The sequence below is a fragment of the Lissotriton vulgaris genome, chromosome 2_1, assembly GCF_964263255.1.
Source record: "Lissotriton vulgaris chromosome 2_1, aLisVul1.2, whole genome shotgun sequence".
In the NCBI taxonomy this organism is placed as follows: Eukaryota; Metazoa; Chordata; class Amphibia; order Caudata; family Salamandridae; genus Lissotriton; species Lissotriton vulgaris.
The window spans coordinates 1,472,413,529-1,472,485,617 of record NC_141687.1 but is presented as its reverse complement, the minus strand read 5'-3'; positions in this window follow the sequence as shown (position 1 = coordinate 1,472,485,617).

Sequence of the window (72,089 nt, the reverse complement as noted above, 5' to 3'; positions counted from 1 at the left end):
TCTCAATATACAATGCAGACTCCTCTTTCCAGCTCGCCTTCGAGTCGCGTTTTCCAATAAAACCCTCTTATTTGATACCCCTGAGGAAGCATGGACATGGGCAACTGAGGAGCGACCCCTACAGACCGGCAACCGGAACCTGTCAACCGTGAGCACCGCCGGAGGTGCACGCCGAGAAGCCCCGGCCCCCCGGACGCATTGCAACTGCTCGAGCAGGCGATGAGGACAGAGGCAGAACCGCCCAGACTCACCACTGGGCCCCTCTCACCAGCTGACACCTGAGACGCTCCCTGGGGGCCCCTTGGTTGTGCAGGGATCTGGCTCCTCTGGCCGATCAGGACCTGGGAGTGCCTCACCTCGGCCATCACTGCTGGACCTGCCTGACACATATCTCTCTCGTAGCCCCATGTTTCTCATGGACCCCTCATGAGCCCGCCTCTGTCTTCTGGCTGCATCTGGCTCCGCCACCGGGGGCTGCGCACCAGCTCATTACTACTTTAATTCCTGATGGACACAACTATACACATCCTAATATGAGGAGGGGTCCTCCACGTTTCCCCATTCCCAAGCATTCTAGTTTGGTTCTCTCTTAGTTCTCCACTGTTAGGGTGACAGATGCTTCCGTTCCTGAAGTATAGGGTGGGGGTGGGAGTTGAGTTGGGGAGGGGGGACTGTTGTCCCGAGTTGCATTGTTTGTTTCCTTTGATCAATACACCAGCACTTTCACTCAGCTCCAAAGCGTACACACAGAGCCCGACGCTATAGAATTGCACCCGCTACTCCTTGCGAGGACGCCACCTTGCTCGTGCCCATCGCCCAAGCCGGGTGTCCGACCCTCTCCCAGTCTCCCCATGTCTGAGGGTCATACCGGGTTCGCATAGCTCCACGTTATGTCCTGGAATGTCAAGCATGCTGCCGTCCTGCAGTATGCCCAGCGGCACACTGTGGACATTCTGATGATCCAGGAGACCCACCTAGCGGGCAATCACTGCCCCTTTCTGGTGCAATATGGATATGGTGGGATCTGGCACTCTGGCTTTACCCAAGGTTCACGGAGGTGGCTGTCCGGGTATGCTGTACTCTTCCCTTTGTGGCACGTAAAGTAACACATGACCTCAGAAGATGCCTTTGCTCCCCCAATATTAAATTGGGTAAATTCAGCCCCCAATCTGCCCCCGGGGGGGCAGAAAGCTCATTAGATACCAGGGATTTTTATTTTCACTGCAGTTAGGGTTGGGGACTGATCAAGATGGGCATGCCAATGTCCCAGCTAAATTCCAGTGTTTCTATCACCCAGGGGAGCAGAAAGCCCACTAAATGCCAGGGAATTTTTTCATAGGATTTAGCGGTGGGGGCTGCCTAAGATGGGCATGCCAATGGACCCACCCCATGCAAAATCCCACAGTCTTTCTGTCCCCCTTGGAACGCAGATGGGGGCAGTAGACCCTGATCTGCACCACCCCCTGGGGGCAGAAAGTCCACTAGATGCCATAGATTCTTTTTTTATTGTTTTTAGAGGTGTGGGCTGCCAAAAATGGGCATGCCAATGCTCTCACCTGTAAAAACAATATCACAGTCTACAGTTTCTTCCCCTCCTGATCTGCCTCCGGGGGGGACAGAAAGCCCACTAGGCTCCAGGGAGTGTTTCTTTTTTTTATGCTGAGGGGTGGGAGCTGCCGAGAATGGGCATGCTAATGCCCCCACCACCAAAAAATGCTTTCTGCCCCCCCGGTAGGCAGATTGGGGCAATAGCCCCTTATCTTCCTCCACGGGGGGGCAAAAGCCCACTAGGCACCAGGGATATGTTTACGGGTATGCCAGTGAGAAGCCCCATAGGCAAGAGTAGCTCACTTTTTTTTAGGCATATGTTTTGGCTGTTTTTGTGATATTGTTATTCTAATCTACACCCAAGCGGGGCAGAAAACCCCTAGAAACAATGGAGAGTTTGTGTGTGTGTAAACTGGAGTTTGGCTGATTATCTGTGTGTACTGACCTTTGGCTGGAATTTTGCTGGCAGTGTGTGCGGATCTGCACTTGGCTAATGGTGTGGGTGGACTTGTGCTTGATGACGGTGTATGTAGAGTGGCGCTTGCCTGGTGGTGTGCATGGAGTGGGGCTTTGCTGGCCGTGTACGTGGACTGGTGTTTGGCTGGCTGTGTGCATGGAGGGTGCTTGGCTGTAGAGCCGGCCTGTCTGCAGCGGGCATCTGGCATTTCCCCGGTGGACCGGAGAGGTGGGGGCCAGTGTCTGCAGCGGGCATCTGGCATTTCCCCGGTGGGCCGGAGAGGTGGGGGCCAGTTTTCTGGCCGTGGGTGATGGTTTTATCACTGGGGGCCGATTTTGCAGCAGCGCTGCAATATCTGGCCCCAGTAACAAAAGTGGGAATAGTGCTATTTACTAGCAATCCCCCCCAGGGCCGGTCTGGCCCTGCTTGGCTGCGGGCTTGGCCCTTGGCTGGCAGAGTGCGTGGGGGGCACTTGGATGGTGGTGTGCATGGATGGCGCTTGGCTGGCGGTGTGTGTGGATGGCGCTTTGCTTGTGGTGTAGGTGGATGACACTTGGCTGGTGGTGTGTGTGGATGGTTGTGTGCGTGTACTGACTCTTGGCTGGTGGTGATGCTTGCTTGGATCCCCAGTGTTTTCTTACCCAGAATCCCCTGCAAACCTCAAATTTAGCTGAAAAAACTACATTTTGCACATGGGATCACCATGCAGGCCCAAATGTCCTACTCTGTATTGGGCACCCATACAAGTGAGGTATCTTTTTACTCAGGAGCCTGAGGGTAATGCTGTGTGGTAGGACATTTGTGCTAGTACTGTTATCCCACACAAAAATATGTGAAAAATTAGTTTTTTACAGCAGAATTTAAGGTTTACAGGAGATTCTGGGTAGGAAAACGTTGGGGTATTAAAGCAAGTCATACCTCCCTGGACTCCCCCGCGTGTCTAGTGTTCAGAAATGTTTGGGTTTGGTAGGTTTCCCTAGATGGCTGCCGAGCCTGGGGCCAAAAACCCAGTTGCCCCTTTTCAAAACCAGGTCTTTTGTAATAGGTAATCTTGATGTCTCCTCAATATGTTTTGGGCCCTTGCCTGTCACGGGTACTTGGGCCACCCACACGAGTGAGGTATCATTTTTATCGGGAGACCTGGGGGAACACTGGGTGGTAGGAAATTTGTGTCAGCCAGGTGATCCCACAACTTTCCCACACAGAAATTTTAGAAAAAGGTGACGTTTTTCAGCTACATATTAGGTTTGCAGGTGATTCTGGGTAGGAAAACATTAGGGGGGTCCATGCAAGTCATACCTCCCTGGACTCCCCCAGGTGTCTAGTTTTTAGAAATGTGAGGGTTTGGCAGGTTTTCCTAGATGGCCTCCGAGCCCGGGGCCAAAAACCCAGGTAACTCCCTTGCAAAACTAGGTTGTTTTTTCATAGGTATTTGTGATGTCTACACAATATGTTTTGGGCCTTTCCCTGCTGCAGGCACCTGGCCCACCCACACGAGGAAGGTACAATTTTTATCAGGGGACTTTGGAGAATAATGAGTGGATGGAATTTTGATGATTCACACAGATCCAAGAACTTTCCATCACAGAAATGTTGGGAAAATGTGTTTTATTTTACAAATTTGAGGTTTGCAAGGGATTCTGGGTAACAGAACCACCTGGTTAGAGCCACAAAAGGCACCTCTCCTGGATTCCTCTGGGTGTCTAGTTTTAAAAAATGTATAGGTTTTGTAGGTTTCCCTAGGTGGCGGCAGAGATAGGGTTCAAAATACACAACTAGGCATTTTGCAAAAAAAGGGTCAGTTTCCACTGTAAAAATGTGTTGGGGAACACCAAGCAGCTTACCGGAATTTCCTGCCGACGGGCATTGCCGTGAGGGAAACGGCGGGACGACAACACGCCGGGAGGCGGAGGGAGGCGTCCAGTGTTACCGGACTTCACTCCCCAGCACTCCCTGTGCCTACAGCGCGCCCGTGACGCGCAAAGAGCGCCCGGAGGCGCCAGTTAAAGCCTGACCCCCCGGGAGCCTAGTGGGGGAACACCAAGCAGCTTACCGGAATTTCCTGCCGACGGGCATTGCCGTGAGGGAAAGGGCGGGACGACAACACGCCGGGAGGCGGAGGGAGGCGTCCAGTGTTACCGGACTTCACTCCCCAGCACTCCCTGTGCCTACAGCGCGCCCATGTTATGTTATGTTATGTTAGGAGGTTTTTGTAAAGCGCACTATCACCGTAGGTTTCCTGGCGCTGATTGGGATACTGAGAAAGGCAGATTAGAGTTTATCCAGATTGGGGGAAAAGCCAAGTTTTGAGGGACTTGCGGAAAAGGATGAGTGATGTGGCAGATTTGAGAGAAAAGGGGAGAGAATTCCAGAATGTAGGGGCAAGATATGAGAAGCTTCGGCCTCCCATCCTTGTAAGCTTAAAGGGTGGGATGACCAAGAGGTGAAGATGAGAGGATCTGAGAGTGCGGGGGGGACGGTAGGGGGTGGTAAGAGATTTCAGAAAACTAGGTGAAGGGCCAGTGAGGGACTTAAATACTAGGCAGCCGATCTTGAAGGCAGCCCTGAGGTTGATAGGGAGCCAATGCAGTTTAGCAAGGAGGGGCTTGGCCGACTGCCATTTAGGGGTCCTAAATACAAGACGCGCCGCTTGGTTCTGCACGACCTGTAGCCTGTAGAGCAGGGTTTTTGGCAGGCCATGATAAAGAGAATTGGAGAAGTCCAAACGGGAAAGAACCAAGGCCAGAGTGACTTGAAGTAGGACTGCGGGGGACAGTAGGTACGCGACCTTCCTGATCCTGCGGATCTGATATATGCAGGAAGAGACCACTGCCCCCACCTGGGCCTTGAGGGAGAGTTCGGAGTCAATAATGACACCCAAGCTCTTCACAGATGTCACAGGGACAGGGGGAGGGCCAAGTCCAGAAGGTCAAAAGTGTGGACCCCAATGGACGGAGCTCCTACCAGGAAGAAGGAGCTCTGTCTTTCCGGGATTCAGCTTAAGCTGATTTTGGCTCATCCAGAGAAGAATATGGGACATAACAGAATGGAAATTAGAAACAGCAGAAGGGGTGGAGAGGGGAAAGATGAGTTGTAGGTCGTCAGCGTAATTAAAGACGGTGACGTCCCACTGCCTCAGAGAAAGAAGAAGAGGGCGAAGATAAAGATTGAAAAGGAGGGGGGACAGAGAAGAACCCTGGGGGACACCGCAAGTGGAGGAGACTTTGGGTCCACGAAAGGTCCCCAGACTAACCGTCTGGGACCTACCAGATAGAAAGGAGTGGATCCAAGCCAGCGCCGGGCCCTGGAGGCCGGCCTGCTCGACACGGCGGATAAGAATGTCATGATCCACCGTGTCGAACGCGGCCGACAGATCTAACAAGACCAGGGCCTGGGGAATGCCCTTGTCAGCATTGTCTCTCAGAGTGTCGAGCACGGCTAAGATGACTGCCTCCGTGGAGTGGCCGGGTCGGAATCCGGCTTGGTTAGGCTCCAGGAAGTTCGAGTTTTCGACAAACTGTGAGAGGCTAGCCGTAACATGGGCTTCCAGGATTTTGGAAAGGTAGGGAAGGAGGGAAATAGGTCGGTAATTGGCAGGGACCGATGGGTCGGCCCCTGGCTTCTTCAAGAGAGGAACTAGAACGGCCTCCTTAAAGGAGCCAGGCACTGTGCCCGAGGAAAGAGATGAGTTCAGCAATGGAAGAATGCTTTCGGGAAGGGAGAGACAGATGTCTCGCAGAATAGACGGGGGGCAACAGTCATCCGGGGAACCGGACTTGACCCGAGTAGCTAGCTTTGCTAGGGTGGTCGAGTCAAGAATAGGGAAGTGTAGAAGTGAGGAAGGGTTATGGGAAACCGGAGTAGTAACAGCGTCAGGAGAGGGGGTGGTGATAGAGTCCTTAATCATAACAATTTTTTCAACAAAAAAGGAGCTAAGGGCATTGCAAGATTCCTGGGTAGGGGCCTGGGTAGGGAGGGTCCTGGTGTCAGTGGTGAGTTCCCCAATCACTTTGAAGATTTCTTTGGATTGAATGGGTGCAGAGAGAATTCTTTCCGCGATATATGCAGATTTGGCCGCAATGATGGCTTTCTTGTACTTGTTGCGCGCGACCAAGTAAGACTCCCTGCTTGAGATGTGATAGTCCCTTCTCCACCTGCGCTCCAGTTGGCGAAGTTCAAGGTGTTGCTTTTTAAGATCGGGGTTATACCACTTATGGGAGTGATTGTGCCGTGACCGAGGGAATTTGGTGAGGGGGGCTAAGATGTCGCTAGCCGAGACAAGCCAATGAGAGATGTCATGAGCTAGCTTGTCAGTGCTGAGGTCGGACGTGAGGGAAGGGCGGGATTTCGAGAGAAGGTCAAGAAGGACCTGAGTATCTACAGCCCTCCATTTTCGTGCCATGCCGCCCTCTGAGGGAGGGGCTCTGATGTGGCCAGAAATAGTGAGGGTGGTGTCGACCAGGAAATGGTCGGATCAGATGCAGGGAGTGATCACCGGATGGGAAAGCTTGATCCCATGGGTCCAGATGTGGTCGAGAATGTGGCCTCCGGTGTGTGTGGCGACGTCAATGTGTTGTTTTAAGGTAAGGGACGAGAGGGCCTCAAAGAGCTCAGTGGCCTGAGGGCCAGCGTCCTGATGTGAATACCAGTAGTTGAAGTCCCCAAAAATGGCTACACGAGGGGAGGAGGTGGTGAGATTGGCTATTTGTTCGACGAAAGAAGGGGGAAATAGAGGCATAGGGTAGGGGGGGCGATATAGCACCACGAGCGTGACGACGCCTTCTTTCGTGCCCAGGTTGATGACAAGGTTATCAACTGCTGGGAGAATGAGCGAGGAGGTAGAGACGATTTGCAAGTTTTTCCGGATTACTGCTGCAACACCCCCTCCCTGACGACCACCTGATCGATTGGCATTCAGCATGTAGTAGTCGGGAGGTAACGCTGCCAGAATATCTGGGAGCGAGTCTTCCGAGAGCCATGTCTCCGAGAGTAGGAGTATATCCGGGCTCTCGGTAGTCAATAAAAGGAAGATGTCGATCTGGTGCCTAGTGAAGGAGCGAGTGTTGAGGTACAGAACGCGGAGACTAGACTCGTGGGTAGCAGGTGTGACAGCCCCTAATAGAGGGGGTGAGCTTCCCATGATTTCCAAAGAGGTAATGCGCGCCCAAGTGATGGGGTGGAGGGGGCAGGAGGGGAACTGGAAGGCTTTAAGTGCCTCAGCGCTGTAAGTTATAGGAGCAACAGCGTCTCTGGCCCCTGCGCCCGTCTGGGCACGGACGGGCACAGACGGGCGGGACTTAGGCGCGACTTCGGCGCGATGACGGCGCGCCCGCTGCGCCCGTCCGCTGCGCTCCCTATGAAGAGGGACCATTTTATGAGGACGAGGGCGGGAGGGGCCGAGCGCTGCACCGCTCGCCTACTCCCTCACCCAAGATGGCGGCTCACCAGGTCGCGACCCAGGCAGCACCTTACTCGGCTGCAGTGGGCGGGCCGGGAGGCGGAATCAGCTGGTGGAAATGCAGCGCGACCGGACGGGTCCCAGCGCGCACTCCAGAGACGAAGGAAAATTAAGAACAGGCGGCGCAAATAAAAGCAAGACAGCTCCAGGGGACCTGCACAACAAAAGAGGGGTTAGTGTTGTACAGCATGGAAGCAGTATTAAAATGCAAGCGCATAGGTCCAGCGCGAGTAAGCGCGCAATGAGGCGGCAGGGCTGTGTAATCTCAGCCTGATTACAACATGCGGCGCTCCCAGACTCCAGAGGACGTCTGAATCGCCCACAGACTCCCAATCCCATGACGCGCAAAGAGCGCCCGGAGGCGCCAGTTAAAGCCTGACCCCCCGGGAGCCTAGTGGGGGAACACCAAGCAGCTTACCGGAATTTCCTGCCAACGGGCATTGCCGTGAGGGAAACGGCGGGACGACAACACGCCGGGAGGCGGAGGGAGGCGTCCAGTGTTACCGGACTTCACTCCCCAGCACTCCCTGTGCCTACAGCGCGCCCGTGATGCGCAAAGAGCGCCCGGAGGCGCCAGTTAAAGCCTGACCCCCCGGGAGCCTATTGGGGGAACACCAAGCAGCTTACCGGAATTTCCTGCCGACGGGCATTGCCGTGAGGGAAACGGCGGGACGACAACACGCCGGGAGGCGGAGGGAGGCGTCCAGTGTTACCGGACTTCACTCCCCAGCACTCCCTGTGCCTACAGCGCGCCCGTGACGCGCAAAGAGCGCCCGGAGGCGCCAGTTAAAGCCTGACCCCCCGGGAGCCTAGTGGGGGAACACCAAGCAGCTTACCGGAATTTCCTGCCGCCGGGCATTGCCGTGAGGGAAAGGACGGGACGACAACACGCCGGGAGGCGGAGGGAGGCGTCCAGTGTTACCGGACTTCACTCCCCAGCACTCCCTGTGCCTACAGTGCGCCCATGACGCGCAAAGAGCGCCCGGAGGCGCCAGTTAAAGCCTGACCCCCCGGGAGCCTAGTGGGGGAACACCAAGCAGCTTACCGGAATTTCCTGCCAACGGGCATTGCCGTGAGGGAAACGGCGGGACGACAACACGCCGGGAGGCGGAGGGAGGCGTCCAGTGTTACCGGACTTCACTCCCCAGCACTCCCTGTGCCTACAGCGCGCCCGTGATGCGCAAAGAGCGCCCGGAGGCGCCAGTTAAAGCCTGACCCCCCGGGAGCCTAGTGGGGGAACACCAAGCAGCTTACCGGAATTTCCTGCCGACGGGCATTGCCGTGAGGGAAACGGCGGGACGACAACACGCCGGGAGGCGGAGGGAGGCGTCCAGTGTTACCGGACTTCACTCCCCAGCACTCCCTGTGCCTACAGCGCGCCCGTGACGCGCAAAGAGCGCCCGGAGGCGCCAGTTAAAGCCTGACCCCCCGGGAGCCTAGTGGGGGAACACCAAGCAGCTTACCGGAATTTCCTGCCGACGGGCATTGCCGTGAGGAAAACGGCGGGACGACAACACGCCGGGAGGCGGAGGGAGGCGTCCAGTGTTACCGGACTTCACTCCCCAGCACTCACTGTGCCTACAGCGCGCCCGTGACACGCAAAGAGCGCCCGGAGGCGCCAGTTAAAGCCTGACACCCCCTCTCGCCCCCGCGAGTCGCGCGCGGGAGCGTCCGGGAGAAGCCCGGGACAAGGGCGGGTCCGTCTGTGGCCGTCCGGGGCCAGAGGAGGCCGGGCAGGGCCACCCCCCTTGGCTTGAACTGTGAGTACTTCCAGAGGACATTCCGTGTTAATTTTGTTTGTTCCCCTTGTTTTAATACTTATATACTTGAGACTTTTGACCAAGCCCTAAGATGTCAGTCCAAAGTACATTACCGGACAACTATTTACTGAAAGTGGTCTCCAGAATTAATAGTGACAGACGGAAATCACTGGGAAAAAGTACTGTTCCAGACCCCCCACCGACTTTGTCCTTAGTTGACACCAACGGTATTAACTTAGACAATACCGACAAGGAGTCGGACACTGTAGTAGAGCTTGATAAGAGTATTAATGTTGATTTAATTATGGTTCCTGACAAATCGATAAGGGGGGATGACGACCCATGTGATAATTCTGGGGGAACCCCATAACAATCTGGTAGGGCTACCAAATTTATGCGAGACTGTAGGAAAACGGCTCCTAAGCGAGGTAGTCACATTACAAGAAAGAAAAAAGATACTATACATATGGAGAATACTGAGGATATAGGACTACTGAGTCAAGATAAATATGTTTCCATCAAGCCTGACCAAATTGATCAACTATTGGGTACTATTCTTAGTAAATTTAGTATGGTGGTTGAGCCTTTGCTAACCAAAATAGGAGATCTACAGGAGGAAGTAGCTAGGTTAAGGGGTGTGGTGGACAAGCATGCTGACAAAATAGAAAAGTCTTTACTAGATATTAAAAAGCCAGCATGCTTAGCCTCTGTCTCCACTAAAAATAAGGAACAGCCACAAGCTTCAACTAGTGCTCCTCCCAATAACATCAGGAAACACCCCTCTAAAGAACCTCCAAAACCACTACCTACTACGAGCCAGGAGGCAAGTAGATCCTCAAAGCAATCGAATGTTGGGGCCACAAGCACAATGGCGGGCGCCACATCATCAGCCCCCATGCCAGCAACGGCACCTGTAGTGTTAGCCCCACCGGATGCGACAGGGGGACCCAACGGGGTACCAATACGGATATGTAGACGTCCAGTTGATCTCCCACCTGATTGTGTACCTTACGTTGTGGTTTTAACTAATGTCCCGATCTTAACCCAGCCCCCAAATGATCATGAGACAGCAGATTCTCTGAGGAATAAAACTGTCTCCTCGTTAAATCGTCACTGTGGTTATCCAGTTGGCTACTCTGATCAAATCATCTCTATCAGAAGAGTCAACTGGATCGGTAATACCAAAAAAGTCTGTAGAGGGGATTGTGTGATAATTAATTTCAAGCACCCGCAACATGTTGCGACTGTCTTGCTTAGAGCAGCCGCAATCACACAGTCCGAGACAGAAGTAGTTGCTAGACCATTGGGCTACTTTTATAACCATCTAAGTAGGCAACCTCCCGTTAATGGTAAGGAGAGGGTATTGAGTAATTTTACCTATCCATCTCTGGTAAACAGACCTGTGATGCCTAACTTTTGCCCAGGTCTACAAAATGGTTTATTCACCCCACCAATGCCTATGGGGAATTCTATGTTAGGGGGGAATAATTCCTTAATACATACCCCCAACCCATTCGTCCCCCTGGGTACCCCTATGTTCGATAGTAGAATGGTTTATCAGGTTCCAACTCAGAACAGGTTTCAGTCCCTGAGTTATCTAGATCAAAATGACTGACATGAGGCTGACCCATTAAGGGGTGCAGTAAATAGTACTTTGAACAATGAAGTAATTTCGCCTATAGATGAATCGGGCAATGATGTGCAATTGGACTGTACATTGTCAGGGGATGAAGTCTCAAATTTGTTACCCAACGTAGAGCCTTTTAATATAGGGAATAACATGTCCATATCTAGTGTTGAACAGCCTATTGTTAGCCAGGAGAGAGTGAAGGTAATTTGTCACATTGCCAGCTGGAATATCGCTGGAATTGCGGCCAAGGAGGATGCGTTAGGATGGAAGGAATTTGTGCATCTATTTAATATTCTTTGTCTACAGGAAACCTGGTGCAAAAAGTTCAAAGGCATTAATGGCTATGTGTCATATGAGCTACCAGCATCGCCTTCAACCCACGGTAGAGCTAAAGGAGGGTTGATGGTGTTGATTTCAGTCAAATTACCCATCTCAGTGAAAAAGTTTGTTAATGTGGGGGCTCATTCACAAATTTTATGGCTTACTCAAGAAACTGGCAGAAATATTCTTCTGATTAATTTCTATAACAATATTTTTGATGGCACTAGACATGTTGCAATTAATGAACTAGATACAACACTGAATAATTTTGTGAAGAATTTTAATGGTGTATTTGAATTTGTTTTTGTGGGGGATTTTAATGTTTCTGTGTGCCCACTTTCCTCTCAGAAGGTTTGCGGTGTGTATAACCGACTGGGGGAAGCTGAAGTCCATTTTCCTCATCACACCTATGGGGAAACCTTGAATAATTTTCTGGTACAATATGACATGGAAATTATGGACAATGCTAAAAACGATATGGATGAAAATATACCAACTTTTATAGGAAGGGGCGCCAACACCATTATCGATTTTATGTGCATGTCTTCAACCATTGCTCCGTTATGCCCCATGCCTAAGGTGATTGATATTATGTTAAGTGACCACAACTGTCTGACCACCGAATTAACTTTTTGGGAAAATGTTTATGGTAGTGAACAGGGTATAATTGTTAATATTGAACCCCATAGACAGAATGGATATAGACTGAGGTGGAAGGGAGAAAAAGCGGAAATAACATCAGACTCCATCATTTCTAGTTGTCTGTTAGAGATCGTGGCAATATTAGAACAGGATGACGCCTCGTCTGACAGTATTGACCACTTCAACAAAATCAATTCAACCATCAACGAGAAGTTTACTAAAAAGGCTGGGGCTAAGGTTAGGTGTAAAAGGGGCTGGTTTGATCATGCTTGCTCTACTGCCCGGACTGATCTCAAAAATGCTCTAGCTGCCAAACCAAGGGATAAGAACTTGGTGGTCCAACTTAGACAGGGATATAATATGACCCTCAAACGTAGAAAAGCCGAATTACAGCAGGAAGCCTGGGATAACCTTGCCCAAGCTGCGGATACGAATAACTGTACCCTGTTCTGGTCCACGGTGAATAACCCATTCCTAAAAGATGACAAGGTCCCAGAACTCACATCTAACGTGAGTATGGAGTCGTGGATCAATCATTTTTCCAACATTTTCGACTCTAGTAATTTAACAGTTTCACCTGTAGAAGGCTGGCCAATATTAGCATTAGATATTACTATTGAAGAAGTTATGGCTAGTATAAGAACCAGTAAAGGAGGTAAGGCCCAGGGTCCGGATGGCGTTCCCATGGACGTGTATAAGACTGCACCGGAGATTTGGGGCCCATTGCTGACCAAAATCTTTAATGCAGCCATATGCTGTAAAATACCGCCCACATGGGAAGAGTCAATAATCATCCCCATTCATAAAAAAGGCGATCGGGGGGATGCAAAAAATTACCGACCAATATCCTTACTGGATTCATCTGTTAAAATTATGAGTAGGGTCCTCCTAGTAAGATTAGAGGAGTGGGCAGAAACCAACGAGATCTTAAGTAACTGTCAGTTTGTTTTCAGAAAAGGCCGCGGTACCATCGAACAGTGTCTGAATTTAGAGCTATTGGTAGGGAAATATACCCAGGCAAAAAAAGGGTCGCTCTATTTATGCTTCGCCGACCTTAGTAGCGCTTTTGATTTGGTGGATCACGCTATTTTGTGGGTCAAATTATTAGAAATGGGGGCACCTGAAGGCATAATATATTTCCTAGCCCGCCTGTATGAAAAGCTCCGCACCAGCGTCCGTTATGGACCCAATGGGGAATGTACGACCAAGTTTGGGATTGGAAGAGGTATAAGACAGGGGTGCGTTTTAGCACCCCTGCTTTTTACTCTTTTCATTAATGAGGTTGAATCTGCCCTGCAAGCAGTCGCTGCGGACGTCCCGAGAGTTAATAATTTTAATATACCTGTACTACTCTATGCGGATGACGCAGTGTTACTGTCAAGGACTCCCCTGGGTCTTCAACGTTTGATGGACTGTTTTGTATCTTTCATCAAAAATAGGAAATTGGTGATTAATAAGTCTAAAACATTTGTAATGGAGTGCGGGCCGGGTAAAGCAAAAATTAAAGGTAAAACTCACTATCTGATTGAGGGTGAACGGGTTAAAAAAGTTGAACATTTTTGCTACCTAGGAATTACCTTTTCTAATAACGGGAGCTGGGCCACTGAACACAAAGTCGTCAGAACAAAGATGATTAGGAGTGCCAATGGGGTCTTCTTGTTTGCAAAGAAGTTGGGGAATAGACGTATTAAAGACATGCTAAAAATCTATCAAGCTAAATGTCTTTCTGCGGCCCTATATGGGGCAGGTGTCTGGGGTGTGTCATCTGCGAAGAGCCTTCAAGTAGAGGAGAATATCTTCCTGAAAAGGCTCTTGTGTTTGCCCAAGTCTACCTCCAACTCCTTGGTTCACAGGGAAACAGGGACCCAAGCCCTGAGTGATTTGATTATGTTAAGGCCCTTACTATTGTGGCGCTCTATTTGGCTTAGCGACGGTACCTCATTGAATAGAGCAATTATCGAGGACTGTCTTTCATTGGACCAGCACTTAAAGATCCCCTGGATCAAATATATTATTGAATGCTCTCAAAAGATTCTCGGGGCCAATGTGCTTGATGACCCTTATAGTGTCTCGGATATATCCAAATCTAATGTGAAAACAATCTTTCTGAATTACTGTAATGAAAGGCATCGTCTGGAGGATTCTAAGTTAACTACATGTGCACTGTACAATAGCATGAATGAATTTACTGGTTTTAGTCCATATTTGTCACAAGTAACAAGAGTTTCGCACCAGTTTGTACTAACCAGAATGAGGATGGGAATAGTACATTATCTGGTTGCGTGCCCCAACATTAAAATGCGCCCTATTGGCCCATGTGAATGTGATAATAAAACAGAACAAAGCACTAAGCACTTTTTACTAACATGCAAATTGTATAGGGAATTACGGAAATTCTACCTGAAGTCTATGTTAAACAGATTTGGAGTGAGAAATACTACGGATGCTATGAAGCTGCTTTTTAATCTGAATCATCCGGACATTTGCTTTTTTACTGCTACCTTTCTGCTCAAAGCTATAAGCGTTAGGAAAAGTATGTGTTTTTTAAAATAACGGTCTATTTTAAATATTTATTCCATCCCCCTCTGGATATTTTGCATTATATGTTTTTCAAATGATATATGTATTGTGTAATGAATTCTTTGTAATTAACAATTGTTATTCTATATTGTTTTTATTGTGTGCTTTATTTAATGAAATTTTGTAAGAATTGTTAGTATCTGTAACCATGTGTGCTTTTATGGACATGTTTTTAAATGCTCCGAATAAAGCTTTATGAAATGAAAATGTGTTGTGTCCATGTTGCGTTTTGGGCCATATCCTGTCACGGGTACTAGGCCTACCTCCACAAGTGAGGTACCATTTTTATCGGCAGACATTGGGAAATGCTGGGTAGGTGGAATTTTTTGGGTCCACGCAGATTCCAGAACTTTCCCTCACAGAAATTTGAGGAAAATGTGTTTTGTTTTTTTACAAAGGTTGAGGTTTGCAAGGGATTCTGGGTAACAGAACCTGGTAAGAGCCACCCTAGTCACCCCATCCTGGATTCCCCTGGGTATCTAGTTTTCAAACATGTTTAGGTTTGCTAGGTTTCCCTAGGTGCCAGCAGAGCTTGGTTTCAAAATTTCCAGCTAGGCACTTTGCGAAAAAGTGGTCAGTTTTCAATGTAAAAATGTGGTGTGTCCACGTTGCCTTTTGGGCTGTTTCCTGTCACGGCACTAGACCTACCCACACAAGTCAGGTACCATTTTTATCGAAAGACTTTGGGGAATGTGGGGTTTGTGGAATTTTTTGGATCCATGCAGACTACAGAACCTTCCATCACAGAAATGTCAAGAAAATGTTTTAATTTTTTACAAAGTTTGAGGTTTGCAAGGGATTCTGGTAACAGACCCAGGTGCGAGCCAGACAAGTCACCCCATCCTGCATTCCCCTGGGTATCTACTTTTCAAACATGTGTAGGTTTGCTAGGTTTCCCTAGGTGCTGGCAGAGGTAGGGTTCAAAATCACAGCTAGGCACTTTGTAAAAAAAGGGCAAGTTTTCACTGTAAAAATGTGGTGGGTTGACGTTTTATTTTGGGCTGTTTCCTGTCACGGGCACCAGGCCTACCCACATAATTGAGGTACCGTTTTTCTCAGATGACTTTGTGGAATGCGGGTTGAGAGGAATTTTGTGGATCCACACTGATACCAGAAGTTTCCATCACAGAAATGTGAGGAACATGTGTGTTTTTACAAAGTTTCAGGTGCAGGGATTCTAGGTAAGAGAACATGCTGAGAGCCACTCAAGTAACCCCATACTAGATTCCTCTGGATGTCTAGTTTTCAAAAATGTATAGGTTTGATAGGTTTCCCTAGGTGTCGGCTGATCTATGGTTCAAAATCCACAGCTAGGCGCTTTGCAAAAAAACAATCTGTTTTCACTGTAAAAATGTGGAGTGTCCACATTGCGTTTTGTGCCGTTTCCTGTTGCAGGCACTAGGCCTACCCACAAAAGTGAGGTACCATTTTTATTGGGAGAATTAGGGAAACACAGCATTGTGGAGCTAGTGTTATTACCTATTGACTTCCGATGCTTTACTGCCTTCCAAATGTAAGACAATGTGTAAAAAAAGAAGTCACTTAAAAAAATTCCTTTAATTCACATGCTACTATGGGTATCCACAATTTTAGAAATGTACAAATAGCTACTGTTTCTAGACTGTATATTTTGTTCCCATTTCAGAAATACACAGGTGTCTTTCATACCAATTTTTCACTTTTTATATTTTCCCAAATGAATTGCTATATACCAGGTACACAATAGAAACCATTGCAAGACGCTGATCAGTTATTGGCTCTGGCTTCCTCGGGTTCTTGGTGAACCTACAAGTCCTATATATCACCACAACCAGAAGGGTCCATGGGATATAATGGTGTATTGTTTTAAACAATCTGTCATATTTAAAAGAAGTTAAAGGGGAAATTGATAGCACAAATGGGAGTTTTTTCAACTCATTTTCAATTTTTACTATTTTCAACTGTTAGTTTCTATAAAAAAAAACCTTGAAGGATCTACACAAATGACTCCTTGCTGTATTCAGAATTTTAGCTTATTTTCTGAAATGTATAGCTTTCCAGAATCCATGATTGCTTTTATACCCATTTCTTTCACTAACTGGAAGGAGGTTGAAAGCACAAAAAGTTGTAAAAATAGGCTATATACCAGTAAAATGCCAAAACTGTTTAAATAATGTTGGTTTTCTGACATAAGTCTGTCAGTCCCTGAAAGCTGGGAAGATGGTGATTTCAGCATCACCAACCCTTTCTTGATACCATTTTCAGGGAAAAAAACAGACGCTTTCAAGAGCAGCACTTTGTCCCAAACAAAATGTTGCTGTATTTTGGCTAATTTCTGGGTCCCCTCCAGGGGAATCAACAATCCCTGGTTACCTTTAAAATCCCCATGACGGTGGGAAAAAAGGACGCAGATTTGGCATAGATACCTTATGTGGTCAAAAAGTTACAGGGGCCTAAGCACAAACTACCCCAAATAGCCAAAAAAGGCTAAGCACGTGGGAAAAGGCCTAGCAGCGAAGGGATTAAACACTTGTGGAACGGGCACTGATGTAAATTGGCATACTTACTCGAGTTATTGCATCAAGTGTTTCAAAAGGGAAAAGATAGCCTGCACGTTTTATAAGTGATTCATAATATTAAAAATACAAATATATACAATACAAAATAAGTAAGAAAAGTTTCTTCATTAAGACAAAAATAAAATGTGTAGTGGCAATATTTCCTAAATAGATGAAACAATGCTTCCAGACGAATAAGAGTCTTGTGTGCACCTCCGAGTGGCCAGGATAAAACGTTTACCATTTTATTGAAACAGTGTACATGTGAACAAAATTTAGGAGGATTTAACTCAAAAGAGAGGAGATATTCACTAATGTCAATTTAAACGGTGCTGAGTCAAAATGTAGCTATATGTTATCATACTTTGTCTAACAGTAACATCAATTTAGGAAGCAGCAGTACTTAGAGAGAATTGAGATACAGACGGGGCATTGCTGCAATGAATATCGAATGTGCATTGTTAAATGAAAGTGGTATAGAGATACACGTGCTGGATAAAAATGTGATTAATATGAAACGTTTTCCCAGAACACTGTTGACTAGAGAAAGGAAAAGTGCTTGCAATCATGAGATTTTGGGCCTCATTATGACTACAGTGGTCCCATGGACCTCTATAGCCATGGTGGCAGTGTGAGCACCGTCGCACCTGCGACTGACTACCCTATTATGAGCTGGCCGGTTGGACCACCTTGGGAACGCTGCTACTACCAAGGATCTGCAATACCTGGTGGTCTTGCAGCGGTCTGAGACCCGCAATATGCTGGCACTGTGGCACCGCTAGACATATTACGACTTTCCTCACCACCACAGTTTTCAAGGTGTTGAGCCCGCCATGAAAACTGTGGCAGTGAGGAAACTAAGGCGGCCATGCCTCACGGCCATGGGGTTGCATGCAGGGGTGCCCCCATGTCTGCATGCACGCCCAGTTCCTGCACGGCATGAACCTAACAGTCAATGCTGTTTAGGAACTTGCTTTGATGTACCTGTTGTGGTGCCTTTCTAAGGCTCACCGCTTGGGACCACCAAAGCACTGCCTACCAGACCCAGAGAAAACTCCTAATCCGGCGGGTGGTGCCAGTACTGCTTTGGCGGTGTGGCAGTGGGCACATGTGACGCTGCCACACTGTCAAAGTCGTAATCAGGCCCCTAAATAGTCTAATAGCAATTGTGTTATAAAAACTGGTTGGGTGTGAAAATAAATGGTTCACACATTTAATTCCAGACTATTAATGACAAATGAGTTTGGGGTTGAGGAGTATTTACCAAAGACAAGATAAGTGTCACATGAGCAATCCATCGAAATGTGAGAAAATAACCTTCAACTGACTGAGCCATAATCTGCATCTCCAGCCTTCATTTTGCTCGAAGGTGGGAACAATTTTGGAAGAAAATTATACGTTATTGAAAGAATAGTCATTTTGGTTCCACACATTTACTTTTTTGGTCTGTCTTTAGCCAAGACCATCTGTTTTTAATAAAAAATATAAAATGTATGCACAGGGGTTTTTAGTCACCCCATACAATACACTGGTCTGCTGTATTGTCATTAATTGTTTGCCTCCAGCCACTACAGCATACAGCCTGTGACACAGGGTCAGTCCACTTCAGTCATTGGCTTATCTGAGAGTATGTGACAGCATTCTGCTCTTACACAATCTGCAAAATAAGTAGTCCCCATCAGTACCAGGGAGTACTGGTGCGATGTGTGGTTTACATAAATATTATAAATTTTGAATTGTAGACAATACTTACTTTCATACAATGTGTGCCTTTATAAAAAGAAAAAGTACGGCCAAACAAGCATTGAGAAAGCCTAAAGGTTAGCAGCCAACACTTTTTTGCAAATCAAGTCAAATCTCTCTTTATTGTGTGGATAACAAAACCTAATTACAATGATTCACCAAAGTTTACATATGTTCACAATAAAATGAATGTTAAAATAATGCCATGAATATTTGGTCATCTCATCTCTAATCAACCGTCTGACTTATTAAACTCAATAGGTGCAGAGGGTTTTATCAATTTTTTTATCACAATTTCATGTGGCTATTTACATGTCTGTTAACTTAAAATAATAACATGTAAAACAATTGTGAAAAAAGACTTGGCAAAATCAGTCAATGAGTTAGGAGGGGAGTTGTTACAAACGCATTTCATGTATGTGGTGTAAATTGCAAATTCAATAGTCATTTGGCCTTCAAACTTCAGGTTTGCGTGTTTGGTAAATGTTATGAATCAAGTTTTCAATTGCATGTTCTTTCCGTTTAAACAATGGATTATTTGGATTAATGCCTGTCAGCAAGTATGAATTATCATTTGATTAAATATAGTTCGCAGCAAGCTTTTCTGCTCATTTGCTAGGGCGTAAAATATTCATATGATGTATATGATTGTTTCAGTCTTGCACTTACACAGTCTACAATTGTTACTATCCTGTAGTTTAGTCTACGGTGGATTCAAATCCGCTGTGGAAATTCTTCCAAACCTACTAGACATTAATTTGCATTTTAAGAGTTTTGAGAATTTTATGCGAAAATAATCCTGCCACTTGGTAAATTCATAACTATTAAGCATCATCCAAGCATGTGAGCGCATAGAAAATACTTTTTTTATGTTACAGACGAGGCATCAATTTTAAAGTTGAGTTTAATGTGTGTTTCAGAAACCTTTGAAGCTTACTATCAAAGAAGCTGTTTAATTTGCAGGCTTTGTTAAACGGTGTCAAGATAATAGGGTTTATTATGAGTTTGGCAGTCTTCATCTGGGACCGACCGGGGGTTTCAGGAAGTATGCCAAGCCAGTGGTGCACCCACCTGCCAGATTATGACTTCAATATAGGGTGGGCAGGCGGTGCAGTGGTGGTCTCATGGCGGTGGTATGTAAGGCTCATAGGAGAGCCTATACAGCATACAGCTGCTATGACATTGCTGAGTGCTCGCCCGTGTATGGTGTGGCATGCAACATGTTGTGCATGCCACACAGTGCATGCACGACCATGCACTTGTAGTGGGGGTACATCATGTGCCCCCTTCACCCACCTCCAGGGGCAGTTTCCACCAGAGGCCCACTCCTTGTCCTTACGCCAGATTTTAAGACAGGGGGCCTCATTTATGAAAAGTGACGCATCGCTGCGTGAAAACAGCGATGCGTCACTTTTTACTGCGCACTCCTTGCGACATTCCTGATGCGTCATATTTAACGTATGACGCATCATGTCGCTAGGAGTTACAGATACGTCAGTATTTCTGACGTATCTGTAAGCGCAAAAGTGACGCATTGCTGGAGTGGGTCACAAAAGTGACGCAACTCCAGCAATGCGTCCTTTCACATGGGGAAAGCCCCATGTGAAAGGGCTTGCGTCAGTCTTACGCCTGCTGTGAGGCAGGCGCAAGATTTTGACGCAACAGCGTCCTAAAAGTGACGCAGTGAAATCTCATAGATTTCACTGCGTCACTATTACGAGGCTTTTTGCGGGGGAACGCCCCCTCTGCATACATTATACCTGACGCAGGTATAATGTGGCGCAGGGGTTTAAAAAGTGACGCATCTACCTAGATGCATCACTTTTTAAATATGGCGCAACAGGGCGCATTTTTTACACCGCTGGTGCGTCACAAAAAGTGACGCACCGGCGGCGCAAAACTGACGCAAGGCCTTCATAAATAAGGCCCAGGATTACCACCATGAAGAGGCTTGCGGAAAGGCAAGCCATAATATGTACGGTGATGCTGGGATTGGCACCGCCTCCATTCCTCCCCACGTCACACACTGGCATCACCACAGGATCCAGGAACCTGGCGGTGTCATGGCGGGCTGCTGGTGGTCTGACCACATTATTTGTATTTCGGCGGGCGAACACTGGTGGTAGGACCCCACCGCAAGTACGGCATTCCCAGGACCGCCGTACTTGCAATAAGGCCCAATGACTATTGCAGGATTTTTTTCTTTTGGATTATTTCTTTTCAGACCAATTGAAATGTTTGTTCATGTGATGCTCTAGTTTTGTAACATTTCTGAGATAGGCTGCTTGCCGCACTATATTTTGCTTCGGTATTCTAATCCTATTCTAACTTGAGAATGAGAAGTGTTTTTGGGAGGCTAATAATTGTATCAAGTAAATTTACTTCTATTGTAATGCCTCACTACCTTATGTAATTGTTGGAAGAAGTTCTTCTCTCATAATTCTTCAAAATTGCTGACCTTCTCAAAATACAAGCTGTGTTTTATGCCATTTACAATATATAACATCGGTTACTTTTGACTAGGGTTCCAAGATTTATGATATATATATTTTTGCAGTTTTGTCTGTATTTATCTATATTTCTATTTTGACCATTTTTTTGGTAGTTATCTATACTTATTTTAAGTTTGAGAATAAATGGTGTGGTAAAATGATATATTTCCACATTTATTTAACTTATAAACATTCACTCTTATTTATGCCTCTTCCATTTAGAAAATTAAGCCACCAAATATAACAAAACACTACATCTGCAGGAACATATTAGCATTAAAATAAATATATAATAACATTTACCTCTGTTTAAGGATTTTCATCCTGTTTTTTAACTCCTTCTGCAATCTGCTCAGCTGTTGGCCTGGAAGTCACTTAGGACAGAATGGATTGTCACTCCCAAACAGCACTATTGTCTGTATTTTTCGACTTCTATATAATAAATACAGTCATAAAATACATTGTTTTTCTGTATTTATCTGTAGAAATCAATTAAAAGAAAAATGGGAGGTGGGATAGATAACAAGGGTGGGCTTGTATGGGTAGCCAAGATGTGAGTAATTATGAGCTGAATGAAGTATAATAGTTTAATTCGGAATTATACTTGGCCCCTTCGTGGTCACATCACATGTATACTGTAATGCAGATTTTGACATGATAAGATGACTGTATAAGCAGTTAAATGACGTACCTACCACTAAACATGTAACTACATATTGTACTGAGATGCCTAATTGAAAATGCTAATACAAATGTGTTTAAAAAAAAAGAAAGAAAACTGGGAGCCTAAATTATAAAATAATAGCCTTTTTTCACCAACTTTGCCTACCATTCAACAACCAATACACATACCATTAATTACACACTACACCTATAGGACTTGTTAATACTTGTGTACAGAATTGCAACAGCAGTGCTGGACATTACTTTGGGGTGCGTTCTTTAAATCAATGGGCAGGTTTTCAGATAGAATCTTACATTTTCGAGCTGTCAAAGAAGAAAGGTATTAATTATCTTTAGGACACAGCATTGAAGATTATGCCATTTCCCCTTTTTTATTCGTATCGCAACTAACAATGCTAATATGTGCACATATTAGATATCAAGGAATTTACCTCCACATAAACTCCAAATCAAACATAAACATTATAGAACTTTTTGATGATCAAGGGACTCGAAAGGCATAGCAGCGTCAGAATCTATCCAATTCCAGGGTTGGATAATCCTTGCTTCTATGTCCCTAATGGAATTCTATCTTTCCTTACAAGAGCTCGGAAATTTATATTGTGTGTCATGACCAGGCAAATAGATTGCACTTTCAAAACGTATTTATTACCAAAGCTGTTATCTCTGCAACAAGCTTAAATTAAAACTATTAAAATGGCTTAAAAGTAAACTCTATCCATCATGAGACACAATTCCTAATATCCTGTAACCTTGCACATCCCACAAAAGCCTAGGACATTATAGCTATTCTAGCACAATGCACCCCAAATCTAGAAGTATTAGTGCTGGACTCTTGCATAGTCCATCTACTCATTTGGATATGACACTGGGGTAAATGTTTTTGTGGGGACATCAGTGACTGTTGCACATGCCTAGGTATTAGCTCTCTAGTCAGGCTTTCACATATTCTTTGGCACTTCAACAAGCACAATCTAGGATTATCTGGAAAATCAATGCTAGGGGAGGCGGTGAACTCTGCTCAGCTGGCTAAATTTGCAGCGTTTTGCTACTCTCCGCTCCGCTTGGAGCGCGGAGTTCCTCAATACTCTGCCTCCCTGCTTGCGGAGCGGAGTTTACTGCTGTGCTCACACCTTCCCCGCCTATGCATGGTGATAGCAGTTCCTGGAGTTTCATTGAGTGTTGGCTCAATCAACAATGTGTTTATTTTTTGACACAAAATGTTTTCAGATGTTTGCATTGCTCAATGGCTGTACACTGCATTGATTTCTACACTGCAACGTTGAAATATTAGTATTTCCCATTTTGCGTTGTTAAGGCCTGTTATCAATTTGTGCTGACATGGCAACATGATGAAAGCATTTATCTGGTTTGTTGATTGAATGTACTATTGTTCTCGAAGCGCCTTGAAGCAGCCGAAAATGTGGATTGAAGGTGCTATATGAAGCATAGTAAATGCAGAAAATAATTAATTTCACTAGTCCCAGTGCCTGTAGAAATGAGCTTGCATGGACGGTGCGGTTTTGGTGGTCTCAAACACGTGCCCTACGACAGCGGAGACGGACTGGACTCTGAGACGTTGTGGTAGGTAGGACATAAAGCAGGTTGGAGGAACCTAGGCCTGTTTCTATGAGCCAGTTTTACAGCTGGTGCACAGGGTCACCCGGAGTGTCCCCAGCAGGCACTGGAATACCGAGGGCCCAATTCTCAAAACGTGTTGTGTTCTGTTCACAAAATACTTGAATAACCAAATGTCGGACTGCAGAGTACGGGCACCACATTTGAGGCCAGATTTTAATTGAGTACGCAAATGAGCGTCTCGCAAAGGGCCAGATTCTCAGATGTGATGTTTTTCAGCACATATTAGGTTTGCAGGTGATTCTGGGTAGGAAAACATTAGGGGGGTCCATGCAAGTCATACCTCCCTGGACTCCCCCCGGTGTCTAGTTTTTAGAAATGTGAGGGTTTGGTAGGTTTTCCTAGATGGCCGCCGAGCCCGGGGCCAAAAACCCAGGTGACCCCCTTGCAAAACCAGGTTGTTTTGTCATAGGTATTTGTGATGTCTACACAATATGTTTTGGGCCTTTCCCTGCTGCAGGCACTTGGCCCCCCCACACGAGAAAGGTGCAATTTTTATCAGGAGGCTTTGGAGAATAATGAGTGGATTGAATTTTGATGATTCACACAGATCCCAGAACTTTCCATCACAGAAATGTTGGGAAAATGTGTTTTATTTTACAAATTTGAGGTTTGCAAGGGATTCTGGGTAACAGAACCACCTGGTTAGAGCCACACAAGTCACCTCTCCTGGATTCCTCCGTGTGTCTAGTTTTCAAAAATTTATAGGTTTGATAGGTTTCACTAGGTGTCGGATGAGCTAGGGTTCAAAATCCACAGCTAGGCGCTTTGCAAAAAACCAATCTGTTTTCAATGTAAAAATGTGGAGTGTCCACATTACGTTTTGTGCCGTTTCCTGTCGCAGGCACTAGGCCTACCCACAAAAGTGAGGTACCATTTTTATTGGGAGAATTAGGAAAACACAGCATTGTGGAGCTAGTGTTATTACCTATTGACTTCCGATGCTTTTCTGCCTTCCAAATGTAAGACAATGTGTAAAAAAATAAGTCACTTAAAAAAATTCCTTTAATTCACATGCTACTATGGGTATCCACAATTTCAGAAATTTACAAATAGCTACTGTTTCTAAACTGTTTATTTTGTTCCCATTTCTGAAATACACAGGTGTCTTTCATACCAATTTTTCACAGTTTATATTTTCCCAAATGAATTACTATATACCTGGTACACAATAGAAACCATTGCAAGACGCTGATCAGTTATTGGCTCTGGGCTCCTCGGGTTCTTGGTGAACCTACAAGTCCTATATATCCCCACAACCAGAAGGGTCCATAGGATATAATGGTGTATTGCTTTAAAAAAAACTGTCATACTTTGAAGAAGTTACAGGGGAAATTTTTTGCACAAATGGGAGTTTTTTTCAACTCATTTTCAATTTTTACTATTTTCAACTGTTAGTTTCTATAAAAAAAAACCTTGAAGGATCTACACAAATGACTCCTTGCTGTATTCAAAATTGTAGCTTCTTTTCTGAAATGTGTAGCTTTTCAGAATCCATTATTGCTTTTATACCCATTTCTTCCACTAACTGGAAGGAGGTTGAAAGCACAAAAAGTTGTAAAAATAGGCTATATACCAGTAAAATGCCAAAACTGTTTAAATAATGTTGGTTTTCTGACAAAAGTCTGTCAGTCCCTGAAAGTTGGGAAGATTGTGATTTCAGCATCACAAACCCTTTGTTGATACCATTTGCAGGGAAAAAAACAGACGCTTTCAAGAGCAGCACTTTGTCCCAAATAAAATGTTGCTGTATTTTGGCTAATTTCTGGGTCCCCTCCAGGGCAATCAACAATCCCTGGTTACCTTTAAAATCCCCATGATGGTGGAAAAAAAGGACACAAATTTGGCATAGATACCTTATGTGGTCAAAAAGTTACAGGGGCCTAAGCACAAACTACCCCAAAAGGCCAAGAAAGGCTTAGCACGTGGGAAAAGGCCTAGCAGCGAAGGGATTAAACACTTGTGGAATGGGCACTGATACAAATTGGCATACTTACTCGAGTTATTGCATCAAGTGTTTCAAAAAGGAAAAGATAGCCTGCACGTTTTATAAGTGATTCATAATATTAAAATTACAAATGTATACAATACAAAATAAGTAAGAAAAGTTTCTTCATTAAGACAAAAATAAAATGTGTAGTAGCAATATTTCCTAAATAAACAATGCTTCCAGACGAATAAGAGTCTTGTGTGCACCTCCAAGTGGCCAGGATAAAACGTTTACCATTTTATTGAAACAGTGTACATGTGAACAAAATTTAGGAGGATTTAACTCAAAAGAGAGGAGATATTCACTAATGTCAATTTAAACGGTGCTGAGTCAAAATGTAGCTATATGTTATCATACTTTGTCTAACAGTAAAAGCAATTTAGGAAGCTGCAGCACTTAAAGAGAATTGAGATACAGACGGGGCGTTGCTGCAATTAATATCAAATGTGTATTGTTATATAAAAGTGGTATAGAGATACGCGTGATGGATAACAATTTGATTAATAAGAAACGTTTTCCCAGAACACTGTTGACTAGAGAAAGGATAAGTGCTTGCAATCATGAGATTTAGGGCCTCATTTTGACTACAGTGGTCCCATGGACCTCTATAGCCATGATGGCAGTGTGAGCACCGCCGCACCTGTGGACCGGCTGCCCTATTATGAGCTGGGCGTTGGACCCCCTTGGGACCGCGGCTACCACCAAGGATCTGCAATCCCTGGTGGTCTTGCAGCGGTCTGAGACCCGCAATATGCTGGCACTGTGGCACCGCTAGACATATTACGACTTTCCTCACCACCACAGTTTTCATGGTGTTGAGACAGCCATGAAAACTGTGGCAGTGAGGAAACTAAGGCGGCCACGCCTCACGGCCATGGGGTTGCATGCAGGGGTGCCCCCATGTCTGCATGCACGCCCAGTTCCCGCACGGCATGAACCTAACAGTCAATGCTGTTTAGGAACTTGCTTTGATGTTCCTGTTGTGGTGCCTTTCTAAGGAATCTCCGCTTAGGACCACCAAAGCACTGCCTACCAGACCCAGAAAAAACTCCTAATCTGGCGGGTGGTGCCAGTACTGCTTTGGCGGTGTGGCAGTGGGCACATGTGTGGCAGCCCGCTGCCACACTGTCAGAGTCGTAATCAGGCCCTTAAATTGTCTAATAGCAATTGTGTTATAAAACCTGGTTGGGTGTGAAAATAAATGGTTCACACATTTAATTTCAGACTATTAATGACATATAAGTTTGGGGTCGAGGAATATTTACTAAAGACAAGATAAGTGTCACATGAGCAATCCATCGAAATGTTAGAAAATAACCTTCAACTGACTGAGCCATAATCTGCATCCTAAGCCTTCATTTTGTTCGAAGGTGGGAACAATTTTGGAAGAAAATTATACGTTATTGAAAGAATAGTCACTTTGGTTCCACACATTTACTTTTTTGGTCTGTCTTTAGCCGAGACTGTCTGTTTTTAATAAAAAATATAAAATATATGCACAGGGGTTTTTAGTCACCCCATACAATACACTGGTCTGCTGTATTGTCAATAATTGTTTGCCTCCAGCCACTACTGCATACAGCCTGTGACACAGGGTCAGTCCACTTCAGTCATTGGCTTATCTGAGAGTATGTGACAGCATTCTGCTCTTACACAATCTGCAAAATATGTAGTCCCCATCAGTACCAGAGAGTACTGGTGCAATGTGTGGTTTACATAAATATTATAAATTTTGAATTGTAGACAATACTTACTTTCATACAATGTGTGCCTTTATAAAAAGAAGATCAGCCAAATTCATCAAAGACCCGTTTTGCAAGTCTTTAATAGCGATTCATAAGGAATCGCTATTACAGACTCGCAAAACTGGATTCATGTAGGAATCGCAAAATAAATTGCGATTCCTACACATTCCTTATTTGCGATTAGCTAATTGCTAATCTCAAATAAGGAATAACTCCCCATTCATTCCTATGGGCCTAAGGCCCATAGGAATGAATGGGGAGTTATTCCTTACTTGCGATTAGCAATTAGCTAATCGCAAATGAGATAGCGATTTCAAGGGTGCCAGGGGTGTCCAAAGGACACCCTGTAGCACCCCTGAAATGCAAATTTAAACAGGTGTTGCTGTGTGTAACATGCAACAGTAAAAAATGCACTAAAGTGCTTTTTACTATTTTTTCGCTATTTACCACGAAGTCAGACTTCGTGGTAAATAGCGACCAAATATTGCGAATTCGCAATTTAGAATTGGTTCATGAATTGCATTTAAGGAATCTCTAATTGAGATTCCTTAAATCCAATTCCTCGCAAATATGCGATTTCGCAAATAGCGATTTTTGCATTTGGGATGATGAATCCCAAATGCAAAAATCGCACTCGCAAAAGGCCAGATTCTCAGAATCTGGCCCTTTGCGAGCGCAATTTAGTTTCATGAATCGGGCTGTAAGTACGGCCAAACAAGCATTGAGAAAGCCTAAAGGTTAGCAGCCAACACTTGTTTGCAAATCAAGTCAAATCACTCTTTATTGTGTGGACTAGCAGCCCGCCCCAGCGTTGCCTGGGATAGAAGGGGGGCGGGCTGCATTTCAGGTTTGCGTGCTCGCCCACCCAGGCCCCCGCCCGCCATAACATTGTCTGTGTCCCGGACAATGTTGTGGCGGGTGGGGGCCGGGGCGGGAGAGCACGCAAACCTGAAATGCTGGCTTCCCCTACCCCCGCCTGCCCTGACATTCCCCAGCAGCCCGTGCCCCGCCCGCCCCGACCCTGGCTACCCCGGATTCTTACCTTGCCTCTGCTGCTCACACCGCCGGTCCATATTTCTCCGCTCCGCCGCTCTGCCACTCACCACCTGTCCGCCGCCGCTCCTCCCCGCGCCATATCCGCCTCTCCGCTCTGCCGCTGGCCTCACTTCACCGCTCCTCCCCTGCGCGCCATGTCCGCCGCTCCTGGGACGCTGCTCCTCCCCTGCTCCTGACATGACGACGCACAGTCGCGGCCGGCGCTACTTTGGGGTAACTACTTTTTGTAAAAATGTAACTTTTTATATAACGTTTAGTTTTAAAAATTTTAAAGCCTATGACCATCTACACACCCTGCCGATTTCAACGGTGTATCGGGTGTGTAGATTGGCGCTGTGGTTCCCAAGTTTACCTTGCCTAAAGGTGCAAGTTCTCTCTTTATAATAGTAGTATAGATAACAAACCTAATTACAATGATTCACCAAAGTTTACATATGTTCACGATAAAATGAATGTTAAAATAATGCTATGAATATTTGGTCATTTCATCTCTAATCAACCGTCTGACTTATTAAACTCAATAGGTGCAGAGGGTTTTATCAATTTTTTTATTCACAATTTCATGTGGCTATTTACATGTCTGTTAACTTAAAATAATAACATGTAAAACAATTGTGAAAAAAGACTCGGCAAAATCAGTCAATGAGTTAGGAGGGGAGTTGTTACAAACGCATTTCATGTATGTGGTGTAAATTGCAAATTCAATAGTCATTTGGCCTTCAAACTTCAGGTTTGCGTGTTTGGTACATTTTTTTAAATCTTGTTTTCAATTGCATGTTCTTTCTGTTTAAACACTGGATTATTTGGATTAATGCCTGTCAGCAAGTACGAATTCCCATTTGATTAAATATAGTTCGCAGCAAGCCTTTCCGCTCATTTGCTAGGGCGTAAAATATTTATATGATGTATATGATTGTTTCAGTCTTGCACGTACACAGTCTACAATTGTTACTATCCTGTAGTTTAGTCTACGGTGGATTCAAATCCGCTGTGGAAATTCTTCCAAACCTACTAGATATCAATTTGCATTTTAAGAGTTTTGAAAATTTTATGCGAAAATAATCCTGCCACTTGGTAAATTCATAACTATTAAGCATCATCCAAGCATGTGAGCGCATAGAAAATACTTTTTTTATGTTACAGACGAGGCATCGATTTTAAAGTTGATTTTAATGTGTGTTTCAGAAACCTTTGAAGCTTACTGTCAAAGACCGAAGCTGTTTAATTTGCAGGTTTTGTTAAACGGTGTCAAGATAATAGGGTTTATTATGAGTTTGGCAGTCTTTATCTGGGACCGACCGGGGGTTTCAGGAAGTCTGCCAAGCCAGTGGTGCACCCACCTGCCAGATTATGACTTCAATATAGGGTGGGCAGGCGGTGCAGTGGTGGTCTCATGGCGATGGTATGTAAGGCTCATAGGAGAGCCTATACAGAATACAGCTGCTATGACATTGCTGAGTGCCCGCCCGCGCATGATGTGGCATGCAACATGTTGTGCATGCCACACAGTGCATGCACGACCATGCACTTGTAGTGGGGGCACATCATGTGCCCCCTTCACCCACATACAGGGGCAGTTTCCACCATTGGCCCTTTTGAGGGCCCCCTCCTTGTCCTTACGCCAGATTTTTCGACAGGATTACCACCATGAAGAGGCTTGCGGAACGGCAAGCCATAATATGTACGGTGATGCTGGGATTGGCACCGGCTCCATTCCTCCCCACGTCACACAATGGCATCACCACAGGATCCAGGAACCTGGCGGTGTCATGGCGGGCTGCTGGTGGTCTGACCACAGTAATTGTAATTCGGCGGGCGAACACTGGTGGTAGGACCTCTACCGCAACTACGGCATTGCCAGGACCGCCGTACTTGTTATTGTTGCTGCCTGGACAAGCGCTGGGATGCCCGAGGGTAACTACGCGCTATACAAAATTCCAAGTAAATATATAAATAAATAAATAAAGGCCCAATGACTATTACAGGATTTTTTCTTTTGGATTCATTTTTTTTCAGACGAATTGAAATGTTTGTTCATGTGATGCTCTAATTTTGTAACATTTCTGAGATAGGCTGCTTGCCGCACTATTTTTTGCTTCGGTATTCTAATCCTATTTTAACTTGAGAATGATAAGTGTTTTCTGGGAGGCTAATAATTATATCAAGTAAATGTACTTCTATTCCTTGTAATGCCCCACGCCCTTATGTAATTGTTGGAAGAAGTTCTTCTCTCATAATTCTTCAAAATTGCTGACCTTCTCAAAATACAAGCTGTGTTTTATGCCATTTACAATATATAACATCGGTTACTTTTGAATAGGGTTCCAAGATTTATGATATATATATGTTTTTGCAGTTTTGTCTGTATTTATCTATATTTCTATTTTGACCATTTTATTGGTAGTTATCTATACTTATTTTAAGTTTGAGAATAAATGGTGTAGTAAAATAATATATTTCCCCATTTATTTAACTTGTAAACATTCACTCTTATTTATGCCTTTTCCATTTAGAAAATTAAGCCACCAAATATAACAAAACACTACATCTGCAGGAACATATTAGCATTAAAATAAATATATAATAACATTTACCTCTGTTTAAGGATTTTCATCCTGTTTTTTAACTCCTTCTGCAATCTGCTCAGCTGTTGGCCTGGAAGTCACTTAGGACAGAATGGATTGTCACTCACAAACAGCACCATTGTCTGTATTTTTCGACTTCTATAAAATAAATACAGTCATAAAATGCATTGTTTTTCTGTATTTATCTGTAGAAATCAATTAAAAGAAAAATGGGAGGTGGGATAGATAACAAAGGTGGGCTTGTATGGGTAGCCAAGATGTGAGTAATTATGAGCTGAATGAAGTATAATAGTTTAATTCGGAATTATACTTGGCCCCTTCGTGGTCACATCACATGTATACTGTAATGCAGATTTTGACATGATAAGATGACTGTATAAGCAGTTAAATGACGTACCTACCACTAAAAATGTAACTACATATTGTACTGAGATGCCTATTTGAAAATGCTAATACAAATGTGTTTTAAAAAAAAAGAAAGAAAACTGGGAGCATAAATTATAAAATAATAGCCTTTTTTCATCAACTTTACCTACCATTCAACAATCAATACACATACCATTAATTACACACTACACCTATAGGACTTGTTAATACTTGTGTACAGAATTGCAACAGCAGTGCTGGACATTACTTTGGGGTACGTTCTTTAAATCAATGTGTAGAATCATGGGCAGGTTTTCAGATAGAATCTTACATTTTCGAGCTGTCAAACAGGAAAGGTAATAATTATCTTTAGGACACAGCATTGAAGATTATGCCATTTCCCCTTTTTTATTCATATCGCAACTAACAATGCTAATATGTGCACATATTAGATATCAAGGAAGTTACCTCCACATAAACTCTTCCATGATCAAAGAACTCAAAAGGCATAGCAACCGTAGTATGGGGTAACCCAGTGTCCCTCAGAACCTGGGCAGTACTATTTAAATATAAACAATGGTTCCGTCGGGTAATATCAATTATAAGTAAGGAACAAATCTTTCAACAGACATATGCTGAGCACGTCACTGACTGACGTAGGGTGTTGTAGGCGTCGTTGCTAGGCTACATATCAACGCCTATGGCGTATGCCGACTGCACCGGCCAGGTCCAAGACTACGTCCTCGAGGCGAGCTTCAGCAACACGCCGCCGTGATTCCTGCCGGTCATCGGGACTGCTTGTCGGCCCTTTGGTGAGTGCTCATGAACAGCCTCATCTTTGTGTTAACTGAAGTTTGGTGGCCTTTCTTTCGCATTGTAAGTCCACACTAATTAATTTAATTTCGTTCAACATTTCAGAAAATCCTTTATAGAACGGTACCTCATTGATAAACATCGCCACATATCGGTGGAACCACTATATACGGGTGAGTGCAGCACCTAAGAGTGAATACAATGTCCCAGACTATCGAGTATGGAGCTGGTTTACAAATAGGGTTGTCCCTTTTGTTTGTTTGTTTTTTAGACTTGCCCCAATTAAATGGGCATACTACAGGTCATGAGGCTTTGAAGTTATGCGAGCCACGCAATGAACCAATACCACATTTGAAATGACAGCCCCATGAGGTGAGTGGCACACCATAAGTCTTTTAGTTGTTTAGTTATGGTGTGGGCTTAGAAATTAAAAGAGTGTTCCTAATGTCCATAACCTTATATCACAATATCATACTCAACAGATTAAATCTTGTGATATGAACTAGGAGTCCTTTGGAGAATTTTTCCAATAATACAGGATTTAGCTGAGTTATTTATTTACTCAAGCAGATAGTCTGAATAAGGCTTTAATTAGAAATGCATTACCAACCTGATGGCTTCTCCATCTTAAATTCACAGGCGCCATTTTCACCCCACTCCCCCGTCCTGAAGAAGACCCGTTAAGACCCACAATTTAGGCGTCACCAGGGTCGAAACGTCGACGAATTATTCCAAAAGGATCAGTATACTGGGGTCAAGCAATTTAGTCGACTAGGGTGGCTTGCTTGACCAAAGAGACTTTATTTGGAAACTGACCTGTTGACAGAATAATCTTTGTCCTTTTCCCTTTATCTTTTCACAATTGTATATAGAGCACTATTTATGTCACTAAAGTCACGGAATGTCACTATTCACTTTTTATATTGTTGCGCCGTTTAAGAGGAAGTATTAATTGCTTCTTTTTCTGTGTTTTCAAAGCCTTTTATATAGGGTCTATCACATGCATAATATGAACGTTAAATTGAAGCAATACAGTGATTTAAACTGTTCATGACCCTTACTCCTTTGGTTGGTTTTGCATTTGATGTATCTCTCTTGATAAAAACACATGATATGTTGATTTATAACGCATATGTCTGTTGAAAGATTTGTTCCTTACTTATAATTGATATTACCCGACGGAACCATTGTTTATATTTAAATCGAAAGGCATAGCAGCATCAGAATCTATCCAACTCCAGGGTTGGATAATCCTTGCTTCTATGTCCCTAATGGAATTCTACCTTTCCTTACAAGAGCTCAGGAATTTATATTGTATGTCATGACCAGGCAAAGAGATTGCACTTTCAAAACGTATTTATTACCAAAGATGTTACCTCTGCAACAAGCTTAAATTTAAACTATTAAAATGGCTTAAAAGTAAACTCTATCCATCATTAGACACAATTCCTAATATCCTGTAACCTTGCACATCCCACAAAAGCCTAGGACATTATAGCTATTCTAGCACAATGCACCCCCAATCTAGAAGTATTAATGCTGGGCTCTTGCATAATCCATCTACTCATTTGGATATGACACTGGGGTAAATGTTTTTGTGGGGACATCAGTAACTGTTTCACATGCCTAGGTATTAGCTCTCTAGTCAGGCTTTCACATATTCTTTGGCAATTCAACAAGCACAATCTAGGATTATCGGGAAAATCAATGCTAGGGGAGGCGGTGAACTCTGCTCAGCTGGCTAAATTTGCAGAGTTCTGCTACTCTGCGCTCCACTTGGAGCGCGGAGTTCCTCAATACTCTGCCAACTGCTTGCGGAGCGGAGTTTACTGCTGTGCTCACACCTTCCCTGCCTATGCATGGTGATAGCAGTTCCTGGAGTTTCATTGGGTGTTGGCTCAATCAATAATGTGTTTATTTTTTGACACAAAATGTTTTCAGATGTTTGCATTGCTCAATGGCTGTACACTGCATTGATTTCTACACTGCAACGTTGAAATATTAGTATTTCCCATTTTGCGTTGTTAAGGCCTGTTATCAATTTGTGCTGACATGGCAACATGATGAAAGCATTTATCTGGTTTGTTGATTGAATGTACTATTGTTCTCGAAGCGCCTTGAAGCAGCCGAAAATGTGGATTGAAGGTGCTATATGAAGCATAGTAAATGCACAAAATAATTAATTTCACTAGTCCCAGTGCCTGTAGAAATGAGCTTGCATGGAGGGTGCGGTTTTGGTGGTCTCAAACACGTGCCCTACGACAGCGGAGACGGACTGGACTCTGAGACGTTGTGGTAGGTAGGACATAAAGCAGGTTGGAGGAACCTAGGCCTGTTTCTATGAGCCAGTTTTACAGCTGGTGCACAGGGTCACCCGGAGTGTCCCCAGCAGGCACTGGAATACCGAGGGCCCAATTCCCAAAACGTGTTGTGTTCTGTTCACAAAATACTTGAATAACCAAATGTCGGACTGCAGAGTACGGGCACCACATTTGAGGCCAGATTTTAATTGAGTACGCAAATGAGCGTCTCGCAAAGGGCCAGATTCTCGGATGTGATGTTTTTCAGCACATATTAGGTTTGCAGGTGATTCTGGGTAGGAAAACATTAGGGGGGTCCATGCAAGTCATACCTCCCTGGACTCCCCCCGGTGTCTAGTTTTTAGAAATGTGAGGGTTTGGTAGGTTTTCCTAGATGGCCGCCGAGCCCGGGGCCAAAAACCCAGGTGACCCCCTTGCAAAACCAGGTTGTTTTGTCATAGGTATTTGTGATGTCTACACAATATGTTTTGGGCCTTTCCCTGCTGCAGGCACTTGGCCCACCCACACGAGAAGGGTGCAATTTTTATCAGGAGGCTTTGGAGAATAATGAGTGGATTGAATTTTGATGATTCACACAGATCCCAGAACTTTCCATCACAGAAATGTTGGGAAAATGTGTTTTATTTTACAAATTTGAGGTTTGCAAGGGATTCTGGGTAACAGAACCACCTGGTTAGAGCCACACAAGTCATCTCTCCTGGATTCCTCTGGGTGTCTAGTTTTCAAAAATGTATAGGTTTGATAGGTTTCCCTAGGTGTCAGATGAGCTAGGGTTCAAAATCCACAGCTAGGCGCTTTGCAAAAAACCAATCTGTTTTCAATGTAAAAATGTGGAGTGTCCACATTACGTTTTGTGCCGTTTCCTGTCGCAGGCACTAGGCCTACCCACAAAAGTGAGGTACCATTTTTATTGGGAGAATTAGGAAAACACAGCATTGTGGAGCTAGTGTTATTACCTATTGACTTCCGATGCTTTTCTGCCTTCCAAATGTAAGACAATGTGTAAAAAAAGAAGTTATAAAAAAAAATTCCTTTAATTCACATGCTACTATGGGTATCCACAATTTCAGAAATTTACAAATAGCTACTGTTTCTAAACTGTTTATTTTGTTCCCATTTCTGAAATACACAGGTGTCTTTCATACCAATTTTTCACAGTTTATATTTTCCCAAATGAATTACTATATACCCGGTACACAATAGAAACCATTGCAAGACGCTGATCAGTTATTGGCTCTGGGCTCCTCGGGTTCTTGGTGAACCTACAAGTCCTATATATCCCCACAACCAGAAGGGTCCATAGGATATAATGGTGTATTGCTTTAAAAAAAACTGTCATACTTTGAAGAAGTTACATGTGAAATTGTTAGCACAAATGGGAGTTTTTTTCAACTCATTTTCAATTGTTACTATTTTCAACTGTCAGTTTCTATAAAAAAAAACCTTGAAGGATCTGCACAAATGACTCCTTGTTGTATTCAGAATTTCAGCTTCTTTTCTGAAATCTATAGCTTTCCAGAATCCATTATTGCTTTTATACCCATTTCTTCCACTAACTGGAAGGAGGTTGAAAGCACAAAACATAGTAAAAATAGGCTATATACCAGCAAAATGCCAAAACTGTGTAAATAATTTTGGTTTTCTGACAAAAGTCTGTCAGTCTCTGAAAGATGGGAAGATGGTGATTTCAGCATCACAAACCCTTTGTTGATACCATTTGCAGGGGGAAAAAAACAGACGCTTTCATCTGCAGCGCTTTGTACCAAACAAAATGTTGCTGTTTTTTGGCTGATTTCTGGGTCCCCTCCAGGGGAATCAACAATCCCTCGTTACCTTTAAAATCCCCATGACGGTGGAAGAAAAGGACGCAAATTTGGCATAGATACCTTATGTGGTCAAAAAGTTACAGGGGCCTAAGCACAAACTACCCCAAATAGCCAAAAAAGGCTTAGCACGTGGGAAAGGGCCTAGCAGCGAAGGGATTAAACACTTGTGAAATGGGCACTGATACAAATTGGCATACTTACTTGAGTTATTGCATCAAGTGTTTCAAACGGGAAAAGATAGCCTGCACGTTTTATAAGTGATTCATAATATTAAAAATACAAAGATATACAATACAAAATAAGTAAGAAAAGTTTCTTCATTAAGACAAAAATAAAATGTGTAGTGGCAATATTTCCTAAATAGATGAAACAATGCTTCCAGACGAATAAGAGTCTTGTGTGCACCTCCGAGTGGTCAGGATAAAACGTTTACCATTTTATTGAAACAGTGTACATGTGAACAAAATTTAGGAGGATTTAACTCAAAAGAGAGGAGATATTCACTAATGTCAATTTAAACGGTGCTGAGTCAAAATGTAGCTATATGTTATCATACTTTGTCTAACAGTAAAAGCAATTTAGGAAGCTGCAGTACTTAGAGAGAATTGAGATACAGACGGGGCATTGCTGCAATGAATATCGAATGTGCATTGTTAAATAAAAGTGGTATAGAGATACACATGATGGATAACAATTTGAATTTAAAGTTTTCCCAGAACACTGTTGACTAGAGAAAGGATAAGTGCTTGCAATCATGAGATTTAGGGCCTCATTATGACTACAGTGGTCTAATGGACCTCTATAGCCATGGTGGCAGTGTGAGCACCGTCACACCTGCGGACTGACTAACCTATTATGAGGTGGGGGTTGGACCACCTTGGGACCGCTGCTACCACCAAGGATCTGCAATCCCTGGTGGTCTTGCAGCGGTCTGAGGCCCGCAATATGCTGGCACTGTGGCACCGCTAGACATATTACGACTTTCCTCACCACCACAGTTTTCATGGTGTTGAGCCCGCCATGAAAACTGTGGCAGTGAGGAAACTAAGGCGGCCATGGTTCACGGCCTTGGGAATGCATGCAGGGGTGCCCCATGTCTGCATGCACACCCAGTTCCTGCACTGCATGAACCTAACAGTCAATGCTGTTTAGGAACTTGCTTTGATGTTCCTGTTGTGGTGCCTTTCTAAGGCTCACCGCTTTGGACCACCAAAGCACTGCCTACCAGACCCAGAGAAAACTCCTAATCTGGCAGGTGGTGCCAGTACTGCTTGGGCGGTGTGGCAGTGGGCACATGTGTGGCAGCCCGCTGCCACACTGCCAAAGTCGTAATCAAGCCCTTAAATTGTCTAATAGCAATTGTGTTATAAAAACTGATTGGGTGTGAAAATAAATGGTTCACACATTTAATTCCAGACTATTAATGACATATGAGTTTGCGGTTGAGGAATATTTACAAGATAAGTGTCACATGAGCAATCATCGAAATGTTAGAAAATAACCTTCAACTGACTGAGCCATAATCTGCATCTCCAGCCTTCATTTTGTTCGAAGGTGGGAACAATTTTGGAAGAAAATTATACGTTATTGAAAGAATAGTCACTTTGGTTCCACACATTTACTTTTTTGGTCTGATTTAGCCAAGACCGTCTGTTTTTAATAAAAAATATAAAATGCATGCACAGGGGGTTTTAGTCACCCCATACCATACACTGGTCTGCTGTATTGTCATTAATTGTTTGCCTCCAGCCACTACTGCATACAGCCTGTGACACAGGGTCAGTCCACTTCAGTCATTGGCTTATCTGAGAGTATGTGACAGCATTCTGCTCTTACACAATCTGCAAAATAAGTAGTCCCAATCAGTACCAGGGAGTACTGGTGCAATGTGTGGTTTACATAAATATTATACATTTTGAATTGTAGACAATACTTACTTTCATACAATGTGTGCCTTTATAAAAAGAAAAAGTTCGGCCAAACAAAATAAGCATTGAGAAAGCCTAAAGGTTAGCATCCAACACTTGTTTGCAAATCAAGTCAAATAACTCTTTATTGTGTGGATAATAAAACTAATTACAATGATTCAACAAAGTTTACATATGTTCACAATAAAATGAGTGTTAAAATAATGCTATGAATATTTGGTCATTTCATCTCTAATCAACCGTCTGACTTATTAAACTCAATAGGGTGCAGAGGGTTTTATCAACTTTTTTATCATAATTTCATGTGGCTATTTACATGTCTATTAACTTAAAAGAATAACATGTAAAAAAATTGTGAAAAAAGACTTGGCAAAATCAGTCAATGGGTTAGGAGGGGAGTTGTTACAAACGCATTTCATGTATGGGGTGTAAATTGCAAAATCAATAGTTATTTGGCCTTCAAACTTTAGGTTTGCGTGTTTGGTAAATGTTATGAATCTTGTTTTCAATTGCATGTTCTTTCCGTTTAAACAATGGATTATTTGGATTAATGCCTGTCAGCAAGTACGAATTATCATTTGATTAAATATAGTTCGCAGCAAGCTTTTCTGCTCATTTGCTAGGGCGTAAAATATTCATATGATGTATAGGATTGTTTCAGTCTTGCACTTACACAGACTACAATTGTTACTATCCTGTAGTTTAGTCTACGGTGGATTCAAATCCGCTGTGGAAATTCTTCCAAACCTACTAGACATCAATTTGCATTTTAAGAGTTTTGAGAATTTTATGCGAAAATAATCCTGCCACTTGGTAAATTCATAACTATTAAGCATCATCCAAGCATGTGAGCGCTTTTTTTATGTTACAGACGAGGCATCAATTTTAAAGTTGAGTTTAATGTGTGTTTCAGAAACCTTTGAAGCTAACTGTCAAAGACGGAAGCTGTTTAATTTGCAGGCTTTGTTAAACGGTGTCAAGATAATAGGGCTTATTATGAGTTTGTCAGTCTTCATCTGGGACTGCCAATGCGGCGGTTCGAGGAAGACTGCCAAGCCAGTGGTGCACCCACCTGCCAGATTATGACTTCAATATAGGGTGGGCAGGCGGTGCAATGGTGGTCTCATGTCGGTAGTATGTAAGGCTCATAGGAGAGCCTATACAGCATACAGCTGCTATGACATTGCTGAGTGCTCGCCCGTGCATGGTGTGGCATGCAACATGTTGTGCATGCCACACAGTGCATGCACGACCATGCACTTGTGGTGGGGGCACATCATGTGCCCCCTTCATACACCTCCAGGGGCAGTTTCCACCAGAGGCCCTTTTGGGGGCCCACTCCTTGTCCTTACACCAGATTTTTCGGCAGGATTACCACCACGAAGAGGCTTTCGGAAAGGCAAGCCATAATATGTACGGTGATGCTGGGATTGGCACCGCCTCCATTCCTCCCCACGTCACACACTGGCATCACCACAGGATCCAGGAACCTGGCGGTGTCATGGCGGGCTGCTGGTGGTCTGACCACAGTAATTGTAATTCGGCGGGCGAACACCGGTGGTAGGACCTCCACTGCAAGTACGGCATTCCCAGGACCGCCGTACTTGCAATAAGGCCCAATGACTATTGCAGGATTTTTTTTTTTTGATTCATTTTTTCAGACGAATTGAAATGTTTGTTCATGTGATGCTCTAATTTTGTAACATTTCTGAGATAGGATGCTTGCCGCACTATATTTTGCTTCGGTATTCTAATCCTATTCTAACTTGAGAATGAGAAGTGTTTTTTGGGAGGCTAATAATTTTATCAAGTAAATTTAATTTTATTCCTTGTAATGCCTCACGCCCTTATGTAATTGTTGGAAGAAGTTCTGCTCTCATAATTCTTCAAAATTGCTGACCTTCTCAAAATACAAGTTGTGTTTTATGCCATTTACAATATATAACATCGGTTACTTTTGAATAGGGTTCCAAGATTTATGATATATATATTTTTTTGCAGTTTTGTCTGTATTTATCTATATTTCTATTTTGACCATTTTATTGGTGGTTTTCTATACTTATTTTAAGTTTGAGAAAACATGGTGTGGTAAAATGATATATTTCCTCATTTATTTAACTTATAAACATTCACTCTTATTTATGCCTATTCCATTTAGAAAACTAAGCCACCAAATATAACAAAACACTACATCTGAAGGAACATATTAGCATTAAATAACTGTTTAAGGATTTTCATCCTGTTTTTTAACTCCTTGTGCTATCTGCTCAGCTGTTGGCCTGGAAGTCACTTAGGACAGAATGGATTTTATGGCACGACACGGAGGCTAATATTATGCATATCTCCTTTATTACCACAGCTCAGCAGCAACAATAGAATAGAACTTTGTGAACATTCTGAAGAGATGATCAGTCCCTCTCTGATCAGGTATCTTCCTTCTTGTCAGGCTGCGAAGAAAGATGTTCAACATGAAGAAAGGAACAGGATTCCAACGAATACATTTTCAACTCCTAGTCCAGAGGGAAGTAGATTCTTATTCTGAAAGAAGAAGAAGAAGAATACATTTCCGAGACATTGTTCAAATAAAAGGGTGGGTTATAATTCATACCAAAATAGAGGTGGGATAATATTAGCCTCCGTGTCCTAAATAAAATCCAGATTTTCTGCCCAGCAGGCTGTGAAAAATCTAAATTTTATGGCACGACATGGAGGCCATATTCTGCAAGTTCAAAGTGCATTAAGGACATTATCAATCACATTAGAGATTGGTCTAAAATAACAAGATTTAAACATACTATCACTAGACCAGTCTGCTGCCTAAAGGATTTTTTGTAAACCACCACCAAGGAAATAGGCTTTAGAAGCAGAAGCGCCCCTAAGAGAATGGGCTCCAAAAATGGAGGATTTCACACCACTTTCACACATAACTCCCTTCACCCACCTAGCCAGAGTTGGTGAAGAAACTCCTTTATGGGGAAATCTAAAGGAAATTAATAATTGAGTTTCATTCGATCTTAGATTAGCAGTCCTCCTCTAATACTGTTTCAGGCATTTAACTACGCAGTGTCTTTCATTCTGAGGAAAGAAGGGGTAAAGATAGAAGAAGATAAAGTTTTGGTTCTTCTCTTAAGGTAGAAACATACACCCTCTGGTTGAAAAGATCTGCTGAAAATATCTAAAGCTTTGACGTCGGAGGTTCTTCTGAAAGATACCAGGCATAATAAGACAGTGAGTTTAAAAGAGATACGTTTCAAGGAGAGAGAAGAATTCTCTCCCCAGGATGATAAGGTTCGGAGTACCAGTGTAACGTTAGGGCGGTATATTTAGCGATTGGAGGATTAATGACTCTCATGCTTCTCATAATCTTTTTAGAAAGTAAGTTCTGTCCAACGGAGAGACCATCAACAAGGGAGTGTCCTGCAGAAATTGCAGATCTATAGACATTGACGGTTATATAAGAGAGTCCTGAAGTAAAGAGTTGAGATAGGTAGTTAATAACATGAACTAGATCAACTGAAACGGGATCTTGACTTCGTTGAAGACACCAGCGAACCCATTTGCTCCACGCCAGTCGACATGCCTTCCTTGTGCCTTGTGCCCATGACTCAGAGATGAGTCTGAAAGCGTTTGGCGAAAGCCCAGGGATTCGCCACTGGACCCAAGAGTATTTCCCTGAACGAGGGTATCAGAATTGGAAAGTCTATGCTCATTTCCAGAATGACTGGAAACCAGGCTTGGGACATCCAAAGAGGAGTTATTACAGTTATAATGTTGTTGTAGCGTCGAGCATGAAGGAGAAGCAGAGGAAGCAATGCAAACGGCGGGAAGGCATAATAAAATCCCGATTTTCTGCCCAGCAGGCTGTGAAAAATCTAAATTGTCACTCATAAGCTGCACTATTGTCTGTATTATTCGACTTCTATAAAATAAATAGTCATAAAATACATTGTTTTTCTGTATTTATCTGTAGAAATCAATTAAAAGAAAACTTGGAGGTGGATATATAACAAGGGTGGGCATGTATGGGTAGCAAAGATGTGAGTAATTTTGAGCTGAATGCAGTATAATAGTTTAATTCGGAACTATACTCGGCCCCTTCGTGGTCACATCACATGTATACTGTAATGCAGATTTTTACATGATAAGATGACTGTATAAGCAGTTAAATGACGTACCTACCACTAAAAATGTAACTACATATTGTACTGAGATGCCTAATTGAAAATGCTAATAAAAATAAGTTTTAAAAAAAAAGAAAGAAAACTGGGAGCCTTAATTATAAAATAATAGTATTTTTTCACCAACTTTGCCTGTCATTCAACAATTGTTGGACTTGGCCCTTTTGGCAGTTTCACCCCTAAACTTTTTGCTTTTAAATGTGACCTGGTGTTAGTTGTTTTTGGCTTCTGCGCACTTTAACCCTGTGTCCCAGTGTAAAGTGCGTGCGCATTCTGAGTGCGTGTGGTGAGATTGCCCTGCACTCCCATAAGAATGCATGGGGAATGTGTGTGTCCATGGTAATTCCTGATGTGTGGGGAGTGCAGGGGCGAGTTTGGTATGTGCGAACTTGTGAGATCAAATGCTGCGCGATGGTGTGCGCAGATTTAATGTGTCTAGTGAGGAAGTGCCACTTTTAGAAGTTGGCATGTCTGTGCAGTGAATGTGAATTGACTGTCCGGCTTGTGATTGGCTGGAGCTGGCTGGTGTGCCTGGCTCCAGGAGTCAGGATACATCTGCCCGGTGGTGAATCGACAGATCTGCATGTAGATGGGAGGGAGGAGTGCACCTGGGACCTGAATAGGGCTGGGCCTACCCTCCACAATGCTGGCTCCACCCCCCGTGGTGCGTCTGATGTCCCTAGCCTGTCCTGTGAATGGGGAGAGGGGCTGAGCAAAACAAAGTGCTCAAGAACCAGTTGTAACTGGTTCTTCCCCTGCCCTACAGGCTTAGACAAAGGAAATGTGTATATAAAAGGGGCTGTGACCCCATGTAAAATGTTCGCTCTCTGATCCTAACTTGAGGAACGTACTTATGCAACAGACTGGGTGTACTGGGAGAATTCCCTATTTTACATGATGTTGACACTTGCTTAGAGGAGTTTTTTCAAGAGGAGGTTTCCAATGAGAGCCACAATGCCAAGCGTATACATAGGAAGCATATACATACCAGCATACCCAAGAAATACAATTAAAACAAGAACAACTAACCAATAAGCACTAATGCACATAGACCAAGAAATATAGGGGCATCAATCTTGTACAGCAGGATGGAGAAGGCGATATGCATCTTGGGCAGTAGTTTTTCTTTGTCAGGATGCAGATACACTTGTTCGTGTTCTACCTCTTTATCATCACAACACTCTTTTTAGCACTTGGATGCCCATGTTTAGATGCATTGCACTTTATAGTAAACCTGATTATGACATGTGACGTGCATCATGGAAGCTCAGAGTGATATGCACCAGGTGAGATTAGCTTTATTTTGCTTCAATAGAGAACTAATGGAAACAGTGCCTGACTGTGAAAAGCACAGGTCAAGAGTGCAGACCTGTGTGCATTATACAATCAGAGGTTATGGGCATCTAGGGGCACAGGCTATGTATAATGGGGGCACACACTTTTGTACAATAGAAAGCAGAAATCTATGTGCATTAAGTGGACACATGCTGCTGTTGAATTTTGTCCCATGCCAACGTACCCATCCTTCTTTGAGAGTGTAGTATTTTTCCCATGATAAGTGCTGGACTCCATGTACCGTAAGGCATTAGCAAAGCATCTCATACCTTCCATGGCCGAAGATAAAGAAGGGCGTTGTAAGGCTTCTTTCTAAATGCATTTGAGGGATGTATGTCAGTACATTGCATACCAATACCGCACGTGCCATTACAACGCAGGTATTACTACGTGATGTCAATGTCAATGTCAACGACATGCCATTGCAAAGCAACATTTTATCACGCCTATGCTGTTACCACGCATGCCATTACAACACAAAATAATGCACTGTAAAGCTATACTCATGGTTAAAGTTTGCAAGGTAAGTGACTCTACCCTACCCCCTGCACAACCCTACTCGACCCCAGTCTTCTCCCTACAATAACACTACACTACCCGGCACGAACCCCGACACTACCCTAAAACACTACACGAACACTGCAACACTACCCTAAATCCTGAAACACTACACTGCACAAACACTACAACACTAACCTAAATCACTACGCTACACAAACACTACACCACTACCCTAAACCATAAAACACTACACTATACAAACACTACAACACTACACTAACCCTAAGCCACTACACTACACAAACACTACAGCACTACCCTAAACCACTACCCACACTACTCCCACCCCTACACTACCCTAAACCCTAAAACACTACGACACTACAACACTATCCTAAACCACTACCCACACTTCTCCCACCCCTACACTACCCCTAACCCTGAAACACTACCCCTAGCACAAACCCCTACACTACTCAAACACCACTACACTACCATGAACCCTAAAATACTACGACACTACAACACTACCCTAAGTCACTACCGACACTACTCCAACCCCAAGCACAATAACCCTTACCTCTCTTTCCTCGTGGTTCCTCTCCAGTGTCAACATATCTGATCCCAGTTCCTGCTTCCTGCTTCACGTCGAGGGACGGTGCATGTCGTTATGAGGAAACCGAAGAGCCTCTGTTTCCTCACAAAGAGGTGGATCGGAAATATCGCTATTACCTGAACCGTAAAGATGCCTTCTAAACGTGTGGGAACCTACGGATATTTCTAGGCATGGGCAACTCTGGGTTACAGTGGGATTGATGGTAGCAAAACGAGATATCGCACAACGATGGGGAGCGGCAGAAGGACCAACCAAGTCACTATGGTGTTTAAATATGGATAAAGTAATGATAACGGAAAGGGCTGTGTACACTAACCGTGCCTGCCCGGGGAAGTGGAATAGAATCTGGACCAAATGGAATGTATACAGAGGGGAGATTTGTGATCCCCTGCCGGAGGACGATCAAGATGACTCGGATGAGGGTGAGGAAAAGGGCTAGTATTATGGACATTTTGTGAGGGGAGGAAACCAGGGTCTGTGAGAGTGGCTTCTTCACTACATTTTAATGCGGGATAGACAGGAGAGGGACTACATGAAACACCAGTTAAGTGGGGTATCTAATCTAGCACAACCATGGCCTTCAGGCGCTGTTAGCGAGAGTGGGAAGGGGACTTGCATGGGACATCTTGGTGAGGTAACTACAAGCGATCAGGAATGCTATACACACGACCGCATTGTTATTCCTAACAGTTACTTTGGTTTGTTGTTGTTCATAAAAAATGGGAAATCAAAAACCACTAATATCTGAGACACTTATGTATATGCTGCACCTTTTCATCACAGCAGCTAAAACTACAGACTGCAATATTGGACACTTTACTAGAGACTTTATAATGCTGCAATGTGACTTACGAACTGATATAGCGGCTAGCCTGTTGGGTTGTAGGCGTTCCGCTGTGTAACTTAATGGTGCAATAAAGATTTTTGGAAAAAACAAAGATGTGGATCGGCATTACATCGCATGCATTGTAACAGCACATGCGATGTAAAAACACGCGTAGTAATGGCTACGCGTTGTTACATCGCAGATCTTGCCCCGCGTGCGATGTAACGGCATTGCGGGGAAACAGCCGCGTTGTAAAGGCTGTTTTACAGTTTGAGTGACTTGTTTAGAGAAGCATTACTATTTGTGGTTCAATACAATTTCAATGCAAGCATTGCAAATGGCAATCATTTTAACATGTTTATATTGAAGAGACTTTGAAACTTGAGTGATAAAGAGAAGGGATAATACATTGATACGTATTTCAAACCTATAATGAGACTTGCACTGCTGCTGAATTTCCTGTACTTTTGTAGTAGTTTAGTAAAGTATGGTGAATACTTTTCACAGGAAAAAAATCAACAATGTGTGGCATTATGGGGGGTAGTACAATATGTGGGCATGGTACAAGGCACAGGGAGCAGAGCAAGGTTAAGGGTGGTTGAGGTGGGAGAGTTGAGCGTGGGTGAGTTGCAGTGGCGGCTCCTTCCCGACGGCGAAGGAACATCGACTCATTGCTTTTTTGCAGTGAAACAAAGGGAAGATAAAATGATAATATCTTGTATTATTTTGTTTTCTCCTACTTACGCAGCTTTATGTGAGGGGCGGGGGTAGGAGAGGAGTGGTAGGGGGCAGCCTCCTAAGTGTGCAATGACTTCTTGGCCGGTCCTCTCGGGCCACCCAAAACAGTCTTGAGTACTTCACATGTTCTCCATGCAGGCTGCACCGCAGCCTATGTGGAGAACATGCCCAGGCCTCCAGTCAGCGTCTGAGCACTGAAACACGGTGTTCAGACCAATCACATTGCTGCTAAGGCAGCATTGTGATTGGCTGACAGGGAACCTGGGTGTACTTCCTGCAGCCGAGAGAGGGAAGACTACGGAGGAGAGACCTGGCGAGTAAGCGGTAAGAAGACACGTTTTTATTTTATTATCTTCTTGTACCCACTGACCTGTCGTTCTTACCCCCTTCTCCCTCCCGCCCCCGCCCTCCTACCTCTGATCCGTGCCAGCCTTTGCTGGTGAGTTGGGGCTGTACAGGTTTAGGATGTGGAGCAGCACAGAGCTAAGGGGAGTGGAAGTACAAGATCCTAAGGCGAAGCCTGTAGGAATAGCACAGGATGGATCCAGAGGATGGAGCAGCACATGTTCTGTGGGTGGAGATGAAGGGTCAATGGGAGTTGGAGCAAGGTAGTGTTTGGAGGGTGTGAGCCAGTGCAGACTGATTGCTGATTGTTGGCACTGCACTGGTGCACAAGATGTTTGGCAAGCACAAAGGCAAAAAAGATCAGCAGGGCAAAGTACAGGATGGGACAGAGCTGCAGAGGGTGTCCATGGGGTAGCAAACATGAGAGGATGCCGGAGAAAAACAGAGTCTAGGAAAGTAGAGATAAATAGATGGATAGAAAAATAGATAGATAGATAGATAGATAGATAGATAGATAGATAGATAGATAGATAGATAGATAGATAGATAGATAGATAGATAGATAGATAGATAGATAGATAGATAGATAGATAGATAGATAGATAGATAGATAGATAGATAGATTTTTAAAAATGTATGTACACCTTTGTATTGAATGTTTTACAGGTCGTTTCAAATGTCGTTTTTCACAGAAAAGGGTTCTTCGCTGTGAAATATGTTGGCTGACTCACAGTGATCGGTCATTTTTGCACATTTCCCAAAGTGAAGAAGTCAGCCTAATGAAAACTTGCTGACAAAACTTCATTTCAATGAGAAGTTAAAATGAGGAAATACTACCTTTTCCATTAAATCACAATGTTTTTGTGAAGAAGATAAATGTAGAGAAAGAAGAGCACAGCATGCCAATGAGGGAAGAAGGTAAAGGGGTGGGTATACAATACAGGGTAACGTAGAGGGGTAGTAAGTGGGTTTGTAATAAAAAATAAAAAGGGTTTTGTATGAAAATAAATAAAGGAGAGTGAATCGGAAGGCAGAGTAGGGAGTAAAGGAATCGAGAGTGTAAGTGGTTTTAATATTAAAAGGGAGTAAAGAAGGAGGGGAACTACGGGGGCATATTATCAAGACAGGCGATAAAATTATCGCTGCTTTAGCGGCAGAAAACTGCTGCTAAAGCGGCGATAATTGGCTTGATAATATGCTCTATGGAATTACAACGGAAGCTCATGTTAAATGTGAAGAACATCTAACATGCAATTTTCACCCCGAGTGGGCTGGGTATGCTCAGACGTGAGTCCCAGGCTCTCCACATCACTGGAGTCAAGCTATCCAGGCTGAAGAAGGCTGATAGCCAGAAACCGGTCCTTGGATGCTTGATTCCGGTCTAGGAAAGACAAGGCTTGATAGTTCGGGCTGGACTGTTCCCATGAGGCACAGGGTCAAGGCTGATTTTCATATAGCCATTGTCTGACCTAGGGTGGTGTGGAGTGCAAAAAAAAAACGATGGATTTAGGCCCAGATCTTTGTACTGGGGTGAATGTAAGACATTGTTCTGCATTCTGTCCATCAACTGTGTTTTTTGCAATTTTCACCCCGAGTGGGCTGGGTATGCTCAGACGTGAGTCCCAGGCTCTCCACATCACTGGAGTCAAGCTATCCAGGCTGAAGAAGGCTGATAACCAGAAACCGGTCCTTGGATGCTTGATTCGGGTCTAGGAAAGACATGGCTTGGTAGTTCGAGCTGGACTGTTCCCATGAGGCACAGGGTCAAGGCTGATTTGCATATAGCCATTGACTGACCTAGGGTGGTGTGGAGTGCAAAAAAATGATTGATTTAGGCCCAGATCTTTGTACTGGGGTGAATGTAAGACATTGTTCTGCATTCTGTCCATCAACTGTGTTTTTTGCGGACATCTAACATGAGCTTCAATCGGAATTCCATAGAGCATATTATCAAGCCAATTATCGCCGCTTTAGCTGCAGTTTTCTGCCGCTTAAGCGGCGATAATTTTATCGCCTGTCTTGATAATATGCCCCTACGGGTTTTGTTATAAAAGAGGTAAAGTGGGAGAGAGTGTAAGGGGTTTGAAAAAACTGAGTAGAGCCGGATCAGGAGTAGGAGGTTTAAAAAAAACAACAGAAGTAAATTGGGAAAGAAAGTAAAGCAGGACAAGACCAAAAGGTTTGAAAATAAAGGAAGTAAAGTGGGAGTGGAAGTAAGGGTTTGCAAAAAAGGGAAGGAAAGCAGGAGAGCAAGTAATGGGCATGATGAAAAAAGGATTAAAGCAGGAGTTTGGGAGTAACTAGGTGGAAAACAAAGAGAGCAATCTGGAGGGAGAATATGGGTTTGAAAAAGGGAGTAAATTGGGAACAAGAGCTCTGTAGAAAATGGGAGTCACGTGGGAGAGGGAATTCTCAAAGGGTTTGCAAGATAGGGACGAAAATCTTGAAAACAAATCAATGGACACATGTTAAGGGGGATACCCTTGCCCCCTTAAAGTCTACAAAATAAAAAAACTAAAGAAAACACTTTTCTTCAAGAATGGCTTTCAGCAGGTCAATCACGTCAACATACGGAAAGCCATTTTCAAAACAAAAAATCATCAGCAATGGTTTGATAAAATAAATTAATCAGAAACATCTTCTACGTTTTGGATTTTTATCCAGATAATATACAACCCTAGTTCTCATGACTGGCTTTATGTGTAGGAAATGTAGTTCTTCTGAAAAAATAAAAATTAAATGAATGGTTAACACAGCATTTCTTCTTCCTTTTGATGTTGGTAAAAAAAAAAAAGATTTCATTATGACGACGCTGCTCTCCCAGCGTTAATCACTACACATGACAAGCTCACCCTTGCAGTCACATCCTTGTACCAATGACTGCCCAGGATGTGAAAATAAACACTATCAAAACAGAATGCTGTCAGCAAAGCCTAAAATACACATCAAATGTGTTACTTCTTTCAGTTTTGTTAACCATACTCTGAAGTGCCAATGTACTACAAAAAAGCACCTTTCTTTATAATGCTGCTTTGCATTTAAAATGTGACTTGCAATATTACACATTGTTGCCTGGAAATACATATTAAATATTAGCACATTATCTTTTCCCCAACAAAAGCACACATTTCTCAGTCCATTGACAGACATATCTACAGTCTCAGTCAAACGGATAACAGTAAAAATGAAACTGGGAATGATACTCTGATGCTCTGAAGAGTTGTCCTTAAATGCCTCTTCAGTCATTTCTAATTTTCTATCAGAGGTCTTTTACAGCTGCTGCCTTGTGCTTATTTTCTTCGTTTGGCTCTGAAGTCCAACGATTCAACCATTTTATAATGTATTCTATTTTTATGTTAAGAGCTCCCACGACTCTGCTTTTCTAGTCCTCATTTCATGCTCCTGTGCTAAAAAATTGTAAACATATAACAATAGAAAAAAGACTTCGGGGAAAAGTTCAATTTACAGTATTGCAAGATATAGAAAACATTGCAGAGAATAGAATTACCAAATTCTCTATGCCAAACTTTCAAAGTAAGCTCTTCTTTTATGAAACCAAACTTCCTTGACAACACTATCTCACAATCGAATGAATTGTGAAATACATTGGACATATTTTTCATCACCAAAATCACATTGATTCATAACAGTCTCAAGATCAATCATTCTCTTCACACTCTTAACCTCTTTGGTCCTCATTTACAAACTTTTGATGCACACAGCGCAGCAGACGCATTCCTGTTATTATCCCCTGTGCACAAATAGCAGCTGTGCACCAACGCGGACACCCTTGCGTCATGTTGCAGGGGTGCCTGCATTGTGGGGATGATTGTTTTTGTGCAGGAAGGGGAACCTTCCTGCACAGAAACAATAATTGATGGCATTTTCCCCTTTCTATGCGTGCTGCAGAATACAGCATGCATATAAAGAGCCAAAAATACGGATAAATAAAAGTATTTCACCTCATTGTGCCACTTCTACGCCTCCCATGGAGAGGTGTGCGAATCTGACGCATTCCCATGTTTACAATTCCTCGTAAATCTGGGAATGCTTCAGAATCCATGGGTGTTGGGTGGGCTCACCCACAGCAACAACAATGGAAAGCCCATTTTATGCAGTGCTCTGCGTGAAAGGGGCACAAATTTACAAGGTCATGAACAGCCATGTAAAGTGGCTTTGCTTGGCCTTGTAAATATGCTGCGGCATATTGCATCACTGGAGCGTCAAAAAGTGACGCTCCAGTGGTGCAAAAGTGCCGCTATGGCCTCATAATTGAAGACCTTAGTGTGGAAAGTAAGGAACATGTCCTATGGTCAGACTTTAAGGTGTTACAGCCTTCAAACACGGTGGAACTTATTAACAAAGTAATTTTGGAAGACACATTGATTCAGAAGCTGGCAGTAGGCCTGAGTAACCACTCTACCAAACTTCTAACTCATGCCCATGAACAGGAATTGTACCTCAGAAATGGAAGGTGGGGATAGTTTACCTATTTTGAGAAAAGCCATCCTCGATACCAACTAGACCCATCATGCTTCTACTTGCCCCAACGAAAATATTGGGGGAGACTGTTGCTGCTCACCTATCAAAATTTCTAGAAGCCCCTTTATCTGCTTTACATCAGAGGGATGGATTGATGTCAATTCAGGAGTCATTGAACACTAATTTCCTGAAATTGATTGCAGTCCTCCATCCACTGATCATAAGAAACTCAGGGGCATATGTACAAGAAGTTAACACTGCCTTAGCTGCACTTTTTGGCGTTAGTGCAGCAATTTTTTTATCTCCATATGTACAAGCTCTTGCTAACCTCAGTTAGTGGCTGTTTTTCGCCGAAAACGTCCATAAAAAAGATCGCCACTTCCTGTGCAAAAACTCCCACTAACCCCATTTCGTCATATTTACAAGGTAATTCTTGAAGTTTAGAAGACCAAAAAAACTGCCTCTATCTGCAGTTAGAGGCAGTTTTTTTAGACCAGAAAATAGCTGGTCTTGAAAATGGAGATAACACTTGGGGCCTCATTACAGCAGGGTTTGGTGCTGGACAGCGCTGCAAGTAATGTTGCTGCACTGCCCTGTAACAAAACTACAGGGCAGGAATGTGCACCATCAATAAGATAGTGCTCCTTCCTGAGCCTCAGTCATGAAAAGTGTTGCAGCGCTGCAACAAGACAGAGTTGCAACACTTTTCACTATGCCCTTCTTGCGACTCCATGAATGTGCTGTATTCACTAGACAGCGCTCTATGTTGCAAGTAATGACAGATACGTCTGGAATTCTGACGTATCTGTCAGCACTAAAGGCACGCATTGCTGAAGTTGTGTCATAAGCATTGTTGGACTTGGCCCTTTTGGCAGGTTTACCCTGAAACTTTTTGCATTTTCCTAGCCTGTTTCTGTAACCTCGTGTTGGTGATTTTAGGCCTCTGCGCACTTTTCACTGTGGTCCAGTGTAAAGTGCGTGCGCTCTCTGTGTATGTGTGGTGAGACTGGCCTGCCCTCCCATAGGAATGTATGGGGATATGTGTGTCCATGGTAGTTCCTGATGTGTGGGGAATGCAGGGGCGAGTTTGGTTTGTGCAAACCCGTGAGATTAAATGCTACGCGATGATGTGCACGGATTTATTGTGTCTAGTGTAGAAGTGCCACTTTTAGAAGTTGGCATTTCTGTGTGCAGTGAATGTGAATTGGACTGTCTGGCTTGTGATTGACAGGAGCTGGCTGGTGTGCTTGGCTCCAGGAGTCAGGATGGGTCTGCCCGGTGGTGAATGGGGAGATCTACATGCTGATGGAAGGGAGGAGTTGCACCTGGGACCTGAATAGGGCTGTGCCTTCCCTGCACAATGCTGGCTCCTGTGGAGCGTCTGATGTCCCTAGCCTGGCCAGTGAAAGGGAGAGTGGGGCTGAGCAAAACAAAGTGCTCAGGAGTTCCCCTGAACCAGCTGTAGCTGGTTCTCCCATTGCCTGCACCTTGTTAAGAAAGGATTTCTGTGTATAAAAAGGGGCTGTGACCCCATGAAAAATGTTCTTGTTTTTCAACTTGAAACTACCAGGGGCGTGCTGCTGCTGGGGCCCAGGGGAAGGCTTGCCTCCCCGGACCCTGCCCTGCCCCTTGATGCCTGAAGGATCTCTTGCTTGGAGTCCCCTTTGCTCCACTTTGCCTCTAGGACTCTCCTCTTAGTGACTGTTGAGCACTGTGTTTTTCAATTCCCCAAGGACGGAGGAATAGCTGGGGCTGTGCAGCATCACGCTGCTGAGAGGGAATCCCCAGATTAGGGATTCTCCAGTGACACCTGCAATGCGGGTGCCCACCCCGCTTATTTTTATTTAAATGAGCAGGTGCCCACCCTGTGTCCTGGTGCATTTTTTTTTATTAGTCCGCGGGTGCCCACCCCTTGACTTTGTTTTATGGGTGGAGTGGGAGCCTGCCCCTCGTTTTGGCCCCCCAAGTTCACCGCCGCGGCCCGTGGCGAAAACAGGAAGTCAGGCGATGTTTTGCCTAACGGCGGGCGGGACGTCCGGTTTTGCGAGGGAAGTCCCGCGCCCGCCGCCGGCACCAGAGAAGGGAGGGAAGAATCCAGCCGGGAGCCCACCCCGGGCTGGACTGTGCTGGGCAGGGAGAGAGAGCCCCGCATATGGAAGCCCCGGGTTCCATGAGGCGGGCAGAGCAGGCCGCAACCCAGAAATGTGCCCTGCGGGACCCCCTTGGTGAAAAGGGAGTCCCGCAGGGCAGCCCCAGCTCCCGGCCACCAGAGGAGAGCAGAGTAGCCTACCGCCACCGACCCGGTGAGTGTCATGGGCATTCTGTGTGTGTGTACCGGGCGGCCCCGCCTGGCAGAGGGCCGCCCCAGCAAGGTTAAGGCGTGGAGGTTGCTTGTGGGATCAGTGAGGGCCCCGTGGCAGTCAAGAGCGTCCCCGTCTATCAGCGGGACGCTGCAACGTTTTTGGCATCGGCAATCAGAGCCAGATGGCTCCAACAAAGGGGGCATACCTTGTTGAAGGGCCCCAGGGGGGGTCCCAAGGGCCAGTGGTGCCCGTACTTCCCTAAAGAAGTGCCAGTGACTCATGGGGGGCATGTTTTGTTTCAGAGCCAGAGGGCGCCAACAATGGGCATGTTTTGTTTCAGAGCCAGAGGGCTCCAACTATGGGCATGTTTATTTAAAGAGCCTAGATGGCTCCAACGTGTTGCCTGTTTATTTGTTCCTAGAACCTAGGTGGCTCCAACGCTCCCCATGGTTGTATTTCAGAGCCAGATGGCTCCACCGTGAGGCGCAATTCAGGAGAGAGCCCCTGAGAGGGCCAGAGGTGGCACAGAGGTGCCAGGCCTTCCCCAGCTGCGCAGCACTTAGTGCCAGCTGCAGCATTTAAGCCCTGTTCTTGTTCTCAGCTGCCCAGCAAGTAGTGGGCAGCTGCAACGTTTAGGTTTTGCGCAGATGGCGCACCCTTGACTGGCGCTGCCTAGCTTTTGTTCTTTCCATTGTGGTTGTGGCCATGCTCAATTTAAATTTTATTGGCGTTGTTTAGGATTCATTTTTCTTCTTCGACACACGTGTTGAAGGACACGTCCATTTCAAAATCACATTGGTAAGTTAGTTTATCTAGCAACAGTAGATCTTTCGGCACATTGGCACTGGTTTATAAGGTAGCCTCACTTTTTGGTGTCACTTTTTAATGCAGAGTATTTATTTTTCCCCTACCTCTGCTTGGCTCTAACCAGAACACACTTTCTTGCTCACTTTAATATGAACTGTCCACTAGATCTTTCCCCCATATTCTCTTTTACCTTCATTTTTTCACAATTTGCACTTATTGTTTGTTTCTGATTCTCTACTCTCTACTAACTTTCTCTTCCAACAAATCCCACTTTTTTTCATTTGTACATAATGCTGTTCGTGGTCTTATACTATCAATTCTAAAATATCCTCATGTTGTATGCCATTACAGACGTGAAGAAGCCCATGTTTTGGCAAAACGCGTCGGCTGAATTTATCATATGAAGCGCAACAAAGAATAAAAAGACCAAACTAACATTCATCTGCATATGCTTGTTATTTACGTGTTCTTGTGTACATAATTGACTGTGCCTCTATATTTCCTCTCATCCAACCAAATTCACAATGAAATTTGAGGTGTGCATTGGGGTCAAATATGAATTTTACGGTGTGCTTTGGGGGGTCAAAGATTAAATTTAGGGTTCAGGGTGTGTTTTGGGGTGCAAGGGTTAGTTTTAGGGATGCACTCACTGAAGTGGGAATGGTAATTTTTTCATCACCGCTATCCAGCACTTTCCTTACTATCGCAATATGCATAGTATTAGTATGCATTGTAATGGAATGCTATGTAATGGTATGCCTTTTAATGTCATATATATCTTTGGCACACCAGTGGTACGCCCGCCGGGCATGGGCGCACAGCAGCCACCATTGAGAAGTGCTGCCGGGGGGACTGGACAGCTGGGAAGTGGGAAACACGGGAAAGGACACTAGATGGAGTGGGGATGAGGGTGTGTGTGTGAGCGGGTGTAGTAAATATTTTAATGAATGAAATCTTACCTCAAGGCAGAGTCCCGTCCCTTCATTGCTCCTGCTCTCCTGAGTCTGCTTCCATGAAAAGGAAGCAGGCAGCCAGGCTCCCTCCCCTAAGCCAATCACAACCCTGCAATGCAGCGTTGGGATTGTTCTTAAGCGCCGTGACAAGGCGTTCTGCCAGGGGGTGTAGGGGTGGGCATGTTCTCCATGCAGGCTGTCTTGCAGCCGGCATTGCGAACAGGGAAGTGTGCATGACTGCTTTGGGCGGCCTAAGCGGGCCGACCAAACAGTCATTGCGCATTTGAGTGGGCATACAACTTTGCCCCTGCCCTGCTCCTTGGAAATTCTTCCCTTCTTGCTTGCAAGTAATCATTGAACAGTGATCTCCTCCTTGACACCATTATTCCTAGATTATTGCAGTAGTCTATACTTACATCTCTAGGGATATCATTTTGCCATACTTCACCTCATCCAAAAATTAGATGTAGGCTTGGTGTGTACGCTCTAGATCTCTATCACATTATGGATGTCCACCACAACATTGGCTACCAACTGTGTAATTAATACTCATTAAGACTCTGTGTATCGCCAACATGTTTTGTTATGGCCTAGAAAAATCTGACTACACACCCTTTCCTTTTGGTCTGTTCGCTATTTGTTACTCTCCATCTCTCGATTAAAGAAGACACAATTGGATGGTGACTCATTTCCCATCTAGCCTCCATGCTTTGAAATTCATTAACATTGAAGTAGGAGCACCACAGAACTATCCAGCGTTAAAAAGTACCCTGAAAACCCATCTTTTATGTAATCCTATGTAGTATATCTCACTCCTCCTTATTTAGTTATTTAATGGCAGGAAACCTGTTTGTGCTTAATAAATACCTAAAATAATAGTTTTTAAATTAAAGCAAATTAAACTACTTTATTGTAGTGTTTTTTATCCTGACCTCTGCAGATGCCTGGGGTCCACAATGTCTTCATAGGTGGTCTGAAGCTCCTCAGAAAATTAGATATAATTTTTTTTAAACTCTCTGTAGGAGTTTGAAATAGGAAGTTAAACCACTTTTGATATTCTTCGCATGAATTGAGGGAGCATATAAGTACATCAGAGGGAATTTAGCATGGATGAACATGGTAGCCTAAGCTGAAGTACTGGTATGTGCTCACAAAACAAGAGTATGAGGAGCAAAAACGCCAAAGTGATATGCTAGAGTTTAGCAAATTGCTTTATGTTAGAAATAAAACAGGGGCATATTTAAAGGACCCTGTGACACCACAGCGTCACTTTGTTTGTCCTCCGGGTCCGCACAATGCTGAGCCATATTAACAAGACCACGCAAAGCCAAAGCAGCATTTAATGGTCTTGTGAATATGACCATATTAATAATAATTTTATTTTGTAAATATGACCCCCTGTCACACACTACTCTGCGTGAAAGTGGGCGCTCCATGGATGTTGCTGTGGATGTTCCCATGCAACACCCATGGATTCTCGCCCATTTCCAGATTTACAAGGTTTCCTAAACCTGGGACTGCGTCCGATTCAAACGCCTCTCCAGGGGAGGCGTTAAAGTTACGAAATGAGGAGAAATACCTTTACTTCTCCTCGTTTTTGTGCTGTCTCTGTGTGTGCTGCATTCTGCAGCACACATAGAAGGAGGAAAATTTCATCAATGACTGTTTTTTGTGCATTTTGGTGTTGGAAAATGTCCCTTTCTGCACAAAAACAATTATTCTTGCAACGCAGGCACCATTGCACCATGGTGTAATGGTGCCTGGTTGGCGCTTGGCAGCCAATTGTGCACCAGTGCAGAGAAAAGCACAAGGATGCATCGTATTGCTGTAAATACATCTCATCCCTGCACTTTCCTAATGATGCAGCTTTGCTCAACAAGATGGCTTGCAGCACTGTGCTGCATCATTTTCTAGTAACTAGTAAATATGCCACATTTTGAAACCTCGAAACTCCCCATTAAAATTAAAGAAATTGTATATTATGGGATTTGTGCATTCATTTGTTGTAGTCTTATTTCTGTACATGTGTGTATTGTTTTGACTCCAAATCGTAAAAATTGCTTAGGCGGTGTAAGAAACTGGGTTATTGGTTAAGGGGGAAAAACGTACTCAAGTTGCATCCACAATCCTTATCAGGGTGAAGTCACAAGTCAACCCCAAATTAACCTGTGCTCGAAACCTTGGCACAGAGCAGTGAGGCTTAACTCAGAGGCAATGTTTAAAATATTTGTGCAGTGGACGCTTCTCCAAAATGCCCTGAGCGCACGACGCCCAGGGCCGGATTGGGAACCAAAACCGGCCCTGGCAAAGTGCTCGGTCGCCAACCCTCGGGGATCGGGGGTGCGGCTGAGTTCTTTGCCAGTGCCGGTTTTCGGCTGATTTTGCAGCTATGCTGCATAAACAGCCCTGTAACAAAATCGGCCCTCAGGGGCCCAAATCCGGCCCCCACCCGTGCGGCGCACCGGGGGATTGCCCGGTGCCCGCTATGGCCAGTACGGGCCTGACGACGCCAATGGGTCCAAGGGAGCAAGGTTGCACCTGGACATTGCCTAAATGTTTCCATGGAGGCTGTGGGCCCCTAACTATTCTAGAAAGTTTTAAATACTGACGAATGTGAATACACAGATGACCCCGAGCGCAAGACGCCGGAGATTCCTTGTGAGAACGCTGTGCCCTTCGTCCTGAATTCAGGGTGGTTTCACCATGAATTCCATGCTGTGCCTAAATGTATTATTTGTTATATGTAGTATTAGTTATGTTTCAACTGTGTTGTGATGTATGTGTATATCGCCCCTGCTTCACTTCCCTTGTGTCTCACCTATGCAAAAAATAGATTTGGATAAGTTGTATCTTTCTGTGCATATGTCCTGTTCTTCATTAAAAATATGATTTTCTCTTATAAACTTTAATCACATTTCAATAGGTTGTTATTGGTTTGTTTTGCAAAAAACAGTGTTTAGACAGATCCTTTCAAAACCTTTGTGTTTATCATTTACAGTGTCGGACTGGCCATAGCGGACAATGGGCATTTCCCTGGTGGGCCGTCAGGTTTGTTGGCCGGTTTTGGGCCCCTGGGGGCGAGTTTGTTACAGGGCTGTAATATCAGTTGTGGTAACGAAATTGGCCGAAACAGGCCATGGTGAACAGTTCGGCCACAACCCTCCCCCTTGGGAGGTCGACCGAGCACGTTGCCAGGGCTGGATTTGGTTCCCAGTCCAACCCTGATCATTTATTGAAGTCCTACCTTAAGAGGGGACTGAAAAAGAGTTCATTGTAGTTTGTTTTTGTGGCAGAACCTCTGCTCGTTTAACATATCTATCCCCAGGTTCTGCACGTAGCTGGGTTACCCCATTGTTTAATAACAACACTTCAAACAGTAACACAGTGAAAACACACCAAAAAAGATTAAACACCAGGTAAGAGAAATAGAGTAGTTTTTAGTAAATAAAACATGACCAAATCAACAAAAATCTAATCAGTAGAACCGGAGATATGTAAGCTTAAATATTTCAGTGAAAATAGCACAAAAGACCAACGCACCAACTGTGGCTATTTTGTCGCACCGGACTGGGACAAAGTCACAAGTTCAGGTAGACTGCAATGAAGTGCGGGCCAGCTATAGAGACCCAGTTAGATCACAAGTGCGGTCCAGCTATAGAGACCCAGTTAGGCCCACTGAATGAGAGTGCCTTAAGTCCTGGTTTGAGGAGCAATGAGAGGACCAGTGCTGCAGCTGCATCACGCAGCTGAGAGTATGTTTTGGTTCTAAGAAGCTGTGAAGGTGCACTGCAAGGTCCTGCCATGTCATCAAGGATTCCATCAACGCGGACTTGTGATGCAAATTCCGGTGTCGAGGAACTGTTGTGCACATCAGGGTGATGCATCATTTCCATAGAGCTCGGAGACTGTGATGCAAGAACCTGCATCATGGTTGAGACTGCCGTTGATGAGAGGTGTTAGATTTGGGGGTCTCTAGTTGGCACAGGTAGGTACTTGTGACAAATAGGGGGTACACTCCTAAAATAACCCCTGCTCACCCCCTTGGCAGCTTGGCACGAGCAAACAGGCTTATCTCAGAGGTAGTGTGTAAATCATTTGTGACACATAAAGTAAGTGACAACACTACAGATGGACACAACACAAGTTGTATATTAAAAATAAGTATTCTTTATAAAGATTTAACACAAGAACAAAAACGACAGAAAACCACAATACTGTACTTAAAATGGTAGTTTTAGCTCAGTTCTCTTTAGTTTAGTTCTTAAAATGCGACACTTTGAGTCAATGTACCTTAAGATGCGACACGCAGGGCAACAAAAGTGTTGCAAGATGGAAATGCGGCAAAAATCCGGTGCAAACAAATAAAGACGTCAAGTTCTTCCTGATGCGGCATGCTTCACCGATGTTGCGAGAAGTCTCGGCTTGATGCTTCAGCTGCAGCGGCGACACCCTTCTGCAGTGATGTGATGACAGCAGCTTTGGCAGCGACACTCTTCTCCGACGATGCAAGACGCTTCCGCACAATGCGACAACTGCAGTGGCGACACCCTTGTTCAGTGATGCGATGGCAGCAGCTCCAACGGGGGCACGCTTCTCCGTGGATGCAAGGTGCTTCTTGTGATGCGGTGTAATGCGACAGCTACAGCGGCGACATCCTTACTCAGTGATGCGACGGCAGCGGCTGCGATGGCAACGCGCTTCTTCCTCATTGCGGGATGCTTCTCTTGATGCAGTGCAATGCGTCAGCTACAGCAGCGACATCCACGATGCGATGGCAGCGGCTGCGACACTCTTCTTCAGGGTTGTGGGACGTTTCTTGAGATGCGGTGCAATACGTCAGGTACAGCGGTGACATCTACGATGCGACGGCAGGGGCTGCAACACGCCTTCTTCCTCTTGAGTTGTGCTTCTGGTTCCTTGCGACACGCAGTCCCTCAGAAGGCCCAAACCAGCAGCAGGCACTTCCAAAGAACTCTGGGGAGCTGGGGTTGAAGTCTGTTGTCCCTGAGACTTCAGCAGGAGGCAAGCTCTTCTCTCAAGCCCTTTGAGATCCTTCACAAGTTGAAATAAAGCACACAAAGTTTCTTTCTCCTTTCTTTGGCAGTCAGGCAAACACTGCAGGCCAATCCCCCAAGCAGCACCTCAACTTAGGGATAGTCTCTCCTCAGTTTCTTCAGGTTCCTCTCCTCAGCAAAGGTTTCTTATTGTTGTCCAAAAGTGATCTAATTTCTTGGGATCAGGGTCCCAATACTTATACCCCAAAATCCTTCTTCCTCTGGGGGCAGAGGGGCCTTTGCACAGTCCAAACCAGTTCTGGAGCATTCTGAAACATCAGAAGCCCCGCAGGAGGTGGAGCCAGCATTGTGGAGGGAAGGCACAGTCCTATTCAGGTCCCAGGTGCAACTCCTCCTTCCCATCTAGATGCAGATGTCTCTATTCACCACTGGGCTGACTCACCCTGTCCCCTGGAACCCCCCAGGCCTGTCACTCATACCCCAGACAAGGAATACACAACCCAGCAGAGGCAGGCTTGGATAGTTAGACAAGAAAATACCTACTTTCTAAAAGTGGTATTTTCAAACACAGAATGTTAAAACCAACTTCACTAAAAGATGTATTTTATCATTCTGAGTTCAAGCATACTAAACTCGAACTTCTACTATGCTCCCTGAGTCAGTTAGGATTATAAGATGTAATAATCTAACTGCCCATTCTGGCCTATGGAGAACAGGTAGCATTGCAATAGTGAAAAATGAAAATGGCTGTAATTCACTATTAGGACATGCCACACACAACAGGGCATGTCCTACCTTTTACTTACAAAGCACCCTGCCCTTGGGCCTACCATAGGAGTGTCTGATATGAAGAAAAGAGCAGGCTAAGGGACTGGCAAGTTGGTGCACTGCCCAGTCAGCATGGCAGTACCAGACTGCACACAGGCTCTGCAATGGCAGACCCGAGGTGCACTTTTACAGGCTGCTTCTGTGGGTGGCACAACCAGTGCTGCAAGCCCACTAGCAGCATTTGGATTTACAAGCCCTGGGCACACTCAGTGCAGTGTACTAGGGTCTGACAAGTAAACCAAACAAGCCAATCATGAAATCACTAATCCATACATCAATTTACCATAGAGAGAGCATATGCACTCTAGCACTGATCAGCAGTGGTAAAGTGCCCAGAGTCATAAAACCAACAAAAACCGGTCAGACAAAATACAGGAGGAAGGCAACAAGTTCAGGGATAACCCTGCAAAAAGGGCCAAGTCCAATAAGAGTTTTGTGCTGCAAGGGCCTGACTTGGGAAAGGGTCACACAAGCGGCGGTTCTGATGCAAGCTGAGAAGTTAATTTGGAGTCATTGTGCTGGGAGTACCCTCACAGCAGAGGCAATGAGTGAGTTATACTTGGGAGTGTGCCACACAGAGAGGAGATGTATCAGTTCTGCTCGGGATTGCACCACACAGCAGAGGAGATGTGTTGATTCTGCTAGGTTCACAGATGAGCTGGCAGTGCATCTTCAGGACCACATCAAAGGGTCCAGGACTGGGGTGGCACCACTTGGTAGGGTAGTACTCACAGTTGCAGAGTCCAGGTGCTGGTTACAAGATAAACTTTGGAGAAACTCTAGTGGTCCTAGGTTCACATTGCAGGTCCAGTCCTTCTCACCCAAGCCGGTCAGCAGAGCCCTTCAGAGCAGCAGTCCAGTAGAGTCCTTTCAGTGGTGCAGCAGTCCTTCTTCCTAGCAAAGCCTTCCAGGGGTCCAGAAGTGTACTGAAGAGATGTTGTCCCTCACACCAAAAAACTTGCATGAAAACGATCATTAGGCACTACTCCCAGTCATTTGATACTTTAAATGTGGCCATTGTATTGTATCCCCATTCTTCATATAATCTAAATCAATTCAACATACCATAATTGAGATACCCCTAAATGGGCCCTCCAATTGCAATACCCGTAATGTGATCTTTAATATAAAGTATCCATGAGGTAAAATATATATTGGGCAAACCACCCAATAGATCGGAATACGTATCTGTCAACATCGGAGTTGTGTCTGCTGCAAGGTCTCCAAGGCCCTCCTGTTAGAACATTTTATTACTGCAGGTCACACAGAGAATGACACAATATGGCAGGTGATCAGTGTTACCTGAAAGAGGGCAATTTGGAACAGCACTCAATGAGGAGGAATTAACATGGATACTCAGAACGGACATGATGAGGACCAGCCTGAACGAGCAAGAATACTACACTTATTTGATTTAAGCAATTCCCAGTGTGTGGCGATCAGCACTTTCATTATGGACCCTTAAATTATCCTGATATTAGTGCTGGATTTTCAACTTGACTACTTCGTACTCTGTCATTCCTCCCTTGATTTTGCCTTGTGTTTGATGATCTGATCTGATTAAGCGGTTTAACCTGCCTGTTTGCAGCATTCATCATGTAAAGTATATTGTGCAGTTACACTTGAATTCTATTGATTTCTTTTCCCTGACTATATACCTGTTTCTAATCTGTTGGTCTAACTATTTTTCCTATTCTTCTTTCCAGTGACCTTTCCATAAGTCAATTTGTGTTCTCCTAATATGACGGCCATTTGACTATTTGCTCTTCTTTGCCCTCCAGAACTATATCATGGCCTTCTGGGCCTCCCCACTGAGCATGTGAAATGAGAGATGCTTGTCTGTATAACCGAGGACAGCTTCCCTTGTCAGTATTTTCCCTACCTGAGTGCAGAACTGCTGCCTTTGGATCATTCTTTTGGAATTCCCTTTTATTTCCTCCACCACATCGGGGAGACCAGGGTCGTGGCGGGGCCCTGGCTTGGTTTGCGTCTTTTCTATCGGACGGCTCCTTCCAGATTCATGCCCCGCCATATCTGTCCAGCATGCACCCACTCAACAGTGGTGTCCCTCAGGGCTCTGCCCTCAGCCCTACGCTGTTTAACGTGTACGTCCGCCCTCTTGGCCGAAGAGCGGATGATCAAAATGATTTCATATGTGGACGACACGCAGCTGATCTTTACCTTTTCTAAGAACACCGTGTTAGACCAGTTAAAATTCCATGAAGATGTTCTGGCCATCTCGGATTGGATGGCGGAGAACTATTTTCAACTCAACTCCTCAAAGACGGAGGTGCTCCTGATTGGCCGCGACTCGCATAAGAGGGATCACCAGTGGTGGCCTTCGACTATGGGCCCTCCCCCTCAACCTAAAGAGGCAGTCAAGAATTTGGGGGTCCTAATGAACAACTCCCTCTCATTCGAGCTTCAAGCAAAAAAAGTTGCTGGAACGTGCTTTGGCCGCAGACGCGGCCTCAAACCCATTCTGGGATTTTTTTAGCCCTCTACCCGCCAAGTAATCATTCAATCTATGGTTCTATCTCATCTGGACTACTGAAACGGGCTACTACTGGGCTCTAATAAAACGGTCATTAAAAGTTTGTCATCCAAATGGAGGGAAATGTTGTTCAAGACCTGGGCCAGCTTGTGCTTGATGAGCCTCATTTGTTTCTTCTGCAGGTGCTGAATCTGCAGCATGGCCTGTTCTAGGCCACCAAACACCGCCTGGTTGCCGGTTCCTGCCTGGCAGTGGGCGTAAGACCTTGTATGATACTGCCTCTGTGATCGCTGCATTGGATACAACTGCCAGGCCCTGGTGACAGGACTGTGTGTCAGTGTGGCTGGCTGGTGGAAGGCCATTACCTGATCACAGGCTGCCCAAGGTGACATGGATAAAGCACTGGCTTGGTCATCTGAAAAACCTGGCTGACTCTCTGTCAGCCCATCCTGCCCTTCATCCATCTCAGCCTGGTCCTGGACTTCACCTGCATCATCTTGCTTTTCCTGTCCTCACAAAGTTGTATCTATGTGGCAAATTGGGAAATGAATAAAATGAAGGTGTGAAAAACTATCTCAGTGATCGTACTATGTTATTCAACTTATGTCTGACAGTGACTGCACTGTTTAGGTATCTGAGTACGTTTCCCATAATGCACGAGCTGTGACATTTAGTGCATCTAAATTGAGCTTCTAGGTGTATCTGGGTGAGGGTGTGTTGTAGACATGTGGACAGCAGGGTTTCGGTAGGAATGTTGACATATTGCACTTACCCGGGATGGTGGGTGTTCAGACATTTCGAGGGACCCAAAGCCGCAAACTGCCTTTGTATGCAGAGTACTCTCCACCATTGCTTCCAAAGATGAGGGTGGGGGGACATTATACGGACCTCCTCCAGTTCCCTGGATGTCCAGCAGCCATTCTGCCACCCCCTCCTTGGCCAAAGAGTGCAGGTCATAGCACCGTTTCTTCAGCTCATCAATAGACCAGTCTTACACCCCCAGGGCATTGATTTGCTGCTGCATCTCCCTCCATATTTTTCTCTTCTCATACTCTGGGACATTCTGAGAAGCACGCTCAGAAAGCTTCTCCTGTTTGTTGCAGCAACCATCTGTAAGTATTTCAAGTTCCCTTTCTGAAAAATTGGTTTTGCGGATGCGTTCACTTGCTCCCTTCTCACTCCAGTGGCTGGTTGGTGCTTGGAAGCAGTGTTGGACTGTGCTGCAGGCTTCCCAACATCCTCTGACAGCTGATCAGGATTCTCTAGGGCCACCACTTCCTGGTTTGGGGCTCTTCGGCGGTAACAGGAAGTGAAGGACATTTTTTAAAGCATGGTTTCTAATTGCGACCACTTACCCACTCGTAAATTGCGAGTTCAGTAACAGCAATATTACTCTTTTGCAAATTGCTATTAGGAGACCAGTTTGTTAAATACTTTAGATTTAGCAACTTGTAATTTGCGAGTTGCTATTTTTTGCAAATTGTGAGTCACTAATCCTAGCAGTCATACATCTGGCCCTAAGTGATTTGCCCAGAATCACAGAATGTGGAGCCTCCCGCCGAGACTCGAACTCTGGGGCATATTATCAAGAACGGCAATAAAATTGTCGCCTCCTTAGCGTCAGGAAACTGCTGCTAAAGCGGCGATAATGGGCTTGATAATATGCCTTTGTAAATTCCCATAGCAGCCCAGGTTAACACCAGAACCTGGGCTGCTATGGGAATTCACAAGAGCATATTATCAAGCCCATTATCGCTGTTTTAGCGGCAGTTTCCTGCCATTAAAGCGGGGATAATTTTATCGACGTTCTTGATAATATGCCCCCATGTTCCCCAGCTTCAAAGTTGACCACTCTAACTATTTTGCCACATCCTCTCCCAACAGAATATAAACATGAAAACTGCTCAATTTTCAATTTTGTAGGTATTGAGGATGGCAATTGCTTTCATTTCTCTTTTTTATGCCTCTCAACCCATCTTCTCCTGCACTTCCGTTCCTACTGAAAAGAAGATAAATCCACCCTGAGCAAAGCTCCACCTGTCTTGTCTCTCCCACTTTCTGAGAGAACAGCTCTGGGGTTTTGGTGTGTATGTGCTTGCTCATGTGTCACTTCAGGGAAAAAACTGAAGTGGCTGCCATATGCTTAGAATTTGTACATGACTTTCAGCCATGCTGAACAACAACCCTGCTGCTATTCACCAGGCCTAAAAAAAATTGACAACCCCAATAGCTCTTGCATTGCTGCGACCTATTGGCTTTGCCAAAGCATGTTTATTGTTGTCTTTTTCAGCCATTATCCAGTGGGAGCGACATCACAGTTTCAATATTGTTAGCTGTTCATTCGACCTACCAGAATCCAGGTACAGCTTGTTCTCCCCATTTCGCAGTTTTTGTTTTTATTGGGCAGCCTTATGGCTATATCTTGAACTCTGACCTCTTATTTCAGGGACAGCTGCCTTTCTTCCCCATAGAAGCTTTCAGTCTTTGCTCTGGGGGTGTATACTCCATATCAAAGGCTTACCCCTAACACTGTAATACTATTCTATGATTATTATTTGTTCTTTCAGCCCTTTCTCCTTGTTTGGGGTCCTCTTTATCTTATCAGTCGGTATGATGGTCCCCTGGTCTTCTTGAGGGATTGAAACTTTGTTGACTACAACTGCAGACCCCAGACATATTATAATATATATAAATGGGCCATGTTGTTCTTGTTTTTAAGATACACAAATGTGATCACTGAATTTGTTCACATATGTATATCACTTTGATGAGAGCACCAATCACATTTCTCACTACACACCCACTGCGCCATCACAAAGTAAATGTTTCTGTATGAAAGTATTTTATATGTGATTTATTATCACTAATGAATAAAATAGCCATTTTGTTCATTTGTATTGATTGTATTGGTTTCAATTGTGGGAACAGTGTTTCTTGTATATGTACTTATCCAAGGTCCCCAGTGATCAATTCTCTTGTTAACTGCAACTCTCAGCTTCAAAGGAAAGCACCAATTGTGACTCCCAATACTTTGGCTTTGGAAGCAGCCACAGAGAGGGTTCTAGTATTTAGACCAAAACATGTTACTCCACATGATGGGATACTTATACAAAAGCAGTATTTGTTTTACCTCCACTAGGTGCTAGGAAATTGGATTTCATCCATTTCTATACTGCATTTAGCCCATCTTTCATTCTAGTGGCTGAGGTAGGGGCGATTTGATCTAATCTGATGATGACCTGGGTGTAGTCTGCATACTACAGAGCTTTAGGTCAAAGAATCTACTCAATTGTGATAACGGACAAGCAAACATTTTGAACAGAACCAGCTACAGAGATGAATCCCTAAGAACTTCACATTGAACAGGGACTTCCTCTGAAAGGTATGCTATAAGAAATAGTAGGTGGTCATGTTTGAACAGAAAATACAGAAAAACAACTACAACAATGCAGTGAAAATCAATCTCCTTCAATTGATCAATCAGTATGGCGTAATCGACAATATCGAAAGTGGCTGAGAGGTCTAATAAAATCAGAGCTGCAGTATCTCCTTCATCTTGGATTTGGCAAATGTCCACAAAGAGGAGTGCATTTTCCGGGCCACGCTTTAGCCTGAATCCTAATTACAACTGAACTAAGATATTGATTTCCTGTCGGTATTTGGTTAACCAAGATGCTACAGCTTTATTAAGTACTAGCAGCCCGCCCCAGCGTTGCCTGGGGCAGAAAGGGGCTGGGGGCAGCATTTGAGGCTTGCGTGCACTTCTGCCCCCGGCCCCCTCCCGCCCCCTCCCGCCCTGGCCCCCTCCAGCCCGTGTCCCGGAGATCCTTACCTCAGCCGCCGGTCCCGCTCCAGGCACCCCACCCACACAGGCCGCCACTCTCCAGGTGCCCCGCCCGCACAGGCCGCCACTCTCCAGGGTCCCCACCCGCACAGGCCACCACTTCGCACAGCAGCAAGCAGGGCCGCGGCAGTTCTCCCAGCAGGTCACGATCTTCAGCGCCATTTCTGGAAGTGTTGCCTGGGGGCGCAAATGATGTCATCACGCAGACGTCGCGGCCGGCGCTACTTGCAAGGGACTACTTTATTTTTATTTCTAAATTTTTTAAACAACGTATATTTTTTATTTTTAATAGCCTATGTCCTTCTGCTTGCCCTGAGGTTTTCAACGATGTCGTGGGTGTTTTGATTGGTGGTGTACTTTTCGAGTTTACCTGGCTCAAAGGTTTGTGTTCTCTCTTTATAATAGTAGTATAGATTTGACTGAGGGCAGATAGAAGAGCAATTGGCTGAAAATATGCTGGATCACCTGTGCTGAGGTTAGTATTTTTCAAAACAGGGGATACAACTCCAACTTTATGTTATGTTATATTATATTGATGTGTATATTGTACTAATCACCTGAAAGGGTATACAGATGCTTGGGCAAGGTGTTTAGGTGTGTGGTTCCAAGGTGCTTATATGAAGAGCCAGGACTTCAGCTTCTTGCGGAACTCAAGAAGTGAGGTGAAGGATCTGGTGTTTTTAGGGAGGTTTTTCCATGTCTAGGGTGCAATGTAGGAGAAGGAGCAACCTCCAGTTGTGCTTTTGCTAATGCAGGGAGTGTGTGCAAGTGGAGCAGAGCATAAATGTCTGCGAGTTGATGAAAGTGTTTGAGGCTGTCAGGTATTCTGGTCCTATGTTGAGTAGGGCTTTGTATGTGTGCGTGAGAAGCTTGAATTGGCTTTGCTTGTGAATGGGGAGCCAGTGAATAATAGCATGTGTTTTCTACGCATGCCATTACAACGCAGGTCGTTACAACGACACGTTGTTGATTTGCATGTTATTACAATGCAAGTTGTTGTGGGAGGGCGCTGGAGTTTTGAATAGTATAATTTACAATTCCAATTCCAGTGTGTGCAACAGTAGGAAAGGTGTTGGAAAGGTGTTGGATTGAAAATACAACAAATCTGACACATTCTGCCCCCTACAGCAAGTCGTTGTAACGCCTTGCGTTGTAATGGCATGTGATGTATCGCATGCGTTGTAAATAATGTTTCCTGCCAGTGAAGCTTCAGAAGGTGCGGCGTGATATTGGTGCAGCATGGGAGGTCAAGTATCAGTCTTGCAGCTACATTCTGGAAGGTCTGGAGTTTGTGTAGGAGTTGGTAGGAGATTCCAGCATAGAGAGTGTTGCTGTAGTCCATCCTCCTGGTGATGAGTGCTTGTGTGATGGTTCGTCTGGCATTCTGAGGCAAACATTTGAAGATCTTTTGCACCATGCATAGGATGAGTAATCAGGAGGTGCCCACTGTGTTAACTTGAGCCATCATGTTGAGCTTGTCGGTGTAGGGGGGGATGACGGGGACTGCAGAGATCCACGCCTCTGCGTAGTCTCCCGTGACTCACGACCCATGGCCCCGCCTTCAGGAATGGCGATCGAGCTTCAGAGACGCTAGCTGCCTCCCGCTGCTCTCACAGCCTGCTTCTGCACTGGCCGCCGCGAAGCAAGGAAATGAGCGTTGGAAGCGTTGGAATCACATCAGAATCGCGGCTGAAAACCTCCGAGGATTGAAAGCAGAGGAGCCGTTTTAAAGCTTTGCCCCGCGAGTCCGGCTCAACTGTCAATTACCGCATCACTATACTCGCTACGTTCCTGGACTGTCGGCGGAGAGCGCATTCCAAGAATGCCCGAGGTGAGCACTCCCTCAGTGATACCAGCACCGCGACAACTGTGAGAATTAAGGACTGGGGTTAGGGATTGGTTGGCAAAAGCGGAGGGGGAAAATGAAAAAAATGTCAATCTCACCCTCTCATTAGCAGAAGCTGGATAAAGCGTCTTACACTTTATACAAGAATTTCGTGAAAATCGGCTGTAAAGTATCAGCGGAGTTTCTCAACTCCAGGGCCTTATAAAGACTGCCAAGCTGTAATTGTGAGGGAAAAAAAATCAAATAAAAAAAAAAAAACTCTTGATGGTCACGCAATTGTACAGTTAAAGTCTCAAAAGCTTCATAAGTTCTTTGCAAAAAAAAAAATATATATATATATAAAGGAGAGGTTGCACTTCTAAGAATGGGCAAACCGCAGAAAGAGTGTGAGGATGCAGTCAAACTCAGTAAAGTGGAAGCGGCTGCCCGACAGAAGGCTAAAACTCGCCTTGCTCTGGCTAGAAAGGCGGCACGCAAGGCTGCTAAGGATAAAAAAGAGGATGGCAACAGGGAGGAAAGCCCTGTGCCTGAAGATACAACACCCGAGTCTTCAGATGATGAACTGCCTCTCTCCTCTACCCCCCAACAGCATGAAGAACAGTGTAAAGCAGTAATCAAGGAGGGCAACATGGCTGACCTTAATACTGTAGTTCCTTCTCTTCAGCTAGAGGTGGTAGTTCATCCTCAACCTCAACCCCCAAATTCTTCTCCAACTCCGGCGATACCAGCAGCCCAGACAGAAGAGGGGGGTGGAAAGAGTGGAACCAGAGGAAAGGAAGTGAAGGATTTTCCACTTTTTGCGAAAAAAACAACTCCAAAATTGAACCTCCCCTCCTCTTCACAGGATACACCTACCCCAAGTGCCTTATCTAAAGGCCCCGACAAGACAGTATCTGCACCTCAAACCCAGCTTCCAACAGCAAATGAGGAAGTAAGGGATGGGGAAATCATACAAGCGATAACCCCCAGGAATGAAGAAGCAACAGGGCTCGACTTAAGTATACTGGACTCTGAAGGGAGATCTGAAGCAAAATTCCAGCTAGACATTCGTGAGATGCTCAATTTAATTCTCGACGAAATTCGTGAGATTAAAAATAATCAACGAACTGAGCTAGCTGCCATCCATGCCAGAATAGATAAGCTGGAGGAAATAACATTAGCACTCCCTATAAGGGTTCAGGAAGCTGAGTCAAGGATAGCAAGCTTGGAAGATCAAATGAATAGGGCCTCAGGAGCAACCAAGGAGGCTGTAAAGAAGAGGATCTCTATGGAAAATAAACTTGAGGAGTTGGAAAACCATTCTCGTAGATCAAACCTGAGAATTGTGGGGGATCCCGAAGGAACAGAAGGCCCAGACACGATACAATGGGTTAACTTTTTCATCCAGAAAGTAGTCCTACCAGACTTTGAGGGAGACCTAACAATAACAAGGGCCCACAGAGTACCGGCTCAGCATTTCCCAAATTCTCCATTTCCAAGAACTATCTTACTGAATTTTGCGGACTTCAGGATTAAGGAGCGGATTCTTTCAAAGGCCTATCAACAACGTCAGTTTGCTATTTCAGAAACTATTAAATGTAGGATATTCTCAGACATGACTGCGGCCGCAGCCAAAAGAAGGAAAGAATTTGTAAAATTGTTACAACTGTTCAAAGCTAATGGCGCCCAGGCCTCGATTGCTCAGCAATCAAAGCTGAAGGTTCTTGTAAAGGGAAAATTCTTTTTGTTTACCGATATTGAAGAGGCCCAGACTCTTCTCAATGAAATATCCACAAAGGCCTAATTTAAAAGGCTCAAAAGCTCAAAAAACTTAAAAAGCGATTACATTTAAGAAATCCGAGTATTCTGTTAGCAAAAACAAAAAATATATATATATATATATTTATATAAAAGTAAATAAAAAAGAAGGAAACAACCAAGGCGGCGCAAGAAGACACCTGAAGAAGCTATGGGGGGGGGAGATGTGGGCTGCGTGGACGGAGGGGGGGCTCCCACGTCACTGGGGAGGTGTAGGGTGGGGGGGGTAAATGCAGTAAAAAAATACAAGCACAGTAGGTCTGTTATTCTAGAAATTAGTTGGTACAGAATATGTTTAAGATTTTTTTTTATAGATGGGTTTTGATCCATGCAAAATCCTGTCCTTAAATGCAAATGGGCTGCTCAACAAACAGAAATACGGTGCCCTTTTAAAATGGATTACAGCCCTTAAACCCCAGGTGGTCTTCCTCCAGGAGACACACCTGAAAACACATTATCCAAAATTGTTTCTGCCAAGATATTTCTCCCATGGGTTCTTCTCCTCAGCAGGGGTGGCGCAGAGGGGTGTCGCAATCTACTTCTCAAGAAACCTACCCTGGGAAATTGTGCAGGTGCAAAGAGATCCTAAAGGTAGATGGCTTTGGGTGGTAGTAAAACTGCTGGGAAAAACATTCAACCTTGTAAATTACTATGGCCCAATCTTAGATGACACCACAGCCCTGACTGAAATTAGTGAAACGTTAAGGGGTACTCCGGGGCAAATTATAATAGGGGGTGATTTTAATTACATTCAGGATTTAAAGAAGGATACCTCTAACAAGAATAAGAAACAATTAAAACCAAAAACTAAAAGGGTGCTAGAGGCCTTTATGGCAGAATACCAACTGCGGGACTCTTGGCGCTCACTGAACCCCAACATTGAGTATTACACATGTTATTCTAATAGATTTCAGACAGCCTCCAGAATAGACTTATTTCTATCCTCCAGATCGTTGCAAATCTCCAACGCATTGATAGGTTGTAATCCGTTTTCAGATCACGGGAGGATTGAAATTGAATTGATTCTGGAGGGTATGGAGGGGGTGCGTCCCAGGTGGCAG